Below are 60,948 nucleotides of genomic sequence, written 5' to 3'. Positions count from 1 at the left end.
CAAATGTCTAGAAGAACCTAAGAAAGATGAATTTGACAGTTCAGTGTTTGTACAAGTTAAAATTAAAATATTCAAATATAAAAACTATAAATGTTAAACAACTAAAAACTAAGGAGGAACAGGAGGAGGAGGAACAGGAGGAGGAGGAGCTGCGCAGCGCCGTCAGCAGCTCAGATCCCGGAAGTCTCTCTCGGTCCTGAACTCGCTTCTAAAAGTAGCGACGGTTCTGAGCGAGTTCCCCAGGTTCCCAAGGTTCTCCAGGTTCTGTTCGCTGCTGTCGGACCGGAACCAGTCAGACCGATCCGGTACCAGACAGACCCATCTGGACGGAACTGCAGGGCGGCTGGAGGAGAAGCATGGCGGGCTGAGCTACAGCCTCCTGAGGTGAGTGAAGGAGGGAAGGAAGGCCGCAGGAAGTGGAAGCTGCTCTGCTAGCTGCTAGCCTCTGGAACAGAACCGGGTCTGTCCCAAAGGAACCGAGTCTGTCCCAAAGGAACCGAATCAGTCCCAAAAGAACCGAATCAGTCCCAAAAGAACCGAGTCAGTCCCAAAAGACCCGGCCAAGTGGCTCCAATCGGTTCCGCCCCTCAGCGGCTGGTTTTCCAGGTAGAGGCTGTTCCTACCTGGAAGCTCAAGAGGAGCTGATCGCTTCTAGAAACTCCTCCCTGCTCTGAGGCTCAGGTTGAGGAGAACTGGATCCAGGTTGGGTAGAGTTCTTTATATCAGATCATTGGATCCAGGTCTGGTTCTGGATCATTGGATCCAGGTCTGGTTCTGGATCACTGGATCCAGGTTTGGTTCTGGATCAGCACGGCAGAGAAGAAGGAAGGATGGAGATCCACCTGTAGAAGATCCATGTTGGTAGAAAGATCTGGACAGATGTAGAACCAGCTGCAGGTGGTCAGGTCCTGGTTTCTGGTGGTAGATCCACCATCTTCTGGTTCTCCTGCTGCTGGGTCAACACCTGGACCACAGGTGAGATGGTAGAGAAACCGTCCTCCAGCAGTTAGCCGCCACGTCACATGGCATCCATCATGAGTGTCTGAGTCAGATTAACAACCAGACTTTGACTAGGCCACTCCACCTGGTTCAAAGCTGGCTAAAGTTCCTGATGAGCTGACCACCTCCTGCTGGAGAGCATCAATCAGGAATCCTGGCCCACAGCATCACACTGCTGCCACCGTGCTTCTCTAAAACACAGAATTCTGAACCAGATCAGAGTAGAAACACCTCCATAAAGGTCCACTTGGTTCTCATGGTTTCTCATTTCTTTGACTATCAGGAGATGTTTGATGGTGGATGTAATGTTCGGGTGTTTCTCTGTCTGATGGAGATGTAGATGTTAGTGATAGGAGTGTTAGGAGATCCTAGAAGGAGCTGTCGGTCACACGTTTCCTCAGATTAGTGAATAAAAGCAGTTAATCCATCAGCAGCTCCTAATTAGGGTCAGAGGTCAGCATATCACTACTCGCCTCTGGCTGACCTAGTTAAAAACACCTGCTTAATTTCCTGGATGTGAAGAGGTCAAAGGTCTTACCTCCTGTGTTCCAGGCTCCTTCCCCTGCTCCCCTCCTGGCTCCTCAGGTGGCGCCATGGCGATGTGGATTCAGGCCCAGCAGCTTCAGGGCGATGCGCTGCATCAGATGCAGGCGCTGTACGGTCAGCACTTCCCCATAGAGGTGCGACACTACCTGGCCCAGTGGATCGAGAGCCAGCCGTGGTACGGTACTGTTATGATCTAACGTGAGCCTGAGGCTCTGCAGGTTCCTCTTCCACTGCTGTTTTCTCTCCTCAGGGACTCGGTGGATCTAGATAACACAGGAGAAGAAGCTAAAGCTAAGCGTCTGCTGGACAGCCTGGTGGCAGAGCTGCAGAGAAAAGCTCAGCTGCAGGGAGGAGAGGACGGCTTCCTCCTGAAGATCAAACTGGGCCATTATGCCGACCAGTTCAAGGTAAGATGGAGAACATTCATTCATTCTGAGCCTGTGTGCTTCTATTTTCCGTGTCTCTCTCTGCTGCCAGACTCCTCTGGAGCTGTGCGCGACTCCTCTGTCGTTAGCTGAAGGCTTTCCTAGATGCTCCCTTGGATCAGCTGCTGCTGTAGGACGATGGTTCTGCTTCTCTGAGCGGCTGCAGCCTCCAGATGAAGTAACTCTGCTGTTTCCGTTTTATGTCTGCAGAGCACTTATGACCGCTGTCCGTTTGAGTTGGTGCGCTGCATCAAACACATCCTCCAATCAGAGCAGAGACTGGTTCAAGAAGCAACAAATGTAAGTTTGATGGATCTGACGTGGCTCTCGGCTCCACGCTGGAGCCAGAAGATGCCGTGAATGAAAGAGGTGACTGTGTTTGCAGGCCAGCTGTGGGGGCCGGGCGCAGGCCATGGACACGCTGTCCCAGCGCCACCAGCAGATCAACCAGGCCTTCGAAGAGCTGCGCCTGGCCACGCAGGAAACCGAGAACGAGCTCAGGAAACTGCAGCACAGCCAGGAGTACTTCATCATCCAGTACCAGGAGAACCTGCGCATCCAGGGTGAGGCTGGCGGCAGCGGGACCATGAGCAAAGGCTCATGGGAGCCGTTTGATTTCAGAGGCCGTTTGTTGGGAGTCAACGTCATGTCTTGTTGGGTTTCTGATCTCTGCAGGACGCCATTTAAATTCGTCCTCCATGTCTTTGACTCCCAGCATAGAGAAACTTTAAGCATCCAGCTGTTTACCTGTTGGTAAAATCAGACGCTCCTATTGGCTGTTTCCAGGCAAATAAAAGCCCTTTGATCTTTTCTAAAAACGGGACCGACTGTGATTGATGTTTTATTGATGTTTTGTTGTTTCTGTGGAGGGTTTGTGTTTCTAACAGACTGCTCTGGTTCTGTGTCAGTCTGTCCTTCTGGGCCTCTGCAGCTACCAGATCTGCTTCCTGCCAGTGACGTTACGCTAAGCTTGGCTGAACGTTGCCAAGTGATGTAAAACATAGTGGTTGCCCAGACAACGATAGTAACATCATGCAGCGTCCGTTAGCGTGTCTAATGGCCGATGAAGTTTTACCTGATCGATAACAAAACCGAAAAAACAGTTTCTGGTGAACAAAGTAACTGTTAGACTGTGATATAAAGAGCTTGGTTAGCCTGATTAAGCTAGACTACTTTTAACTTTGTATCAACAACTGTTCGTTATTCTACAAGTAGAATAACTGTTTTATTTGTCTACAATCTCTATGAAAGTCATTTTTCAGATGTTCCATTCGTCCTCCTCTGCCCTCAGATCTTAATAAAAAGAATAAAAATAACCTGAGCCTTTTCTTATCTCCTTGTTAAATAGCAGAGCTCAGCCTGTCGTAGAAGGCAGGACTTTCCTTCCAGACTGACAACTTTACAACTCTACTTTCAGCTACTTTAGATCGCCGATGAAATGGAAAATAATAACAGATATAGGGAATAATATGTTGAGACTTAAAGAGATTCGATCCTTAAGAAACAGGTGCAATACAGTTTGTCCGAGTGGCGTTGAAATATGATGATGTCATAAGAAGGGGCGGGGCCCTGAGCAGATCTGGTACCTACAGTGGGCCCCCCTTGCCCTCCGTAATGATCCAGACTTAGAAGGGTTGGTTGTGACCCTGCTTCCTTTTTCTGCCCTGCTAGCCCAGCTGACCAGCCTGCCCTCGGTGCCACTGGCTGAGCGGAAGCAGCGGGAGGCCGCCCTGCAGAGCAAGCGGGCCACTGTGGAGGCGTGGCTCGCCCGGGAGGCCAGCACACTACAGAAGTACAGGCTGGTACGGACGCACTTCCCATCTACGTTCTTCCCTCCGCCTCAGCGCTCTGCTGCAAAAAGGGGCCCAATAGCAGGAGGCTTCTTGTTGGTCAAACGTGATCCGTTTATTTTGTTTGGTTTTTAAACACAGTAGATACATTAGAAAGCTCTATCAAACATGGCCGACTCTTCAGGATAAAAGGTTTCAGGACATAAACAGGTTGTTGCTCCGCCCCTTTATGATGGGTCTCCTTGGAAACCAGGTGAGTTATCCTTGGTCTATTTCAGACACTGTCAGGTGAGTTACAGTGTAGTGAAGGATATGCAGCAGCGTTGACCTTTATGACCTTTGAACTGTGAGGAAGATGGCGGATGGTCTTCCTCAGAAGGTTCTGTCAGTTTTTAGCACCTTTAACCTGATTCCTCTTAACGAGGAAACATTCAGCCAAAATGTCGGCTCCACCTGGACCGTCATGGCTCTGCTGGTGGAGGACTAATCTGCTGCAGCTGCGGTGAGTCTGGACCTGCTGACCTTCAGAGTCTGTTTGTAGGACCTGGCAGAGCAGCACCAGAAGACTCTGGGTTTGCTGAGGAAGCAGCAGACTCTGATCCTGGAAGAGGAGCTGATCCAGTGGAAGCGCAGGCAGCAGCTGGCGGGGAACGGAGGTCCTCATGAGGGGGGGTTGGACGTCCTGCAGTCCTGGTATTGCATCTGATTTCCTTCTCTCAATTAGAGCTCCGCCTCATTGCCCAGGGTGTCTGACCTTTGTTTCTTCTGAAGGTGCGAGAAGCTGGCTGACATGATCTGGCAGAACCGACAGCAGATCCGGCGCTGTGAACATCTCACCCAGCAGCTTCCTCTGCCGGGCTCCATGGAGGACCTGCTGACCAAGCTCAACGCTGACATCACCGACATCATCTCCGCCCTGGTCACCAGGTGAGGAGATTCAGGCCCCTACTGGACCCCACCCCCAGAAGATGCTCTGCACCGCTGACCTTTGACCCACTTCAACCATCCTCTGATGTTGCGCCACTGATCTTAGACCTGCTCCAACCATCCTCTGCTGCTGTGGCTCCGTGTCTTTAATGGAGTGCCAGCCGTCTCTGCTCCTGGTGGAGGCGGTTCTGGTCCCGTTTCCTCAGTGGCTGAAGGGCTTCATCAGCTGCCTGCTAACCAACGTCTGCTTCCTCTGTTTCAGCACCTTCATCATTGAGAAGCAGCCTCCTCAGGTGTTAAAGACCCAGACTAAGTTTGCGGCGACGGTCCGTCTGCTGGTGGGTGGGAAGCTCAATGTCCACATGAACCCCCCCCAGGTGAAGGCCGTCATAGTCAGCGAGCTGCAGGCTAAAGCTCTCCTGAAGAACGAGAGCACGCACAGGTGAGGAAGTCAGCGGCGCCCGTTGGCAGAAGTTTGATTGGCTGTAAAAAAGGTCAATGTTTACATTCGGTTATGACGACGATGGCATTGGTTCTGATCTAGATTCATCTGATTATATGTGTTCACAGTGAGCGGATCACAGTTAATGGTTAACAGTTATTGGTTCACAGTGAGTGGATCACAGTTATTGGTTCACAGTGAGCAGTTCACAGTTATTGGTTCACAGTGAGCGGATCACAGTTATTGGTTCACAGTGAGTGGATCACAGTTATTGATTCGCAGTGATCAGTTCACAGGTATTAGTTCACAGTGAGCAGTTCACAGTTATTGGTTCACAGTGAGCGGTTCACAGTGAGTGGATCACAGTTATTGGTTCACAGTGAGTGGATCACAGTTATTGGTTCACAGTGAGTGGATCACAGTTATTGGTTCACAGTGAGCAGTTCACAGTTATTGGTTCACAGTGAGCAGTTCACAGTTATTGGTACACAGTGAGCGGATCATTTATTGGTACACAGTGAGCAGTTCACAGTTATTGGTACACAGTGAGCAGTTCACCGTTATTTGTTGACAGTGAGAAGTTCACAGTGAGCGGTTCACAGTTATTGGTTCACAGTGAGTGGATCACAGTTATTTGTTCACAGTGAGTGGATCACAGTTATTGGTTCACAGTGATCAGTTCACAGATATTAGTTCACAGTTATTGGTTCACAGTGAGCGGTTCACAGTGAGTGGATCACAGTTATTGGTACACAGTGAGCGGATCACAGTTATTGGTACACAGTGAGTGGATCACAGTTATTGGTACACAGTGAACGGATCACAGTTATTGGTACACAGTGAGCGGATGACAGTTATTGGTACACAGTGAGCGGATCACAGTTATTGGTACTCAGTGAGCAGTTCACAGTTATTTGTTCACAGTGAGAAGTTCACAGTAAGCGGTTCACAGTTATTGGTTCACAGTTATTGGTTCACAGTGAGTGGATCACAGTGAATGGATCACAGTTATTGGTTCACAGTGAGTGGATCAAAGTTATTGGTTCACAGTGAGTGGATCACAGTTATTGGTTCACAGTGAGCGGATCACAGTTATTGGTTCACAGGGAGTGGATCACAGTTATTGGTTCACAGTGGGCAGTTCAGTTATTGGTTCACAGTGAGCGGTTCAGTTATTGTTTCCCAGTTATTGGTTCACAGTGAGCGGTTCAGTTATTGTTTCCCAGTTATTGGTTCACAGTGAGCAGTTCAGTTATTGGTTCACAGTTATTGGTTCACAGTGAACAGTTCACAGTGAGCAGTTCAATTATTGGTTCACAGTGAGCGTATCACAGTTATTGGTTCACAGTGAGCAGGTCAGTTATCGGTTCACAGTTATTGGTTCACAGCGAGCAGTTCAGTTTTTGGTTCACAGTTATTGGTTCACAATGAGCGGTTCACAGTGAGCGGTTCACAGTTATTGCTTCACAGTGAGCGGTTCACAGTTATTGCTTCACAGTGAGCGGTTCACAGTTATTGGTTCACAGTGAGCGGTTCACAGTTATTGGTTCACAGTGAGCGGTTCACAGTTATTGGTTCACAGTGAGCGGTTCACAGTTATTGGTTCACAGTGAGCAGTTCAGTTATTAGTTAACATTTGTTGGTTCACAGTGAGCGTATCACAGTTATTGGTTCACAGTGGGCAGTTCAGTTATTGGTTCACAGTGAGCGGTTCAGTTATTGTTTCCCAGTTATTGGTTCACAGTGAGCAGTTCAGTTATTGGTTCACAGTTATTGGTTCACAGTGAACAGTTCACAGTGAGCAGTTCAATTATTGGTTCACAGTGAGCGTATCACAGTTATTGGTTCACAGTGAGCAGGTTAGTTATCGGTTCACAGTTATTGGTTCACAGCGAGCAGTTCAGTTTTTGGTTCACAGTTATTGGTTCACAATGAGCGGTTCACAGTGAGCGGTTCACAGTTATTGCTTCACAGTGAGCGGTTCACAGTTATTGGTTCACAGTGAGCGGTTCACAGTTATTGGTTCACAGTGAGCGGTTCACAGTTATTGGTTCACAGTGAGCAGTTCAGTTATTAGTTAACATTTATTGGTTCACAGTGAGCGTATCACAGTTATTGGTACTCAGTGAGCAGTTCACAGTTATTTGTTCACAGTGAGAAGTTCACAGTAAGCGGTTCACAGTTATTGGTTCACAGTTATTGGTTCACAGTGAGTGGATCACAGTGAATGGATCACAGTTATTGGTTCACAGTGAGTGGATCAAAGTTATTGGTTCACAGTGAGTGGATCACAGTTATTGGTTCACAGTGAGCGGATCACAGTTATTGGTTCACAGTGAGCGGATCACAGTTATTGGTTCACAGGGAGTGGATCACAGTTATTGGTTCACAGTGGGCAGTTCAGTTATTGGTTCACAGTGAGCGGTTCAGTTATTGTTTCCCAGTTATTGGTTCATAGTGAGCAGTTCAGTTATTGGTTCACAGTTATTGGTTCACAGTGAACAGTTCACAGTGAGCAGTTCAATTATTGGTTCACAGTGAGCGTATCACAGTTATTGGTTCACAGTGAGCAGGTCAGTTATCGGTTCACAGTTATTGGTTCACAGCGAGCAGTTCAGTTTTTGGTTCACAGTTATTGGTTCACAATGAGCGGTTCACAGTGAGCGGTTCACAGTTATTGCTTCACAGTGAGCGGTTCACAGTTATTGGTTCACAGTGAGCGGTTCACAGTTATTGGTTCACAGTGAGCGGTTCACAGTTATTGGTTCACAGTGAGCGGTTCACAGTTATTGGTTCACAGTGAGCGGTTCACAGTTATTGGTTCACAGTGAGCAGTTCAGTTATTAGTTAACATTTATTGGTTCACAGTGAGCGTATCACAGTTATTGGTTCACAGTGAGCGTATCACAGTTATTGGTTCACAGTGAGCGGATCACAGTCAGAAGTTCAGTTATTGGTTAACAGTTATTGGTTCAGAGTTATTGGTTCACAGTGATCTGATCACAGTGAGCGGATCACAGTTATAGGTTCACAGTGAGCAGTTCAGTTATTTGTTCACAGTGAGCAGTTCAGTTATTGGTTCACAGTGAGAGGATCACAGTTATTGGTTCACAGTGAGCGGATCACAGTTAATGGTTCACAGTGAGCGGTTCACAGTTATTGGTTCACAGTGAGCGGTTCACAGTTATTGGTTCACAGTGAGCAGTTCACAGTTATTGGTACACAGTGAGCGGATCAGTTATTGGTACACAGTGAGCAGTTCACAGTTATTGGTACACAGTGAGCAGTTCACCGTTATTTGTTGACAGTGAGAAGTTCACAGTGAGCGGTTCACAGTTATTGGTTCACAGTGAGTGGATCACAGTTATTTGTTCACAGTGAGTGGATCACAGTTATTGGTTCACAGTGATCAGTTCACAGATATTAGTTCACAGTTATTGGTTCACAGTTATTGGTTCACAGTGAGCGGTTCACAGTGAGTGGATCACAGTTATTGGTACACAGTGAGCGGATCACAGTTATTGGTACACAGTGAGTGGATCACAGTTATTGGTACACAGTGAACGGATCACAGTTATTGGTACACAGTGAGCGGATGACAGTTATTGGTACACAGTGAGCGGATCACAGTTATTGGTACTCAGTGAGCAGTTCACAGTTATTTGTTCACAGTGAGAAGTTCACAGTAAGCGGTTCACAGTTATTGGTTCACAGTTATTGGTTCACAGTGAGTGGATCACAGTGAATGGATCACAGTTATTGGTTCACAGTGAGTGGATCAAAGTTATTGGTTCACAGTGAGTGGATCACAGTTATTGGTTCACAGTGAGCGGATCACAGTTATTGGTTCACAGTGAGCGGATCACAGTTATTGGTTCACAGGGAGTGGATCACAGTTATTGGTTCACAGTGGGCAGTTCAGTTATTGGTTCACAGTGAGCGGTTCAGTTATTGTTTCCCAGTTATTGGTTCACAGTGAGCGGTTCAGTTATTGTTTCCCAGTTATTGGTTCACAGTGAGCAGTTCAGTTATTGGTTCACAGTTATTGGTTCACAGTGAACAGTTCACAGTGAGCAGTTCAATTATTGGTTCACAGTGAGCGTATCACAGTTATTGGTTCACAGTGAGCAGGTCAGTTATCGGTTCACAGTTATTGGTTCACAGCGAGCAGTTCAGTTTTTGGTTCACAGTTATTGGTTCACAATGAGCGGTTCACAGTGAGCGGTTCACAGTTATTGCTTCACAGTGAGCGGTTCACAGTTATTGCTTCACAGTGAGCGGTTCACAGTTATTGGTTCACAGTGAGCGGTTCACAGTTATTGGTTCACAGTGAGCGGTTCACAGTTATTGGTTCACAGTGAGCGGTTCACAGTTATTGGTTCACAGTGAGCAGTTCAGTTATTAGTTAACATTTATTGGTTCACAGTGAGCGTATCACAGTTATTGGTTCACAGTGGGCAGTTCAGTTATTGGTTCACAGTGAGCGGTTCAGTTATTGTTTCCCAGTTATTGGTTCACAGTGAGCAGTTCAGTTATTGGTTCACAGTTATTGGTTCACAGTGAACAGTTCACAGTGAGCAGTTCAATTATTGGTTCACAGTGAGCGTATCACAGTTATTGGTTCACAGTGAGCAGGTTAGTTATCGGTTCACAGTTATTGGTTCACAGCGAGCAGTTCAGTTTTTGGTTCACAGTTATTGGTTCACAATGAGCGGTTCACAGTGAGCGGTTCACAGTTATTGCTTCACAGTGAGCGGTTCACAGTTATTGGTTCACAGTGAGCGGTTCACAGTTATTGGTTCACAGTGAGCGGTTCACAGTTATTGGTTCACAGTGAGCAGTTCAGTTATTAGTTAACATTTATTGGTTCACAGTGAGCGTATCACAGTTATTGGTACTCAGTGAGCAGTTCACAGTTATTTGTTCACAGTGAGAAGTTCACAGTAAGCGGTTCACAGTTATTGGTTCACAGTTATTGGTTCACAGTGAGTGGATCACAGTGAATGGATCACAGTTATTGGTTCACAGTGAGTGGATCAAAGTTATTGGTTCACAGTGAGTGGATCACAGTTATTGGTTCACAGTGAGCGGATCACAGTTATTGGTTCACAGTGAGCGGATCACAGTTATTGGTTCACAGGGAGTGGATCACAGTTATTGGTTCACAGTGGGCAGTTCAGTTATTGGTTCACAGTGAGCGGTTCAGTTATTGTTTCCCAGTTATTGGTTCACAGTGAGCAGTTCAGTTATTGGTTCACAGTTATTGGTTCACAGTGAACAGTTCACAGTGAGCAGTTCAATTATTGGTTCACAGTGAGCGTATCACAGTTATTGGTTCACAGTGAGCAGGTCAGTTATCGGTTCACAGTTATTGGTTCACAGCGAGCAGTTCAGTTTTTGGTTCACAGTTATTGGTTCACAATGAGCGGTTCACAGTGAGCGGTTCACAGTTATTGCTTCACAGTGAGCGGTTCACAGTTATTGGTTCACAGTGAGCGGTTCACAGTTATTGGTTCACAGTGAGCGGTTCACAGTTATTGGTTCACAGTGAGCGGTTCACAGTTATTGGTTCACAGTGAGCGGTTCACAGTTATTGGTTCACAGTGAGCGGTTCACAGTTATTGGTTCACAGTGAGCAGTTCAGTTATTAGTTAACATTTATTGGTTCACAGTGAGCGTATCACAGTTATTGGTTCACAGTGAGCGTATCACAGTTATTGGTTCACAGTGAGCGTATCACAGTTATTGGTTCACAGTGAGCGGATCACAGTCAGCAGTTCAGTTATTGGTTAACAGTTATTGGTTCAGAGTTATTGGTTCACAGTGATCTGATCACAGTGAGCGGATCACAGTTATAGGTTCACAGTGAGCAGTTCAGTTATTTGTTCACAGTGAGCAGTTCAGTTATTGGTTCACAGTGAGAGGATCACAGTTATTGGTTCACAGTGAGCGGATCACAGTTAATGGTTCACAGTGAGCGGTTCACAGTTATTGGTTCACAGTGAGCGGTTCACAGTTATTGGTTCACAGTGAGCGGTTCACAGTTATTGGTTCACAGTGAGCGGTTCACAGTTATTGGTTCACAGTGAGCATATCACAGTGAGCAGTTCAGTTATTGGTTAACAGTTATTGGTTCACAGTTATTGGTTCACTGTGAGCAGTTCAGTTATTGGTTCACTGTGAGCAGTTCAGTTATTGGTTCACTGTGAGCAGTTCAGTTATTGGTTCTCAGTGAGCAATTCAGTTATTGGTTCTCAGTGAGCAATTCAGTTATTGATTCACATTGAGCGGTTCACAGTTATTGGTTCACACTGAGCAGTTCAGTTATTGGTTAACAGTTATTGGTTCACAGTGAGCATATCACAGTTATTGGTTCACAGTGAACAGTTCACAGTGAGCAGTTCAGTTATTGGTTAAAAGTTATTGGTTCAGGGTTATTGGTTAACAGTTATTGGTTCACTGTGAGCAGTTCAATTATTGGTTCACAGTTATTGGTTCACAGTGAGCAGTTCAGTTATTTGTTCACAGTTATTGATTCACAGTGAGCAGTTCAGTTATTGGTTAACAGTTATTAGTTCACAGTGAGCAGTTCACAGTGAGCAGTACAGTTATTGGTTAACAGTTATTGGTTCAGGGTTATTGGTTCACAGTTATTGGTTCACTGTGAGAAATTCAGTTATTGGTTCACAGTGAGCAGTTCAGTTATTGGTTCACAGTGATCGGATCACAGTGAGCGGATCGCAGTTATTGGTTAACAGTTATAGGTTCAAAGTGAGTGATTCACAGTGAGCACTTCAGTTATTGGTTCACAGATAATGGTTCACAGTGAGGGGTTCACAGTTAGCAGTTCAGTTATTGGTTCACAGTGAGCGGTTCACAGTTATTGGTTCACAGTGAGCAGTTCAGTTATTGGTTCTAAGTTATTAGTTCACAGTGAGCAGTTCAGTTATTGCTTCACAGTGAGCAGTTCAGCTATTGGTTCACACTCAATGTTTTATTTCGTATGACTCGTCGCAGTATCCCACGGCCAGACATGCTTGTGACACAAAGCAGCGGGCGTCAACACATCTGCAGCGACATCTGCTGGACTGGAAGTTGTATTACACTTGGTTTGGCTAATGTGCGCCAACCATTCATGTATTTTATTTGTTCTTGCCTTGCTCTTGCCTTCTTGCCTTCAAGAATCGATGCAGTAGATCACAAAAATTAGAATGGTGATGCATCATCATTGCGATTATTTTGCACACCCTTACAGTGAACCAATAACTGAACTAATCACTGTGAACCGATAACTGAACCGCTCACTGTGAACCAATAACTGTTAACCAATAACTGAACTGCTCACTGTGAACCAATAACTGTGAACCGCTCACTGTGAACCATTAACTGTGAACCGCTCACTGTGAACCAATAACTGTGATCCGCTCACTGTGAACCAATAACTGTGATCTGCTAACTGTGATCCGCTCACTGTGAACCAATAACTGTGATCCGCTCACTGTGAACCAATAACTGTGATCCGCTCACTGTGAACCAATAACTGTGAGCAGTTCAATTATTGGTTCACAGTGAGTAGTTCAGCTATTGGTTCACAGTAAGCAGTTCAGCTATTGGTTCACAGTGAGCAGATCACAGTTATTGGTTCACAGTTATTGGTTCACAGGGAGCAGTTCAGTTATTGGTTCACAGTTATTGGTTCAGAGTTATTGGTTCACAGTGATCTGATCACAGTGAGCGGATCACAGTTATTGGTTCACAGTGAGCAGTTCAGTTATTGGTTCACAGTGAGCAGTTCAGTTATTGGTTCACAGTAAGCAGTTCAGTTATTGGTTCACAGTAAGCAGTTCAGTTATTGGTTCACAGTGAGTGGATCACAGTTATTGGTTCACAGTGAGCAGTTCAGTTATTGGTTCACAGTAAGCAGTTCAGTTATTGGTTCACAGTGAGCGGTTCACAGTTATTGGTTCACAGTGAGCGGATCACAGTTATTGGTTCACAGTGAGCAGTTCAGTTATTGGTTCACAGTAAGCAGTTCAGTTATTGGTTCACAGTTATTGGTTCACAGGGAGCAGTTCAGTTATTGGTTCACAGTTATTGGTTCACAGTGAGCAGTTCAATTACAGGTGCTGGTCATAAAATTAGAATATCATGAAAAAGTAGATTGATTTCAGTAATTCCATTTAAAAAGTGAAACTTGTATATTATATTCATACATTACATACAAACTCATATATTTCAGATGTTTATTTTGTTTAATTTTGATGATTACAAATGACAACAAATGAAAATCTCAAATTCATCATATCAGAAAATTAGAATATTACTGAAGACCAATAAAAACAAAGGATTTATAGAAATGTTGGCCAACTGAAAAGTATGAACAAGAAAAGTATGAGCATGTACAGCACTCAGTATTTAGTTGGGCCTCCTTTGGCCTGTATTACTGCAGCAATGCGGCGTGGCATGGAGTCGATCAGTCTGTGGCACTGCTCAGGTGTTATGATAGCCCAGGTTGCTCTAATAGTGGCTTTTAGCTCTTCTGAATTGTTGGGTCTGGTGTATTGCATCTTCTTCTTCACAATACCCCATAGATTTTCTATGGGGTTAAGGTCAGGAGAGTTTGCTGGCCAATTAAGAACAGGGATACCATGGTCCTTCAACCAGGTACTGGTAGCTTTGGCACTGTGTGCAGGTGCCAAGTCCTGTTGGAAAATGAAATCTGCATCTCCAAAAAGTTGGTCAGCTGCAGGAAGCATGAAGTGCTCTAAAACTTCCTGGTATGTGGCTGCGTTGACCCTGGACCTCAGAAAACACAATGGACCAACACCAGCAGATGACATGGCACCCCAAACCATCACTGACTGTGGAAACTTTACACTGGACTTCAAGCAACGTGGATGAAGTGCCTCTCTTCTTTTCCTCCAGACTCTGGGACCTTGATTTCCAAAGGAAATGCAAAATTTACTTTCATCAGAGAACATGACTTTGGACCACTCACCAGCAGTCCAGTCCTGTTTCTCTTTAGCCCAGGCAAGACGCTTCTGACGCTGTCTGTGGTTCAAGAGTGGCTTGACACAAGGAATGCGACAGCAGAAACCCATGTCTTTCATACGTCTGTGTGTGGTGGTTCTTGAAGCACTCACTCCAGCTGCAGTCCACTCTTTGTGAATCTCCCCCACATTTTTGAAGGGGTTTTGTTTCACAATCCTCTCCAGGGTGCGGTTATCTCTCTTGCTTGTACACTTTTTTCGACCACATCTTTTCCTTCCCTTCGCCTCTCTATTAATGTGCTTGGACACTGAGCTCTGTGAACAGCCAGCCTCTTTAGCGATGACCTTTTGTGTCTTGCCCTCCTTGTGCAAGGTGTCGATGGTCGTCTTTTGGACAACTGTCAAGTCAGCAGTCTTCCCCATGATTGTGTAGCCTATAGAACTAGACTGAAAGACCATTTAAAGGCTTTTGCAGGTGGTTTGAGTTAATTAGCTGATTAGAGTGTGGCACCAGGGGCCATCAATTTTGAACCTTTTCACAATATTCTAATTTTCTGATATGATGAATTTGAGATTTTCATTTGTTGTCATTTGTAATCATCAAAATTAAACAAAATAAACATCTGAAATATATGAGTTTGTATGTAATGTATGAATATAATATACAAGTTTCACTTTTTAAATGGAATTACTGAAATCAATCTACTTTTTCATGATATTCTAATTTTATGACCAGCACCTGTATTGTTTCACAGTGAGCAGTTCAGCTATTGGTTCACAGTGAGCGGATCACAGTTTTTGGTTCACAGTGAGCGGATTCCAGTTATTGGTTCACAGTGAGCGGTTCACAGTTTTTGGTTCACAGTGAGCAGTTCAATTATTGATTCACAGTGAGCAGTTCAGTTATTGGTTCACAGTGAGCAGTTCAGTTATTGGTTCACAGTAAGCAGTTCAGTTATTGGTTCACAGTTAGCAGTTCAGTTATTGGTTCACAGTAAGCAGTTCAGTTATTGGTTCACAGTTAGCAGTTCAGTTATTGGTTCACAGTTAGCAGTTCAGTTATTGGTTCACAGTGAGCAGTTCAGTTATTGGTTCACAGTTATTGCTTCACAGTGAGCAGTTCAGTTATTGCTTCACAGTGAGCGGTTCAAAGTTATTGGTTCACAGTGAGCGGTTCACAGTTATTGGTTCACAGTGAGCAGTTCAATTATTGTTTCACAGTGAGCAGTTCAGCTATTGGTTCACAGTGAGCGGATCACAGTGAGCGGATCACAGTAATTGGTTCACAGTGAGCAGTTCAGCTATTGGTTCACAGTGAGCGGATCACAGTTATTGGTTCACAGTGAGCAGTTCAATTATTGGTTCACAGTAAGCAGTTCAGTTATTGGTTCACAGTTATTGGTTCACAGGGAGCAGTTCAGTTATTGGTTCACAGTTATTGGTTCAGAGTTATTGGTTCACAGTGATCTGATCACAGTGAGCGGATCACAGTTATTGGTTCACAGTGAGCAGTTCAGTTATTGGTTCACAGTAAGCAGTTCAGTTATTGGTTCACAGTAAGCAGTTCAGTTATTGGTTCACAGTAAGCAGTTCAGTTATTGGTTCACAGTGAGTGGATCACAGTTATTGGTTCACAGTGAGCAGTTCAGTTATTGGTTCACAGTGAGCGGATCACAGTTTTTGGTTCACAGTGAGCGGATTCCAGTTATTGGTTCACAGTGAGCGGTTCACAATTTTTGGTTCACAGTGAGCAGTTCAATTATTGGTTCACAGTGAGCAGTTCAATTATTGTTTCACAGTGAGCAGTTCAGCTATTGGTTCACAGTGAGCGGATCACAGTGAGCGGATCACAGTTATTGGTTCACAGTGAGAAGTTCAGTTATTGGTTCACAGTAAGCAGTTCAGTTATTGGTTCACAGTAAGCAGTTCAGCTATTGGTTCACAGTGAGCGGATCAGTTATTGGTTCACAGTAAGCAGTTCAGTTATTGGTTCACAGTTATTGGTTCACAGGGAGCAGTTCAGTTATTGGTTCACAGTTATTGGTTCAGAGTTATTGGTTCACAGTGATCTGATCACAGTGAGCGGATCACAGTTATTCGTTCACAGTGAGCAGTCCAGTTATTCGTTCACAGTAAGCAGTTCAGTTATTGGTTCACAGTAAGCAGTTCAGTCATTGGTTCACAGTGAGTGGATCACAGTTATTGGTTCACAGTGAGCAGTTCAGTTATTGGTTCACAGTAAGCAGTTCAGTTATTGGTTCACAGTGAGCGGATCACAGTTTTTGGTTCACAGTGAGCGGATTCCAGTTATTGGTTCACAGTGAGCGGTTCACAGTTTTTGGTTCACAGTGAGCAGTTCAATTATTGGTTCACAGTGAGCAGTTCAGTTATTGGTTCACAGTTAGCAGTTCAGTTATTGGTTCACAGTTATTGCTTCACAGTGAGCAGTTCAGTTATTGCTTCACAGTGAGCGGTTCAAAGTTATTGGTTCACAGTGAGCGGTTCACAGTTAATGGTTCACAGTGAGCGGTTGACATTTATTGGTTCACAGTGAGCGGTTGACAGTTATTGGTTCACAGTGAGCAGTGCGGTTATTGGTTAACAGTTATTGGTTCACAGTGAGCATATTCCAGTTATTGGTTCACATTAAGCGGATCCAGTTATTGGTTCACAGTGAGCAGTTCAGTTATTGGTTCACAGTGAGCAGTTCAGTTATTGGTTCACAGTGAGCAGTTCAGTTATTGGTTCAGAGTGAGCAGTTCAGTTATTGGTTCACAGCGAGCAGTTCAGTTATTGGTTCACAGTGAGCAGTTCAGTTATTGGTTCACAGTAAGCAGTTCAGTTTTTGGTTCACAGTGAGCAGTTCAGTTGTTGGTTCACAGTAAGCTGTTCAGTTGTTGGTTCACAGTGAGCAGTTCAGTTATTGGTTCACAGTGAGCAGTTCAGTTATTGGTTCACAGTGAGCAGTTCAGTTATTGGTTCACAGTAAGCAGTTCAGTTGTTGGTTCACAGTGAGCAGTTCAGTTATTGGTTCACAGTGAGCAGTTCAGTTATTGGTTCACAGTGAGCAGTTCAGTTATTGGTTCACAGTGAGCGGATCACAGTTATTGGTTCACAGTGAGCGGATCACAGTTATTGGTTCACAGTGAGCAGTTCAGTTATTGGTTCACAGTGAGCAGTTCAGTTATTGGTTCACAATAAGCAGTTCAGTTATAGTTCAGTTATTGGTTCACAATGAGCAGTTCAGTTATTGGTTCACAATGAGCAGTTCAGTTATTGGTTCACAGTAAGCAGTTCAGTTATTGGTTCACAGTAAGCAGTTCAGTTATTGGTTCACAGTGAGTGGATCACAGTTATTGGTTCACAGTGAGCAGTTCAGTTATTGGTTCACAGTAAGCAGTTCAGTTATTGGTTCACAGTTATTAGTTCACAGTGAGCGGATCACAGTTATTGGTTCACAGTGAGCAGATTCCAGTTATTGGTTCACAGTGAGCGGTTCACAGTTTTTGGTTCACAGTTATTGGTTCACAGTGAGGGGTTCACAGTTATTGGTTCACAGTAAGCGGTTTACAGTGAATGGTTGATCGTGTTCTGAGGTTCGGGCCTTAATATGTTAGAGTTTCTGCTCTAGACATCTGTAGATTTTTATTTTCTGTGATCTGAGTTTTTTAGGTTTAATTGGATCAAACTGAAGCTAATATCCTGGTGAACCTTCATTAGGAGGTTCCTGCTTTCCGCTTCTGAAGGAAACTGATGTTTGGTTCTGTGTTTGTCTCAAAGTGAAAGCAGCGGAGATATCCTGAACAACAATTGCGTGATGGAGTACCACCAGGCCACAGGGACCCTCAGTGCCAACTTCAGGAACATGGTAACTGTTCCGACCAGGCGAGGACTGGCCGCTGCTTCAGTTCCTCCTGTAGTTCCCGATGACTCTAAGCTTGCAGCAATTTCACTTTCCTTCTTTTTCAGTCCCTGAAGCGAATTAAACGTTCTGATCGCCGCGGTGCCGAGTCCGTGACAGAGGAGAAGTTTACCATCCTGTTCGAGTCCCAGTTCAGCATCGGAGGAAACGAGCTGGTTTTTCACGTCAAGGTTATTAAGCTTGAAGGTTTCCGTCATTTCCAGAACTGGGTCAATCCTGATTTTCAGCTTCATGCTCCATCTGTGGCCTGCAGACGCTGTCTCTACCTGTGGTGGTGATCGTCCACGGCAGTCAGGACAACAACGCCACAGCAACCGTCCTGTGGGACAACGCCTTTGCTGAGCCGGTAAGTTATGTGCAGGTTCTGGATGGTACCAGTCCATCTGGGCTGTCAGTAGATGTTTCATTTTATGATCACATTTCATCATAATGAGGTTCTATTTCATCCCTACTGACCGCCAGAGGGCGGTGCTGAAAGCACTGAATGTTCCCTTCGGGCATGCGCAGTTCGAGTAATTATACCAAGAGTCACACCTGTGACACCGGATGACCACTCAGAAGCTATATAGCCTGGTGTCATCCTTTGCTCTGCTCCTTTTTTCTTTTCGCAAGCGGTTCGCTAACTTCCCCGTTGTCTGAAGCCCCTGTATCTTGACCGGAGTTGCGGTTATTCTCCGCCCTCCCAGGGCTGCAACGGGTCGATTCTGAGGATTACGGAAGGTAAGTGAGTTGTTTGCTGGTGATGGTAGCGTCCGCGCCCCCTCTCCCGTCTCACGACTTTAGCTTTTTACCTACAGCTTCGTGCTGTTTTGTTTCGAACTGGTGACGGCAGCGTTTTCGCCCCTACTCCCAGTGTGAATAACTTCACTGCCGAAGTTATATACGGCTAACGTAGTTATCGTCTTTAGTTTGTTGGTGTTATACCTAGTGACGGCAGCGGTTTTCGCCCCCTCTCCCAGTATATTCCCTACTTTTGCATCCTTTTTTTCACCGGTCTGCGCTGCTATAATTACTGACGGCCGCGGTTTTCGCCCCCTCTCCCAACCAAGTGTGGTCTACTTCGTTTGCCGAAGTTGGAGACGGCTAACGTTGTTAGCCTTTTTTGGTTTGTTTGCAGCCTTCTTCATCGGTCTGCTTAGTTATGAATGGTGACGGCAGCGTTTTCGCCCCCTCTCCCAAAATCAACCTTTTTTGCAGCCTTTTCGTTGGTCTGCTCTCTTAATTGGTGACGGCAGCGTTGTTCGCTCCTACTCCCAACTTAAGTTTCCATACAGCTAACGTTGTTAGCTTTTTTGGTTTATTGGTTTTATACCTGGTGACGGTAGCGGTTCTCGCCCCCTCTCCCAGTATCGGCTGCCTCGTGCTCGCAGCCTCTTTCGTTTCTCTGCTGTAATTGGTGACGGCTGCGTTTGCGCCCCCTCTCCCGATTTTCGATAACTTTCTGTTCTTTAAGCCTTGTCGGCCTTCGACATGGATGGCTCTCACAGCTGCATGGATTGTGGGGCTGCACTGCAGGCAGAGGATGTCCACGACCTGTGCCCTACCTGCCTTGGACATGAGCACCTTTTGGAGGCGCTGTCTGAGAACCCCTGTATGAACTGCAGCTTTATGCCCCATGCAGTGAGGGTGGCCCGGTTGGCCCAGTTGTGCCCCCAGGAGGGCTCGGACCTTCCGCCCTCTGGGCAGGTGGTTCCCCCCAAGCGTTCTAAGCGCCGTGGTGGGACCACAGCATCTGTGCCCCTCCCCCGGAGGAAGCGGGCCAAACCTGACCAGGGCCTGTCCACAAGGGTGGAGCAGTTGTCAGCAGAGCTGGCAGAGATGAAGTCCTTGTTGCAGACACGGCAATCTGATCCCTCGCTCCCAGTGGTTGGGCTCTCTTCCCCACCAATGCCCGAGCTGGTTGTAGAGGATGACGTTATCTCTCTGGCTGCTTCCGCTTCTCATTTTAGAGATGAGGAGGAGGCAGGGTCCTCTCAAGCCTCTGAGGCTGGTTCATTTTCATCTCAGAGTGCGGTTGGAGAGGCCAGTGACGGTTCCATGCGGGAGGTCATGTCTATGGCCCTGAAGCAGCTGCAGCTGGAACTCCCACAAGGAGAGGCATCCAGCTCCGGCAGTGCCTTTTTCAGACATGGAAGGGCTCCTACTCCTTTTTCTGTACCTCTATCAGAGGAGTACTTGAAGGAGTTACACGCCTGTTGGCGGGAACCGAGAGCGCTGTCGCGTCTCTCATCGGATGGTCGTGTATTAGCTGCCATGCATGAGTCGGTGAAGGCCGGCCTGGACCGTATGCCAGCAATTGAACCAGCTGTTGCTTCACTGATTGTGTCACCAGATGAAGCCCTGCGTCCTGATGTCCGGTGCCCGCGGACTCAATGTCGGGTTAAAGATGACCTCCTCTGTAAGGCGTACAATGCAGGAGCGCCTTGGCAATTCTCTGGCGCACCTCATGTTTGCCCTGTCTGCATCTGTTCAGGACACTGGTGGTGCAAGTGCGGCGGTTGGTTATAGTGACGCAGCGCTGCAGGCCTTCGCGCTGATGACCAGAGAGCTTGGACGGGTCATGTCTTTCCTTGTCCAAGCTCGTAGACAGGTCTGGTTGGCACAATCTCCTCTGACTGAAGCATGCCGTAGGACCCTCAGGGGTGTCCCGGTTGTACCAGGGGAGCTGTTTGGATCAGCTGCCTTGGAGGCGCTGGAACGGACTGCTCAGGCACGTCAGACTAGCCAGCAGCTTTCCGGCCTTCGCAGGAGCATACCTGCCTTTCCCCAGCGTTCGGGCCGCCCTGCCACTACCCCCAGCGTTCAGCCACGACCTCAGACTGGTGGCAGACCTGTTGGTTCCTATCCCCATGATGTGCGGCAGAGACCGAGGAGGGACTTTCGTGAGCCAGTCTGCCGCCCTGTTAGACAGACCCGGGCCTCAAATCCTGGACGCCCTCCCCCCAGAGCCCCCAGGGGCCGTGGGGATAGAAGATGATGCCACCGGGCCAGCCGTCGGACATTTTTCCCATCAGCAGCTGAATTTCTGGGCTGCTCATGCCGTAGATCCATGGGTGGTTGCCACCTTAACCAATGGCTACAGGCTCCAGTTCCGACGGCGGCCCCCCCTCTCACACCGGGTCAAGATGACTGTCATCACAGACCCGGTGAAATCTCAGGCACTAGACCAGGAGCTTTCCGCCCTCCTGGGCAAGGGGGCAATCGAGTCTGTAGATCCTCTGCGGCAACCCAGAGGCTACTACTCCACATACTTCCTTGTGGCCAAGAAGACCGGCGGTTTTCGCCCCATTTTAGATCTAAGGGGACTGAATCGGTACCTGAAGGTCCTTCCCTTCCACATGCTCACCATAACAGAGGTCCTTCAGACCATTGTGGCGGGAGATTGGTTTACATCAGTAGATCTGACAGACGCCTACTTTCACGTGCCTATTGCGGCAGAACATCGCCGTTTTCTCAGGTTTGCCTATCGGGGCGCCATTGGCAATTCCGGGTGCTCCCATTCGGGCTCTCCCTTTCCCCGAGGGTGTTTACTCGATGCGTGAAAGCAGCCCTCTCTCCTCTACAGGCCTCCGGAGTCAGGATTCTGCCATACCTGGACGATTGGCTTCTTTGTGCTCCCTCTCAGGTAGCTGCCTCTTGGGATACGTCCCAGCTTCTACTTCATGTGTCACTGTTAGGCCTCAAAGTCAACTTGGCAAAGAGTTGTCTTGTTCCATCTCAGACAACCACCTTTCTTGGGATGCATCTGGACTCTGCTACCATGATGGCCCGTCCATCTGTTCACAGGGTGGACGACATACTCCAGCTTGTCCGTCGATTCAGACTGGGCAGGGAGTTTCCCTACATCATCTTCCTGCGAATGGTGGGCAAACTGACATCAGTCACTCGTGTCGTGCCCTTAGGGCTGCTCCTTCTGCGTCCTTTGCAGCGATGGCTCAACAGCTTTCGCCTAGACGCCAGGCTGCACAGGCATCGCAGGCTAATGGTGACCAGGAGCTGCCTCCATGCCCTAGCTCCTTGGCGAGACGGGACCCTTTTGTCCAGTGGTGTTCCAATGGGGCTAGTAGTGTGTCGAAGGGAGGTGGTCACCACGGATGCCAGCCTCATGGGCTGGGGTGCCGTGTGGCAACACAGAGCTGTTCGGGGTCTCTGGGACCAAAGGGAGCGCACCGAACACATAAATGTGCTGGAGCTGCGGGCTGTGCACATGGCCCTCAGGTGCCTTCTGCCCCACCTAGAGGGAAGGCACGTGCTGATTCGGACAGACAACACCTCTGTTGTTTATCATATAAACCACCAAGGTGGCACCAGGTCAGCACGTCTCTTGAAGGTGTCGAGGGATCTCCTGGAATGGGCGTTTCCCCGTCTGTGTACCCTGCGCGCAGCGTATCTGCCAGGACGGCAGAACCAGGTTGCGGACTCTCTATCCCGCCAGGCACCTGCTCCGGGAGAGTGGTCTCTTCACCGCGACGTAGTGCGCATAATCTGGAACCTCTTTGGGCAGGCAGAGGTAGATCTGTTCGCCACAGAGGAGTGGACCCATTGCCCCCTATTGTATTCCCTAACCGGGATGGCGGGCGCACTGGGCCAGGATGCACTGGCTCATCCATGGCCGCAGGTTCTCCTGTATGCCTTTCCACCCCTCTCACTGATTTGGCCGACTCTACGGAGGGTTCTCGAGCAGGGCCACAGAGTGTTGCTGGTAGCTCCGTTCTGGCCAGCGCGGCCGTGGTTCCCGCTGCTTTGGAGTCTGTGTCACGGTACTCCATGGCGTCTTCCAGCAAGGAGGGATCTGCTGTCTCAGTTGGGGGGACAGATATGGCACCCCAACCCTCAACGTCTCTAGCTGTGGGCATGGCCCCTGGGAGGCTGACTGGGTGTTCAGACACCGTGAGACACACCGTATTGAGTGCTAGGGCTTCCTCCACTCGGCTGCAGTATGCTAACAGATGGCGCCTCTTTTCTCAGTGGTGCTCTGCCCACAATGAGAACCCAGTTTCCTGCTCGGTGCCCACTATTTTGGAGTTCCTCCAGTCTCTCCTTGATAAGGGCCGCTCTCCTTCGACCCTTAAAGTGTATGTTGCAGCAATTTCATGTCTTCACCGAACTGTTGACAACCGTACAGTGGGGCGCCATGAACTGGTTTCACTTTTTCTGCGTGGTGCTCGTAGGTTGTGCCAGCAGCCAGCCCCACGAGCCCCAGATTGGGATCTGCCGTTGGTTCTCACGGCTCTGTGCCACCCTCCATTCGAGCCTTTGGCACAAGCAGAACTCAAGTGGCTTTCCTGCAAGACTGCTTTCCTGATGGCTATCGTCTCAGCTAAGAGGGTCAGCGAGCTACATGCTCTTTCTGTCAGCCCTAGGTGTATCAGGTGGAATCCAGATGGCTCTGGTGTTACCCTGTGGCCTAATACTGCGTTTGTGCCTAAGGTGTTGTCTCCTTTTCACCGTAACCAGCCATTGCGGCTGGCTCGGTTTCAGCCTCAATCTGGTACAACTGAGAATGAGTCTGAGTTGTTGTGCCCAGTAAGAGCGTTGGAGGCATACATTGCAGCCACCGCCAATCTGAGACGCTCGGACCAGCTTTTCCTATGCTATGGGGGTCCAAGGTTAGGCTGTCCTCTTTCTAAACAGCGTCTGTCCCATTGGATTGTGAGTGTCATCTGCCACGCCTACGCTGCAGGTCACTGCTCCCTGCCAGTCGGTGTGAGAGCACATTCCACCAGGAGCGTCACCGCTTCCTGGGCTGCTTTGAGAGGGGTTCCGCTGGAAGCTATATGTGCTGCTGCTTCATGGGCTTCCCCAACCACCTTCACCAGGTTCTACAGTGTCAATGTGGCTGCCCCTCATCCCCTGGGTCAGGTCCTTTTACAAGGTTCTGCTGGGCCTCCTCTGTGAGGTATGTGCTCAGGATTCCTTGTGACATCGTTGGCATTAGTCATTCAGTGCTTTCAGCACCGCCCTCTGGCGGTCAGTAGGGATTAAATAGAACGAAAGTTACGTATGTAACTACGGTTCTATGAATCCCGGATGACCGCCAGAGCTTCTCTGTCACTCAGAATCCTTGCTTTTGCGAGAAGATTCTGTAGGAGCAGAGCAAAGGATGACACCAGGCTATATAGCTTCTGAGTGGTCATCCGGTGTCACAGGTGTGACTCTGTTGGTATAATTACTCGAACTGCTCATGCCCGAAGGGAACATTCAGTGCTTTCAGCACCGCCCTCTGGCGGCCATCCGGGATTCATAGAACCGTAGTTACATACGTAACTTTCGATTTAGAGTCACACTGTAAAAACGGATCAAACTAAACTGGAAATCTTCTTAAAATGAGATCATTAGTTGATAATGTGCACTTGTAATAGGTTTTTTCTTTTCTTATTTTAAATAAATCCTCTAAATCCATCTGCAAATTGTTTCACCTTCTTTAATCAAGGAATAATCTCACTCTAAGACACAGAGCCAGAAGCAGTTCTACAGGGACACTGGCCCCTGGTGGTCCCTGTCTATATATATATATATATATATATATTTATATTTATATTTATATTTATATACACTATATTGCCAAAAGTATTTGCTCACCCATCCAAATTATTGGAATCAGGTGTTCCAATCACTTCCATGGCCACAGGTGTATAAATTCAAGCACCTAGGCATGCAGACTGTTTTTACAAACATTTGTGAAAGAATGGGTCGCTCTCAGGAGCTCAGTGAATTCCAGCGTGGAACTGTGATAGGATGCCACCTGTGCAACAAATCCAGTCGTGAAATTTCCTCGCTCCTAAATATTCCACAGTCAACTGTCAGCTGTATTATAAGAAAATGGAAGTGTTTGGGAACGACAGCAACTCAGCCACGAAGTGGTAGGCCACGTAAACTGACGGAGCGGGGTCAGCGGATGCTGAAGCGCATAGTGCGAAGAGGTCGCCAACTTTCTGCAGAGTCAATCACTACAGACCTCCAAACTTCATGTGGCCTTCAGATTAGCTCAAGAACAGTGCGCAGAGAGCTTCATGGAATGGGTTTCCATGGTCGAGCAGCTGCATCCAAGCCATACATCACCAAGTGCAATGCAAAGCGTCGGATGCGGTGGTGTAAAGCACGCCGCCACTGGACTCTAGAGCAGTGGAGACGCGTTCTCTGGAGTGACGAATCGCGCTTCTCCATCTGGCAATCTGATGGACGGGTCTGGGTTTGGCGGTTGCCAGGAGAACGGTACTTGTCTGACTGCATTGTGCCAAGTGTAAAGTTTGGTGGAGGGGGGATTATGGTGTGAGGTTGTTTTTCAGGAGCTGGGCTTGGCCCCTTAGTTCCAGTGAAAGGAACTCTGAATGCTTCAGCATACCAAGACATTTTGGACAATTCCATGCTCCCAACTTTGTGGGAACAGTTTGGAGCTGGCCCCTTCCTCTTCCAACATGACTGTGCACCAGTGCACAAAGCAAGGTCCATAAAGACATGGATGACAGAGTCTGGTGTGGATGAACTTGACTGGCCTGCACAGAGTCCTGACCTCAACCCGATAGAACACCTTTGGGATGAATTAGAGCGGAGACTGAGAGCCAGGCCTTCTCGTCCAACATCAGTGTGCGACCTCACAAATGCGCTTCTGGAAGAATGGTCAAAAATTCCCATAAACACACTCCTAAACCTTGTGGACAGCCTTCCCAGAAGAGTTGAAGCTGTTCTAGCTGCAAAGGGTGGACCGACGTCATATTGAACCCTATGGATTAGGAACGGGATGTCACTTAAGCTCATATGTGAGTCAAGGCAGGTGAGCAAATACTTTTGGCAATATAGTGTATATATATATATATATATATATATATATATATATATATATATATATATATATATATATATATATATAGATAGTGAAAAGTAGTAAAGGGTATTCAAATTAACAAAATGGGTACCCACATTTTTGCAAGTTTTGTTTTAATGCATATTGCACATTTTCTGTTAGTCCAATAAACCTCTATTCATCTAAAATATTACTGTGTCCATCTGTTATTAGATATATCAAACTGAAATAGCTGCTGCAAACACCCAAATATTTAGAAATACAAATAATTAAGATTAATAGGGGTGCCCAAACTTTTTCATATGACTATGTATCTTCAAGTCTTTCTAAAAGAATATTATGATCAACTGTATCAAATGCAACGCTGAGATCCAACAGGATGAACACAGATACAAGTCCATTATCTGAGGCCATGAGAATATCATTAGTGACTTTCACCAGAGCTGTTTCAGTGCTATGATGAGCTCTAAAGCCAGACTGAAACTCTTCAAAAAGTTAATTATGGTGTAAGTGATCACACACTTGTTTGGCAACTACTTTCTCAAGGATTTTAGATCAGAAAGGAAGATTGGATATAGGTCTATAATTGACCAAGTCATCTGGGTCAAGAGACGGTTTCTTAAGCAGAGGTTTAATTCCAGCAACCTTAAAAGCCTTTGGTACATATCCCTGTAACAGAGATAGATTAATCACATCTAAAATGGAGGAGGAGATCAAGGGGAATACTTCCTTAAATGACCTGGTTGGAACTAGATCTAACATCCAAGTTGAAGGCTTAGATGAAGACAATAGTTTTGCTAACTCTGAAAGTTCAACTGGATCAAAGCAGTTTAAACCCGGTTCAGATTCCATGACTACCTCAGATGCTTCCCCACCCTCCAGAGACAAACCAATCGTGGATAGAGGCGTGCTAATGATCTTATTTTTAAGAAGATCAATCTTATTTATAAAGAATCCCATAAAATCATTACTGCTAAGAGTAGGTGGAATGGACGGTTCAACAGAGCTATGGCTCTGGGTGAGTTTGGCAACTGTAGTAAAATTAAATGTAGGATTATTCTTATTCTCTATTAAAGAGGAGAAATATGCTGCTCTTGCTTTACAAAGGGTCCTCTTATAAAGCAGTAAGCTATTTTTCTAGACTAGGTAGGATTCCCGTAGGGCTGTGGAGCGATATTTTCTCTGCAGTTTCCTAGCAATTTGCTTCAAAGCGCGCAGCTCTGCATTAAACCAGGGAGCCAGCTTTCTATTTTTAATGGTTTTGTTTTTCAAAGGGGCTATATTGTCAAAGGCAGTATGCAGAGAACTAGCAACCCCATCAACAAAACCATCAACCTGTGAAAGGGAATAAAGTATATGTTTTGGTTAGCTGTAGCTACGGCTGCTGCTGGCAGCTTTTCACTGAACACGTCTTCAAAACCTTCCAGCTCATAGAGACGCCGTTGGAGCGCTCCAAGTTCTCCTGATCTCATCTGACCTGCTTCACCCTCTTTGAAAGCAGCTCAGGTTCCTTAGGAAGCTTAAATAATTCAACGCCATCCTGATGGGGGCTGAAGCAAAAAGCTGCGACCCAAAGTGAAGACATCGTTGTATCTGAATCCTCCAACCTTCTGCTGTAATTGTGTCCCTCCCCAGGGAAGGGTACCATTCCTGGTTCCTGACAAAGTTCTGTGGACCCAGCTGTGCGAGACCCTGGACATGAAGTACAAAGCAGAGATGCACAGTGGGCGGGGCTTGACGGAGGACAACCTGGTCTTCTTGGCCCAGAAGGCTTTTTCCAGCAGCAGCAACAACCCTGAGGATTACCGGAACATGACCATTTCCTGGGCCCAGTTCAACCGGGTGAGACCAGCTGGTTCTGTCTCTTCTCTCAGCAGGTGCTGCGGGATCAGGGTTAAGCTGGAGGAAACCGGCTGATCCTCACCTCTCTGTACCCAGAACCGGGCTGACGGGTTCTGTGTGCTTTGACAGGAGAACCTACCTGGACGGAGCTTCACCTTCTGGCAGTGGTTTGATGGCGTGGTGGAGCTGATGAAGAAACACCTGAAGCCTCACTGGAACGATGGGTAACAAACAGTTTTCAGACCCGTGGTTCAGCGAAAGCTTGAGGTGGTGGGTTAACCCTTTGTTTCCCCTGCGGTTCCGACTTTAGGGCTATCCTTGGCTTTGTGAACAAGCAGCAGGCGCAGGACATGCTGCTGTCCAAACCCAACGGAACCTTCCTGCTGCGCTTCAGCGACTCGGAGATCGGAGGCATCACCATAGCCTGGGTCGCTGAAAACCCCAACAAACAAGGTTAGATTTTATTCTGCAAGACATTTTAGATGCTGGTTTCCTTTGTTTTAGTGTCAAAGTAGATTAAACTGAAAATAAAGACCTAAAAGTGTTGAAGAGACAGAAGATGATCCTCAGCAGGGGGATGATGCGGTGGTCATTTGGCTCTGCAGAAACAGAAGAACTTTTCTGACCTTAAACTCCATCTGGAGGAAGTGGGAAGCTAATTGTTGTATTTCTGCTCTTTCGGTCTGTGACCCGGTTCTGTAGGTGAGAGGCTGGTCTGGAATCTGCTGCCTTACACCACTAAGGACTTCTCCATCCGTTCCCTGGCCGACCGCATCAGTGACCTGAACCATCTGCTGTTCCTCTACCCGGACCGGGCCAAAGACGAGGTCTTCTCCAAGTACTACACCCCCCCGCTCTGTATGTGGCGTGAGCCTAGATCCGGTTTCTCTAGGTGACCCAGTTGGAGATTCTGTAAAGCTGAACCAGTGTGTTTGTCTTGCAGCCAAACCGGTGGATGGATACGTGAAACCACAGATCAAACAAGTAGTTCCAGAGTAAGTTGGAAGTTCCTGTGGCCTTAGGAAGCTGCAGGGATCCTGCATCTGTCCTCAGAGCGCTCTTCCATTAAGGCCCGCTGGGTTCTGTTAGGTATCAGAACTGTAACAGCAGGGGGTCCAGGTTCTAAAGCAAACCCAGAAGAACCGTGTTATCGATCTGTCCATGTTACTGCAGCCGTAACGTGACCCAGATGGTCCGCTTTGGTCGCCTCAGTCTTCGGAACATAGATCTTCCTCGTTAAGTTATCCAAACAGGCCATCGGGTTCTTTCAGGTCAGCAGCGGTTCTGGCATGGAAGCGGTTCTGCCCAGTCTTTCCTCATGTCAAACCCTGACCTAGACTCAAACAGTGAGGCCTGCAGAGCTGGAGACGATGTTCTGGGTTCTCCTGGAGGGATTCTGGAGCTCCAGTCTTTCCTGACGATCTTCTCCACTGTTCCATGTTTTCTCCACTTGTGGACGGTGGCTGATGTTGAGGTTCCCAGTCGGACTGAGGTCTCTGATGCAGACCAATGATGTTAGGAACTGTTTGTTTTTAACACTTTAAATCCAGTCATTGATCTTCAACTAGGGGCATAATCTTTAAATCATCTTTTTTTCTAAATCAGGTTTTAAAAGGAGTTTCTGACATTTGAAACTCAATCAGAAGCAGCTCTTTGCCAGACGCTCTTTGCTGCCCTCTAGAGGGCCTTTTTTTAGTAGAAGATTTTCACCAATTTTTGAAAAGACCCCCCCCCTCCTCTTTAAAAAAAATGCACATGCCCAACCCTGTACCCGCTCCTAGAGGGAACGCCTATTTACCTCGTGCAAGAGCGTGTACGAGCCCATTTCTCCTCATGTACGCTCTGTTTAGAAGTTGCTGTTCTCATAGCAGCTCACTGTGTCCATCCGTCCGCTCTAACCCCTAAATCCCTCCATCACTATAGAGCGGGGACTATATAGTGAACTTTATAGTGAACTCAGTTAACTGACCGTTCAGACAGAAGATCACTGCTTTTTGCGCCGTTGGTCACTTAACTCCTCCTCCACCGCACTGTGCCTGCGCCATTTTTATTTGCCAGTGTGACAGTAAATCCCATAATGCTTTGCGAGCTCTAGACTCAAAGCATTCTGGGAAATATCTGCCTCTTCTGAGGCCTTTCTTTTCTTATCATTCACTTCATAGACACTTTTTCTCTCCCGACTCTCGGCCATTTTCAAAGAACCGGGGTGAGAAAGGTGAGCTTCAGTGACCGTCTGAAACCGTAGCTCACCACAGATATACGCCTGAAAGAAAATGATAGCTAACGGGACAAGCACGTAGGACGGCCTTACAGAAGCAGATCACCAGGATGATTGACAGTTAGAAGGACCACTGATTGAGATGATCCACCCAGAAATAAAAGCTCCTCCTCTATAGCTTTAATGTCCGGAGATAATTTCTGAAATTAAGAAGTGAGCTCTGAACTGGGATCACTTTTCTTCCCTCCTTATCTTTCTTAGAACCTGCAGAGCACCTTGTCAGGTTTTCCATTCTTCTCTGGTTTATGAGCTGTTGTTGTCACCAGTGTGGATCCTGAAGTCTCCTCTCTGGTAGGTTCACCACCCCGAACCCAGAACCCTGCCCTGGAGTGGTGTTCATGGACCAGACGGCGTCCTCCTCTGCCAGCCATTCAAACAACTTTGGGGTTTACTCCTCCATGTAAGCTTCCTTTCTCTGGCTCACTATGTAGGACCAGAGCAGCTACTTGCTTTGCTCCACTGACCTCCTGACCTCTGCTGCTCTGACAGTGGTGACCCCATGCTGGATCCAGATGGAGACTTCGACTTGGAAGACACCATGGATGTTGCTCGTCACGTGGAGGAGCTGCTGCGCCGGCCCATGGCCAACCAGTGGGGCAGTCAGCAGTCCTGAACCTGAAACCTCAACCTGCTGCTCACCTTCTTCTTTTTTTTTCTTTGTCTGTTTTGTTCTTTAAAACCACTAAAAAGCAACAGTAATCCCAACCAGCATCTCAGCCCTCCTTCTGCTTTGGACATTGTGTTCTGCTGTCCACATCAGGTGGAGGACTGAGACGGGCCTGATTTCTCTTCCTGCACCAGCGTCTCTAGGGCTGATATCTATGCTAGCTTTGTGGTTTTTCTTCTCCAACGGTGGGACCTGCAGTTATTTTAGAAAAGTCTGGACAGAACTTTGCTGACTTGATGGGAACAACTGGCTGCCTAGTCCTACGGTTCTCTGCCCTTCTGCCTATCTGTACAGAAAAGTCCAATCATCGATTCTATTAGCAGGAAAATCCAGTGGAGATGTTTGCTGAGTGCCAAGCACTATGAACGCCATTAGAAACCATCCACGAACCGGTCAGCAACCATCCACGAACCGGTCAGAAACAATCCACAGTTAGAAACCAGATGAACGGCACCAACCTGGGTCGGTACCAGGGTGCTGTCTGATGGGGTAGGACCTGACGGTACCAATCCCCAGCGCTGGAGGCTCCTCTGCAGACGTTTTAGTGGTATCAGGTTTGGTTCTCAGCCAGGTTCTGTCTGTAACCCATTTATATGACAAAGTTCTGGTTCTGAAGTCGCGCTGTTCCGCTGCTGATCTGAGCTAGCGGGTTCCTGACCGGTCCAGAAGGTCTCTGGATCAGGTGCCTCTCAAGTGCCTTGAGATGACATGTGTTGTGAATTTGGCGCTATATAAATAAACTGAATTGAATTGAATTGGATCTGCTCCTTTCTAAGGCCTCCTGAACTCTAATGCAGCCATGGTCCGTGTGGTTCTGCTGGTTCTAGTGGTTCTGCTGGTTCTGTTCCAGGACATTTGGGTATCTGGCTGATGGTGTGGATGGAGGTGCCTCATGATCTGCTGGGCGTCTGTAGAAGGAAGTGGAACCGCCCCACCTTCCTGCTGAGTCCTGAAGTGCCTTTTTCAGAGCCGCAGGTCCATCCCAGTAATGAACCGGACCTTGCTGCTCCAGAATCTATTAAATGGACCTTAGTTTATCAAAACAGAACCCATAGTTCTGCTCCTCTGACCCTCTGTCTGGGTTCTACCGGGTCAGCCGACTGCCAGGGCTCAGAAAGTGTTCTAGTAGCGGGTCTGTTCTAAGGTACTTGGACCTTTCCTCGGTTCTGGCAGATCTGGGTTCCCCTTGTTGATTGGTACCTGAAGTTTTTTTCTGTATGGATCTAAAGTTTTATTTGTTTCTGATGGACTTAATGTTCTTTTAATTTGGCTGAATTTTTTTTTTATATTTACAAAGCATCTAAATAAAATATAACTTTCTAAAAATAATTTGATGGGTTGTTTTTTTTTTTATAGAAAAATGTATTCATAGTTTTCCTTTGGTTTTTTTGGGGTTTTTTTTTGTTTTTTTAGATATGTGGAGTTTTGTCATTAATAAAATCCTGAAAAATGTGGATCCATTATTCTTTCTTTTTCCATCTTTGTGTTTATTTTTCTAAAACCTCCGGCTGCTCTTATTTCCTCATTAAACTGATTCTCTGATGATAAACTTCTCAGATACTCATTTAGAAAAATATTGATAATCCTGCATCTGGCCTTTTCCTGATCCGCCTGGGTTAACTTCGTTGTGAAACTGAATTGTTCAATTTTCTAATGTGAAAATTTAATGTAGTTGAAAAACTTTTTACATTAAAAGGGAAATAAATGCTGCAGCAGGTTAAAGCGTTTTTATCCAGATGTTGATGCTGTAATCTGGAAGGATCTTCTGTAGAGGTGTGTCTGCAGCAGATCTGGATCAGCCTCCGACTGAAGACCCTCTGTTGGTGTCTAACAGCCTGATGAAGAGGATGCTCAGTGCTGTCCTCCATCTCCAGAGGTTCTAGAGTTCCTAGAACAGAGCCGACCTTCTATCAGCTGGTCGAGCTTCTTTCAGTCATTAGCTCTGATGATGATGATGATGGAGGAAGCGATCAGACTGATAGAAGATCTGCAGCATCTGAAGGACCTGAGCTTCCTCTAGACATCCAGTCTGCTCTGTGCCCTCTTGGAGACTGCTTCCCAGTTGTTTCTCCAGTCCAGTCTGCTGGAGTTTCTCTCACAGTCAGTCAGGCTGAATCTGGATAAATCAATGATCCTCACAGTGCTGCCTGCCTTGGCTAAATGACAGTGGGTTTGTTGAAGCAGGTGGATGATGACATCATCAACTCCATCTCCATGGGCATAAGCAAACAGCAGGGGGTCCTGATAGCTGCTGTTTTGCTTGCTGAGGTGAAGCAACAGAAGGACCTTCATGATGTGGTTGTCAGAGGAACAGGTCTATAGTCACTGAGGACCGCTGGCTGAGTCTCCTTTGGTCCTGGAACAAGGCAGGAGGTCTATAGTCACTGAGGACCGCTAGCTGAGTCTCCTTTGGTCCTGGAACCAGGCAGGAGGTCTATAGTCACTGAGGACCGCTAGCTGAGTCTCCTTTGGTCCTGGAACCAGGCAGGAGGTCTATAGTCACTGAGGACTGCTGGCTGAGTCTCCTTTGGTCCTGGAACAAGGCAGGAGGTCTATAGTCACTGAGGACTGCTGGTTGAGTCTCCTTTGGTCCTGGAACAAGGCAGGAGGTCTATAGTCACTGAGGACCGCTGGCTGAGTCTCCTTTGGTCCTGGAACAAGGCAGGAGGTCTATAGTCACTGAGGACCGCTAGCTGAGTCTCCTTTGGTCCTGGAACCAGGCAGGAGGTCTATAGTCACTGAGGACCGCTGGCTGAGTCTCCTTTGGTCCTGGAACAAGGCAGGAGGTCTATAGTCACTGAGGACTGCTGGTTGAGTCTACTTTGGTCCTGGAACAAGGCAGGAGGTCTTCCACATCCCTGGAACTGTCTCCAGGGTCAGACTAAGAGGGAAGAGGTGCTGTAGAATCCCACAGAGCTGCTCTGCTAAGGCCTTCAGGACTCTGACACCATCAAGACCTGCTGACTGATTACCATCCAGTCTCTCCTGTTGCCTCTTTACTGACTTCTAGAGACAGACAGGTGGAAGGTGGAGGGAGCGGCACCACCTGCTGATCTGGCTGATAATAGAAGCAGGAGAGTGAATGTCAGAGGAGGGCAGGATGTCCATGTGACTGTGGGCAGGAGAGAAAGATGCTGAGCTTGTTCCTAAACTGAACCTGATGAAGAATTCAATCTCTAGCATAACGTCTGCCACCTGTATGTGGAAGCATTCTAATCTATATTATAATATGAATGCTAAACCGTATCAGGAATCTGGCCAAATGTATTAGTTCTTTAAAACCCTGACCACCCAGGGTGCAGACCAGCAAGCAGAGTCTTAGTTTAACACACCTCTCTGCAGCTTCTCTACTGTTACCAGAAGAGAATAAATTAGAAGGAATCCCAAAAGAGAAAATCATGGTAATCTAATTCAAATTAAAATACAGTGAGGAAAATAAGGATTTGAACATGCTGCTATTTTGCAAGTTCTCCCTCTTATAAATCATGGTGCTTCTGAAATTGTCATCATAGGTGCATGTCCACTGTTATAATAAAAAAGAAATCCAGAAATCACAATATATGACTTTATTTTAGTTTTTATTTGTATGATCCAGCTGCAAATAAGTATTTGAACACCTGAGGATATCAGTATTAATATTTTGTCTTTGTTTGCAGTTCCAGAGGTCAAATGTTTCCTTCAGGTTTTTACCAGGTTTGCACTGCAGGAGGGATTTTTTGGCCCATTCCTCCACACAGATCTGTCAGTTTTCTGAGCTGTCACTCCCTCCATTGATTCTGTAATGGGTTTAGGTCTGGAGACTGGCTAGGCCAAGCCAGAACCTAGATCTGCTTCTTCCAGAGCCACTCCTTGGTTATCTTGGCTGTGTGCTTCGGCTTATTGTGATGCTGGAAGACCCAGCCTCCACCCATCTTCACTGCTCTGACTGAGGGAAGGAGAATGTTCCCTAGAACCTACCAATCCATGGCCCCCATCATCCTCTCCTTAATAAAGTGCAGTTGCCCTGTCATGTGCAAAAAAACACCCCAAAGCATGATGCTACCACCCCCATGCTTCACAGTAGGGATGGTGTTATTGGGACTGTTCTCAGCATTCTTCTTCCTCCAAACACGGTTAATGGAATTCTGACCCTAAAGTTCTATTTTGCTCTCATCTGGTCACATGACTTTCTCCCATGACTCCTCTGGATCATCCAGATGCTCAATAACTGCAGACCGGCCTTGACCAGTGCTGCTTTAAGCAGGGGAACCTTCTGTTCCATGCAGGAAAGGAAAGTCGCCTCATCAGTCGCCCCATTTAATCTTTCAGACACTTTAAATCACTTTTCCCTCTCACCTGATTTTAAAACATACTTTTGCTTTTTAATCTGTAATTTAATTTTAGGTTAATTCCTCCATTTTTTTAACTTTTAATTTCACTTTATTTTATGCCCTACTTACTTTAATAATTTCAGTTTATTAGTATAGTGTAAGATTAAATGGATTTCTTGTTCCACATTGTCTGAACAACTTGGTGTGAGGGATTGCTGAAGAGTCAATGAGTCGATGCAATCAGCTGGTTTTCCTCAGATAGAAAACCTTGAACCAATCTGACTAGATGATCTGATTGATCTGGATCTATGAAATCACCTTAGGTGACATAATGGGAATTGGAGCATAGAAATAAACTGAATTCTAAACTGTATGCTAAACAGCTAACAGGGTTTCCAATCCTCCCTTAAAACTCATCTTTTTTTTTTATGTCTAAATTCAGGTTTGAGGCAAATGTTTGTTATTTCATTCATACAGATAAGAAAAAGTAAAACTAAATTCCAGCCATCAGTCTCACAGACAACAACTGGCCAACCCTATGATTGTTGTCATGTTTTGGTCTTGCTGAACATCTTTGGTTTTCTACAGGCAGCGCAGAGGATCTACAGGGGAGCTCAGTGCACACCAACAGCAATGGTTTGGTTTCCGCCATGATGTGGATTACAAGTCTTTGACAATGAGAAAAAAAGCTCAGAGAGAAGTGGACGAAAAGGGTTTTCTTCCTTTGCTGCAATGACTAAGGCAGACAGCTCCTACCAACTGGCTTTATATGCTTGAATCATGTGGATGGCCTCCAATCTCTGTGTGTGGATTGAAGCTGCCAGGCCTTTTTATTACCTGTTGGTTCCAGTATGACTCACCTTTAAAACAGTTTTGCTGCTAGTTTAAACGGCTGCAGGGATTGAAAAACATCCAGCAGCAATACATAATCCCAGTCTGCGGATTGGGCTAGATATCACCAAGTGGCATCTCCTGACCATCAGTAACCCTGAGGTGTTTGACCCTATCTGGTGATTCAGCTGAACAGCAGCAGATTTACTGAAATTAAAGCCGCTTCAGTTTCTTTTTCCTCCCATGAATCGAGGGGTTAGATTTCTTATGATGTAATCTGGGCTTACAGTTCCTTAGTTATTGGCTTTTCTTTTTTGGGTATGCAAGACAGGAGAGGATTACTTCAAATTAAGTGGGTGTGAAGAGGTTAACATCCATTATAGAGAAATGAACATAGATCCACTTAATGAGGAAAGCAGCAGAGGAGGATCTATGATTCCAAAGAAAACATTTTTCAAATAAAGAAGAAAAACTGGTGGAATATTATCGGATATCAGGGCGCATTTCCAAAAAGATCAAAGTTGCTGGATAGAAAGAACAGGAAATATCAAGATCTGAAAAAAGATCAACTTTATGAATTAATTTGAAAGAGATTTCTTTGACTTTATTAGTTGGAAAACACTGATGTGGAATAAAGCAGTGCGATTCTAAACAAACTAGTTCCTAAAATAATCACATGATGAGGAAAATGTTTTTATTATTATTCCTTTCCATCGGAGAAGCTTTCTGTCCTCTCATTGGTCCACAGTCAGCATTCGATGCTCTGATTGGACGGCTGGGTTCCTCCTGCGCTCCTCTTCCGGGTTTCCATAAATCTGCTTGTTTTTAAACTTTTCCTCATTCCCGTCGGTGATTGCGGACCAACATGACGCCCCAGAGCCTCCTGCTGCTTCTTCTGGTCGCACCGGCTCTGTTTCCGGCTGTTCTCTGCAGATTTTCCACTCTGGATCACCTAAAGCCTAAAGCTAGCGAGGCGACGCAGGCCCGCGCTGTGACCGGGCTGCTGCGGCGGCTGCTGGGGAACAGATCCACCGAGTTCCTGCTGTCGGTCAACCGGAGCCTGTCCAACAACAGCCTGGATGTGTGTGAGCTGAGCTCCGCTAGGGACGGCCGAATCGTGGCCTCCGGCAGCAGCGGAGTGGCCCTGGCCTCCGGGATCTACAACTACCTGAAGTATTTCTGTAACTGCCAGGTCTCCTGGTCCGGGAAGCAGCTGGAGCTGCCGAGTCCTCTGCCTCAGCTCAGCGGGGTGCTGCGCATCAGCAGCCCGCACAGGTCAGTCACATGATCCGCTTCCTGCTGCTGGATCAGAGGGAAACACTTCCTGTTTAATGACGTCATGTGTTCATGGTCACATTTCCCATCAGACCAGTAAGGACCAGTTCTCAGTGGTCGGTCATAACGTAGACAGGTTATCTGAAACCCCTCTGATTTGCTGTGAGACCTGTTAGACCTGTGTGACCTGTTAAACCTGTGAGACCTGTTGGACCTGTGAAACAAACCTGTGACCTGTGAAACCTGTGAGACCTGTTGGACCTGTGAGACCTGTTGGACCTATGAGACCTGTGACCTGTGAGACCTGTTGGACCTATGAGACCTGTGACCTGTTAAACCTGTGAGACCTGTTGGACCTGTGAAACAGACCTGTGACCTGTGAGACCTGTTAAACCTGTGAGACCTGTTGGACCTATGAGACCTGTGACCTGTTAAACCTGTGAGACCTGTTGGACCTGTGAAACAAACCTGTGACCTGTGAGACCTGTTAAACCTGTGAGACCTGTTGGACCTGTGAGACCTGTTGGACCTGTGAAACAAACCTGTGACCTGTGAAACCTGTGAGACCTGTTGGACCTGTGAGACCTGTTGGACCTATGAGACCTGTGACCTGTGAGACCTGTTGGACCTATGAGACCTGTGACCTGTTAAACCTGTGAGACCTGTTGGACCTGTGAAACAGACCTGTGACCTGTGAGACCTGTTAAACCTGTGAGACCTGTTGGACCTATGAGACCTGTGACCTGTTAAACCTGTGAGACCTGTTGGACCTGTGAAACAAACCTGTGACCTGTGAGACCTGTTAAACCTGTGAGACCTGTTGGACCTGTGAGACCTGTTGGACCTATGAGACCTGTGAGACCTGTTGGACCTATGAGACCTGTGACCTGTTAAACCTGTGAGACCTGTTGGACCTATGAGACCTGTGACCTGTTAAACCTGTGAGACCTGTTGGACCTGTGAAACAGACCTGTGACCTGTGAGACCTGTTAAACCTGTGAGACCTGTTGGACCTATGAGACCTGTGACCTGTTAAACCTGTGAGACCTGTTGGACCTATGAGACCTGTGACCTGTTAAACCTGTGAGACCTGTTGGACCTGTGAAACAGACCTGTGACCTGTGAGACCTGTTGGACCTGTGAAACATGACCTGTTGGACCTGTGAAACATGTGACCTGTTGGACCTATGGGACCTGTGAGACCTGTTGGACCTATGAGACCTGTGACCTGTGAAACCTGTGAGACTTGTTGGACCTATGAAACTGACCTGTGAGACCTGTTGGACCTATGAAACTGACCTGTGAGACCTGTTGGACCTGTGAAACATGTGACCTGTTGGACCTATGGGACCTGTGTGACCTGTTAAACCTGTGAGACCTGTTGGACCTATGAGACCTGTGACCTGTGAGACCTGTTGGACCTATGAGACCTGTGACCTGTTAAACCTGTGAGACCTGTTGGACCTGTGAAACAGACCTGTGACCTGTGAGACCTGTTAAACCTGTGAGACCTGTTGGACCTATGAGACCTGTGACCTGTTAAACCTGTGAGACCTGTTGGACCTGTGAAACAAACCTGTGACCTGTGAGACCTGTTAAACCTGTGAGACCTGTTGGACCTGTGAGACCTGTTGGACCTATGAGACCTGTGAGACCTGTTGGACCTATGAGACCTGTTGGACCTATGAGACCTGTGACCTGTTAAACCTGTGAGACCTGTTGGACCTATGAGACCTGTGACCTGTTAAACCTGTGAGACCTGTTGGACCTGTGAAACAGACCTGTGACCTGTGAGACCTGTTAAACCTGTGAGACCTGTTGGACCTATGAGACCTGTGACCTGTTAAACCTGTGAGACCTGTTGGACCTATGAGACCTGTGACCTGTTAAACCCGTGAGACCTGTTGGACCTGTGAAACAGACCTGTGACCTGTGAGACCTGTTGGACCTGTGAAACGTGACCTGTTGGACCTGTGAAACATGTGACCTGTTGGACCTATGGGACCTGTGAGACCTGTTGGACCTATGAGACCTGTGACCTGTGAAACCTGTGAGACTTGTTGGACCTATGAAACTGACCTGTGAGACCTGTCGGACCTATGAAACTGACCTGTGAGACCTGTTGGACCTGTGAAACATGTGACCTGTTGGACCTATGGGACCTGTGAAACCTGTTGGACTTGTGAAACCTGTGACCTGTTGGACCTGTGAGACCTGTGACCTGTTAAACCTGTGAGACCTGTGACACCTGTTAGACGTGAGACCTGTCAGACCTGATGTGGTTGGGATCTCAGGGTGGGTCTCATCAGACCTTACTGACAGGTCTGTGCTTGTCCATCATTTAATGTTTTCCTAACCAGCATGTGGACCACCTCAGGGTTCTGATCTAGTTTGTTCCAGATCTATGTGCTGTGTCCCTTTAGGCAGGATTATCAAGTAGTTCTAGAACGTCTACATCTGTTAGATCTGTGAGACCTGGGGTGAAAGGTCATTTCAGGACCAGAGGTGATCAGACCAGGGATCAGCGCATCAGAACGTGTAGAATCTGGAGAGCTGCTTGTGATCCAGAGGCGGCCTTACGATGGGTCAAGCCCTTCTAGCAGCGTTTGGAGCTTGGTGACACCTTTGATTCTGTTCGGTCCAGATTCCGGTACTACCAGAACGTCTGCACTGTCAGCTACTCGTCCGTGTGGTGGGACTGGTCTAGATGGGAGACGGAGATCGACTGGATGGCTCTGAATGGAATCAACCTTCCTCTGGCCTTCACAGGTCAGGAAGCTCTGTGGGAGGAGGTGAGAACCTGAAGGTCCACTTTCATTTAGAAGAACCTTCAGAACCAACAGTTCTTAATGAGCGAAGAAGATCAGGAGATGGCTTAGAGCTTCAGCTGCTCCAGCTGTGAGCTCAGGCCTCTAGAACCAGGTCCATTAGCCCTATGAAGCTCCAGTTAGATCCTGTTAGTTCCTTTTAGCACCTGTTAGATCCTATTAGCTCCTGTTAGCGCCTGTTAGATCCTGTTAGTTCCTCTTAGCACCTGTTAGATCCTATTAGTTCCTGTTAGCGCCTGTTACATCCCGTTAGTTCCTCTTAGCACCTGTTAGATCCTATTAGTTCCTGTTATCGCCTGTTACATCCCGTTAGTTCCTCTTAGCACCTGTTAGATCCTATTAGTTCCTGTTAGCGCCTGTTAGCTCCTGTTAGCGCCTGTTAGATCCTATTAGCTCCTGTTAGATCCTATTAGTTCCTGTTAGCGCCTGTTAGCTCCTGTTAGCACCTGTTAGATCCTATTAGTTCCTGTTATCGCCTGTTAGCGCCTGTTAGTTCCTGTTAGCACCTGTTAGATCCTATTAGTTCCTGTTATCGCCTGTTAGCGCCTGTTACATCCTGTTAGTTCCTCTTAGCACCTGTTAGATCCTATTAGTTCCTGTTAGCGCCTGTTAGCTCCTGTTAGCGCCTGTTAGTTCCTGTTAGCACCTGTTAGATCCTATTAGTTCCTGTTATCGCCTGTTAGCGCCTGTTACATCCTGTTAGTTCCTCTTAGCACCTGTTAGATCCTATTAGTTCCTGTTAGCGCCTGTTAGCTCCTGTTAGCGCCTGTTAGCTCCTGTTAGCGCCTGTTAGATCCTATTAGCTCCTGTTAGATCCTATTAGTTCCTGTTAGCTCCTGTTAGCACCTGTTAGATCCTATTAGTTCCTGTTAGCGCCTGTTACATCCTGTTAGTTCCTGTTAGCACCTGTTAGATCCTATTAGTTCCTGTTAGCGCCTGTTAGCTCCTGTTAGCGCCTGTTAGATCCTATTAGCTCCTGTTAGATCCTATTAGCTCCTATTAGCTCCTGTTAGCGCCTGTTAGATCCTATTAGCTCCTGTTAGCGCCTGTTAGATCCTATTAGCTCCTATTAGCGCCTGTTAGATCCTGTTAGCGCCTGTTAGATCCTGTTAGCGCCTGTTAGATCCTATTAGCGCCTGTTAGATCCTATTAGCTCCTATTAGCGCCTGTTAGATCCTGTTAGCGCCTGTTAGATCCTGTTAGCGCCTGTTAGATCCTATTAGCTCCTGTTAGCGCCTGTTAGATCCTATTAGCGCCTGTTAGATCCTGTTAGCGCCTGTTAGTGTCTGTTAGCTCCTGATAGCGCCTGTTGACTCCTATTAGCGCCTGTTAGATCCTGTCAGCACCTGTTAGGTCCTATTAGCTCCTGTTAGTGTCTGTTAGCTCCTGTTAGCTTCTGTTAGCACCTCTTAGCTCCTGTTAGCACCTGTTAGATCCTTTTAGTTGAAAATGAAAAAAAAAACGAATCCTAAAGTAAAAGTTTGAAAAATGTCTTAATCAAAGGCACTTTTCAAAGGCACACAAAGGGACTTTTCTCAGATTTCATAATTTTTAGACTAGTTTCTTATATTTTATGTAAAGAAATCAGATTGATTTGATAAAGTGCTTTCAATCATCTCCTTTCTCCTGCAGGTGTACCGCGCTATGGGCCTGAACGAGACTGAGCTGGAGGAGTTCTTCTCCGGCCCGGCATTCCTGGCCTGGAACCGGATGGCCAACATGGGCCGCTTCGGTGGGCCGCTGCCTCCGTCCTGGCACGTCGACCAGCTGCAGCTCCAGGTATCCGTGGCTCCTCCCCTCTTTAACCTTAGATCAGACCATCAGGCTATGGCCTTCCTCACCCGTCAGATCACCCGTCAGATCGATCAGCATTTCCTCTGAACATCGCCGTGGAGACGCATTCTTCATCAGTTCAAACGGCGCCGCAAGTTCCCTGTAAATAGACATTCCAAAAAAGTTAAAAACGATCCACTGGACTTTGTTCCGAAGTTTGAAGACGTTTCTCTTCATCCAGGAAACTTTTTCATTTCAAAATGTTAAGTTCCAGGTTTTATACACCAGCCCAACAAAGACTTGTCTTTGACTTGTCTTTGTTTAGAAAACATGCAAATTGAACCGGAGGAGCGGGTCCCCCCTTTTGGAATGAGGGTTGTTTAGCTTTTTTGTTAGCCTGCAATGCCCCATACCTGTCTATGTCTCTGAAAGGGGGGTCGTTAAAGGGAATTGTTGGTCTGGCTGAATAGATGAGGGCTTCTGTTCTCCTCTAAGGGGGTTGGGTCTGCGATGATAGCCGGAAGGAATCAGCTCTATCGCTGCATTGTAGGTTTTTGAAAGCTGAAATTTGTCCAAAATGTGAACATTCTGGTCCTCCAAAGAATGTCCTTTGTCCATCAGGTGTCGATGTACCGCAGAGTCTTGTCCAGCGGAGGGCGCTCTGAGAGGTTGTTTGGCCCCCTTAAAGGGACAGTACACTCAATGCGCAGCTCGGTTGGAGCTCTGGACTCCCTTTGGGTCCAAACACCAGTGGTTCTGTCAGGTGGTCAGGTCCGCCTCTATCTAAGCTGGTTCTATCTGGTTCTGATGGTTGAAGTGTGGAGCGGCCTGAGCCTGCCGTTCTTCAGATACACCACTGGGGGGCGCCTTCAGGAAGAAGCAGAATCAGCTGAACCAATCAGAGCTCAGGAGGACAATTGGCCGGGGTGGAGGCCGAGAGGGAGGCCCAACCCTGAGCCAACCCTCTGGAACATCACAAAGATTTCCCATAATTCAGCAGCTGTTGGACGGGGAGGGGGGGCTGCTCCAAGGGACGAAGGAGGACATTTTAATCCAGATCCGCTCGGGGCCCGGGCCTCAGGGACAGAACTGGACTAGCTAGAGAGGTTATGTAGATGGGCGGAGCTCATTAATGAGGAAGGAACCGTTTCAGCTGTGCTTTCTCACCATCATCATCCTCCTCTTCTTCCTCCTGCAGTTTAAAATCCTACAGCGGATGAGAGCTTTTGGAATGATCCCGGTTCTTCCCGCCTTCTCAGGGAACATTCCCAAAGGAATCCTCAGGTGAGCATCCTTCCTCTGATTATTATCGTTATCATAACGATGCTTGTTTTTTTTCTTTGTTCCTATCATTCCTCCGGCTCGCCACCAGGGGGTGTGCTCTCTCCGTCAGTTGATGGTGAGTAGATTGTACGGCTGCTGCGGTGCTGATAGCGGGGACTTTGTCAGGCGCTCTGAGGATCAAACGTGAATCGTAATTAAGGGACAATTATTGACTGTGATCAGGAAGAGATGCCAGCGTTTACATCGTTTCAGTGGGGATTTCCAGCGCTGCCTCCGGGCGGTATGCTGGAGGTCTGGTGCTCCCAACAACAACTGCAGATTATAGTGGGATTATAATCCTGATGAACAGAGGATGTTTGGAGGTGGACTTTCTCACTTAAAAACCTGTTCAAACAATTTTACCAGCTCATAAAGTAAATAAAGCCGAGCTGCTCTCTAGCTGGAAGCTACAGAACAGAGCAGATAAACAACCAGAGCGCCAAGCGTCCGGAAGGCTTAAGCAGCAAAGCGTCAAAGCGACATTTTGACCAGCATTTGATCCAGCGTCCAGTTTTCTGCGTTTTTTGACGTCCAGGATGAACGCAGGATGTCTGCTTGTGAGGAATTCATGCTTTGATTTTGGGAACAGGAAATATTTCCGTTGTTTTCCTGTAGAAGCGGTTCTGAATACAGGTGGAGATAGACAGTATATACAGTCCGTCATATGTGGACGCTCTGTCTATACTGTATCTATCCCATCCACCTTCTCCTCTGTTTGAGCTGATGGAACGAGTACATTTCTCCCCTCTGAGATCAATACAATCAATCAATCAATCATATCTGCTTGGATCAACTGGTTCTGAAGGTCTACGTTCAGACGGATCCTTCTGGTATAAGTGGAACCAAACCTGATGATGATGATGGATCAGCTGTTGTCTGTTACTTCTGATAATATTTTAAAATGATTCAGAACGAAAATTTTATGATTGGTTTTGGATCCTGATTTGGATTTGATCAGAACCAGTAGAACCAGCAAAGCCGTCATGGTTCCAGACGTCTCCTCAGAGGAGCGGGCGGCGCCGGTTCCGTCTAACCCTGCTGTTTGTGTTCCAGGTTGTTCCCTAAAGCCAATGTGACCCGGTTGGGACCGTGGGCCCATTTCAACTGCAGCTTCTCCTGCTCCTACATCCTGGACCCCCGGGACCCGCTCTTCCTGCAGATCGGCGCCCTCTACCTGTCCCAGGTGGTGAAGACGTTTGGGACGGACCACATCTACAACACGGACACCTTTAACGAGATGACCCCCCCCTCCAGCGACACCAACTACCTGTCTGCTGTCAGCCGCTCTGTCTTCGCCTCCATGACTGCAGGTGAGGTTCTAAGCCCCTCCCCCACCCGTCCTTCTAGAACCGACAATCTCTGACCGCTCTCTCCCCCCTAGTTGATCCGGACGCCATCTGGTTGATGCAAGGCTGGCTGTTCTACAGCGACCCATCCTTCTGGAAGCCTCCACAGATCCAGGCCCTGCTGCACGGCGTCCCTCTGGGGAGGATGATCGTTTTGGACCTGTTTGCAGAGGCCGACCCGGTTTTCACATACACCCAGTCCTTCTATGGACAGCCCTTCATCTGGTGCATGCTGCACAACTTTGGGGGCAACAACGGCTTCTTCGGCACAGTGGAGAGCATCAACTCGGGGCCTTTCCAGGCGCTGAGCTTCCCCAACTCCACCCTGGTGGGTTTGGGTATGACGCCCGAGGGCATCGAGCAAAACCCGGTCATCTACGAACTGATGAGCGAGTTGGCGTGGCGCCGGGAGCCTGTCAACCTCACCAAGTGGGTGTCCCTGTACGCGGCGCGGCGCTACGGCAGCATGGACGACAAGCTGACGGCGGCGTGGCGCCTCCTGCTGGGTGGCGTCTATAACTGCACTTGGCTACACTACGTCAACCACAACCACAGCCCGCTGGTCCGCAGGCCTTCACTGAAGATGAGGACGGACCTGTGGTACGACCCGGCGGACCTGCTGGAGGCCTGGAAGCTCTTCATGGATGCGGCGCCGACCTTCATGTCCAAAGAGACCTTTCAGTACGACCTGGTGGACCTGACCCGGCAGGTCCTGCAGGATCTGACCTCGTCCTTTTACCAGGACATCGCCGACGCCTACGCCAACAAAAAGATGGCGGAGCTGCTGACGGCGGGTGGCGTGCTGGTCTATGACCTCCTGCCTGAACTGGACCGGCTGCTGAGCAGCAACCAGAACTTCCTGCTGGGGACGTGGCTGGAGCGGGCCCGGTCCAAGGCCCTGAACGAGCGTGAGGCCCGGCTGTACGACATGAACGCCAGGAACCAGATCACCCTGTGGGGCCCCAGTGGGGAGATCCTGGACTACGCCAACAAGCAGTGGGGGGGGCTGGTGGAGGACTACTACGCCCAGCGGTGGGCGCTGTTCGTCCACACGCTGGTGGACTGTTTGGACAGGGCGGTTCCGTTCAAGCAGGACTCCTTCAACCAGGCGGTGTTCCAGGTGGAGCAGGGCTTCATCTCCAACGGGAGGAACTACTCGAGCAAACCGCAGGGGGACACCTTCCAGATCGCCCGCAGGATCTTCCTCAAGTACCACCCTCAGGCGCTGAAGAGGCTGCAGCGGACTGGGCCGGGGGGGCCGCCGCGGCCCCGCTCACAACGCCGCTTCTCTCATTCATCAGACCTGCAAAGTTCTGACTGAATTGCTGAAGCTCCTCCGTCAGAACCAAACACCTCAGGGAGCCTGGGGCCCGGCGGTCCGATTCAGCCCCATCCATGGCGGTCTGGATCCTGGTTCTGTGACGGAGACCATCAGGACCAGGATTTATTCTATCAGGGCTTCATCTAATCAGAAACTTTTCAGAATATTTAGAACGACCTGTCTGCCTACATCTGGGTCAGAACCGCTTCCTACGGTGGAACCGCCGGGCCTCAGAACCTCTGGCATCAGTAACATTGTCCCAACCTCAGAACCGGTCCCTGGAGGAGCGGCGGTGAGCGGCACCACCATCATCATCCTCAGCGTTGGGATGAAGGGCTGCTGCATCAGAACTCGACCTTTGTAGAACCTCATTAACCAGGCTGAGCCGGGCGGGTCCAGCTGTAGATCCTGTTGGTTCTGATCCGGTTCAGGAATCATTTACTGGAAGGAAATTAAACAGATTATTTTTATTCATTTTTTGATTCCGACTCGTTTGTTTAATAATAAATAAATTCTCTCATCCGGTGTCTGAGTGACTGCGTTTCTCTACAGCGGCGCTGATCCGAGGCGGATAAACAGAACCCGATCAGAACATCTGATGAAAGTTCCTCGACGTTTAACCTGAATGGGTTCATGAATGAATGAATGAATTAATGAATAAATGAGCAGCAAAGATGAATACAGAGTAAAAGTAATAATAATGACAGAACCTCTGATGGCTGCTTGAAAACGTCCCTCCCACCCAGTGTGACATCATCCCCTTAGAAAAAGTGACGTACCAACATTAGCGATGGAAGGGGAAGCAGAAAAAGACCTAGTGCCAAGAGAAATACGACAGTGGCAAGTATCGTATTCAACAATGAAGTTCATTTACAACGAAATCCAGAAACTCAGAAATGAGTGAATATAAAAGCTGTTATAGACTCTGACCTGTTCTATAGTCCGATCCTAAAGACATAGACAGGTTCTACACTCTGGTAATGATGTCATAGACTTGCTCTCTGCCTTGGACATCATTGGTTCTTGGATTTCTAGCTCATCGAATATCTTTGGTTGTTTTTGATGTCAGACGAGTTTACACGGTTTGGAAAATGATCGGCAGCGTCTGGAATGTAGAGTAGTAACATTACAGTAAATCTAAATGGGTTCAATCATTCAATAAAAGCAGAAAAATTATTGCTAAAATGAAGGAAAAGCTGCAGATAATTTAGTGGCAGACTTTACAAACACATCTCTGCTCTTCTGAAGATGAGAAATAAAAAAGGCTCAGATTCCAATAATTCCTCTGATCAATCAGGTGTGAGGAGAGAACCAACCCTACTGAGACATTTATCTGAGAGGGGAAAGATAATGAATGTATAAACCAATAACTTTATTTAACATGTCTGCTCCACCGGGGAGCAACAACCCCTTTAAACTGATGATAAAGGGAAGCATGACTGATGCCGGCGATTCCAACTAGGAACCGTCACTAAAGAAAAGCCTAAACGCCACTTTGATCCAACAGATAATTACAGAACTGAGTCTCATGATTTTAGAGAGTCCCGCCCTGCAGGTCTGTATATTCACGGATTGACTACTTATTTATGAATAATCAGATTAGCATATGGTCAGAAACTGTTAGATTGGATTAGATCACTGGGTTGTATATTTAATATATATATATATATATATATATATATATATATATATATATATATATATATATATATATATATATATATATATATATATATATATTTAACCTTTTACCTAAATGTTCAATGGAAAAATGCTCCTTAAAGGCTGAACACAAGCATCTTAGAAGATAAAGTAATAAAGAAACGGATCCAGCAGCAAACTGAAGCCAACCTGCAGTATAAAGACAGGCGTCCAATAGCAGCGAAGGAAGTTATTCATGGTGAAATGATCAAACCCGGAACCTTCTTCTACCCACTGCCCACTGAGCAGCATAGAACAGTAGATTAAACTGTGCATTAAACTGTGAATTAAACAGTGGATTAAAAATAGTGGATTAAACAGTGGATTAAAAACTATTGCTACAGTATAAGTAGTATTATTTAATCTGACATGTACTCTGTGTTACCGGAAGATCAGAATATGGGCTTTCTGTATGGAAGTGAATCTCTAAGTACCTGGAACCAAGCACCTATAGTATCTGAGGACCCAGGGGCGCCCCACCACCCGGCGGGAGCCCCAGCCGGGCCCCCGCGGAGAAGCCGCTAGGAATGAGCCAGTAGCCACCCGGGGATCCACCCCCAAACCTCGAGCTCCACCAGTGCACCGGCAGTGGAAGGAGAGCAGGACGGGGGGAATGGGCTCCGCACTTGGCGGAGACTTGAGATCTTCTTGGGAGAGGGAGCAGTTCAGACCCCAACCTCAAAAAAAGTCTCAATCACGCCTTCCCACCCTGCTGCTCCCACACCCACACCACAGACTCTGTAGAGATGAGCAAAAAATAAAACGCAGACGCACGTTAACACATAAAACTCACATCCAATAATCCCGGACCGGTGGTCGGTGACACATCCACACCAACCCATCTTGTTCCTGCTTCAGGCCCCGCCCCCCATACCCCACTAACCGCTCCCCACCCCGCACTACTTGCCCCACCATCCAACCTCCGTTGAGGAGAGCAGAGGTGACAGCCATGGCACCAGCAGGCCACCCAGGCCCCGCAGCCGCCCCCCAACAAGACCACGGACCAGGCGGCTCACTCTTCCTCCAGGACCAGACTCCGGGTGGCAGCCGGGGAACAGGGGTGTGAGACGACCCCGATTCTCCCTGCGCCTGCCCCAATGTATTGTTGTTGCATCTTGCTCTCAGGTGTAATTAAAACTGGGAGTACCAAAAGGGGGTGTCCAGCACAGTCCACCCCCCTCCGGAAGACAGGCGGTGCCAGCGCACCCCCCCCCCCCACTCGACAACCCAGAACCCTCAATGTCTAAACATTAGAGGGGATGGCGGGAGCCGACCGTGGTGAGGCCCATAAAATTCTGAGTTTATCCTTACTTTTCCAATTCATGATAGTTTAATTTGTGATACATAACCCAGTGAAGGTCATGAAAACTGATCTTTTTTCCCTCAAAGTCACCCAGCAAGCAAACTGGAGGGGAAAGTGAGATTTTACAACCCAGGCAAAGTGATAAGTCCTTACATACCTGTACCCAGAACCTCTGAACCGGCGTGCATAACCATAACGCGTGAATATAATTATCAAGTTGATTGCCTGTGCACTGTGGACAGATGTTAGATTGTTTAACACCCATCTTGAATAATCGTTGACCTGTATAGTGCACTCTCTGCAGGATTTTGTATTTTATTAGTTGTAAATTGGGGTTTCTAGTCATGTCAAAAGTTCTTAGACATATCTGAGCCCAGATGTTTTGTTCAAAGCTGACTGATAAATCCTCCTCCCATTTAGTAATAGGGAGAGATATTGCATCATCCAGTTTAGTCAGTGTCCTGTATAATTTAGACAGTAGTTTGGGGGGGTTAACTCTAGAAACTCTGATATATTAGCTGGAATTTGTAAACCTCCATCAATATGCTTACATTTATTTCTAATTATAGATTTAATTTGCTCATATTCTAAGAATTTATTTTTGTTAATGCCATATTGCAAATTTAATCCAGCAAATGTGATAACTCCGTACCTTCACACAAATGATCCAGATAGTTAATACCTTTATTCTTCCAGTACGGAAAGTTTATCATATTATTGTTTTGTAGAATGTCAGGGTTATTCCAGATGGGTGTACGACTGCACGGGATAAGTGATGACTTTGTCATTTTAAGAAATTCCCACCATGCTGTCAGGGAAGAGCTGAAGTTCTGAACTTCAGCTGTTGACAGCAGTGAGTCCAGGGTCACTCTTTGACTCTCTGATAATTTAGGAAGAGTTATTTTATCCAGAAATCGCTTGATATCATTATCTGATGGATTTAACTGTGATGTGTATAAAGATTTATAGAAACCTGGGAAGGCATTGTTAATACCCTTCAGATCCTGTAATATATTTCCAATTGAGTCTGTAACTGCAAATATAGTCTTTTTTCTTTGTTTATTTTAAGCTGATTAGCTAAGAAACTTCCTGACTTATTGCTATGTTCAAAGTTTTTTGTATTAATGCTGATCTTAAAGTCTTTGTATTAAAAATGTATTTTGTTTTTCAATATATTCGTTTAGTTCCAGTTTTATTTTACCGATTTCACCTAATTTTTCCTCATCTATAGCGAGCTTTTTAGTGACTTAATTATTTCCTCTAATTCCTGGATCTGTTTTTGTTCCAACCTTTTTTATGAGATGAGAATGAAATAATTGTACCTCTCATCACTGCTTTCCCTGCTTCCCATAGTATAGATGCTGATGTTCCTGGTAAATCATTGCACTCCAAGTATGATGCCCACTCTTCCTTGAAAAATGTAAGAAATTCTTCATCTTTAAGCAGTGATGTACCTCCAGCACTTGTTTTGTGAGACTGACTTCTATCTTGAGAATGGAATGGGAGGAGTGTGCTGGGAACACTGGGAACGCTGTGAAACACGGATTCTCTGAACCTGGAATAGTAAGACGGAACAATGTGATGTATAATCTATAGAACTTTCTCCTCTGCAGGCGTCAGCATCAGCTTAACTAAAAAGAAATAAACTGATTTTATTATTTGTTGTTTTTCTGGAATCATCTAGAAGGAAAAGCTAGAGGCTTAAAATAAAAAAGTGTCTTTTATATGCAGGTTATATTGGTCTATATCTTTAAGATTCTTGCAGGGAGCTATAGAACCATATGAACCAGAAACTGTTTCATGACACATGAATTAAAAATAACTTTCTGCTCTTTGTTTGATTCAAGAGGATCAATAATTTCTTTCCAAACGATTTTCCAGTATCGTTCATCTGATATCTAAGGTTTAAATCAAAGGTTAACTTTAAAGGTTTACTTACAGCTGATTGAACAGGTGCCAGAGGCTCAGGAAGGCTTCCATTAAAGCCTTTTCTCCCTGCTGGGCTCGGCCCCCAGGAAGCGGCCCTGTGCAGCGGGGGGCCAATAGACATCAGTTTAGAAGGATTCTACCTTGGAGATGATGAGTCGGTTCTGTTGGATTTCAGCGCTTCTCGCCCTGGAGGCTAGAAACTCACCCAGCAGCTTCTCCCGCATTCCTCCAGCTTCATCTTCTGCTCCACAAATCTTCCGTTTGATGGAGAAACCTGCTGCTCCACCCACCAAACCACCACCATCCATCACTGGCCAGGACCAGGAGGTGGGATTACTGGGTTAGCCCGATAACTTCAGGTTTAACTTTCCAGTGAAGCTGGAATCATTCTTAGCCAGGCTGGTCACCATGGTAACGGGCTAGCTTTCAGGATGGATGTGATGGATCCACCCAGCAGCCAATCAGCTATTAGAAAACAATGACAATGATTGAAGACCTGATTTAATTCAGAGGGAGAATAAAATAAAGGAACTGAAAACCAAAAAAACAGTTAAAACTAAATATCTGTATTCGTTTTCTCCTCTATAATGTCGCCATGCTGCCATTCACTGATTTATTCTAGGATTGATTTAGGAAGCTGAAATTAAATAGAAACCAGAGAACAAACTGGGAGAAGATCCTTTAGATCCTGATCACCTATAAGAGCGATCCAGGTCTTCAGGGGTGTCTGACCCACAGCGTTCCTCACTGCATTACTGACTGGATGGCCATCAGGGATTACGCCACCACCAGCTTCAAAAATAAACCAGGAGAGTCTGGATTCTCCTCATTCTTTCTCTATAGAATAGAGGTTAAAGGTTGAATCTATTAGAACTCATCTTGCTGAACAACTTGGCCTCATGGTAACAGCTAACGCCTTACTAAAAATATAAACTACTAATAAAATCTGCGGATATTATTTTCTCTCATCTGAGGAAGGTCATTAAATCTGCAGATCAGTGGAGTCCAGATTCAGTCCTAAGGGCTGCTATCCGCCATGATGGAAGGAAAAGCTAAGCTGTGCTAAAGGAAGAAGGAACTAACAGCTTCCTGGAAACGGAGGGAAAGTTATAAAAAAAGTACTCAAGTAAATATTCTCAAAAAAGTATTTAGTAATGCAGTAAATGTACTTTGTTAGTCTCCACCACTGAATATGAGGCCGAGGAGGAAAAAGAGCTTCTCTAGAGTAATATTCAGGAATGATGCTGAAGATCAGGGCATTTTAAAGTCCTTCCTCCAGGTTTTCAGGATTCCCCTTCCGGAGTTAAATCTGGGGCCAACTAGCCGTCTACGGGGGCCAATTATGTCTCTACAGGACGGAGCAGCTTCTGACATCTGGATCCTTCAGCTGATGAAACCCTGGAGCTCATCGGGTTCCTCAAAGCAGCGTCACTCACAAACATCCAGCTGATCTTCTGACACCTGAAGCACTTTTAGTTCCTGTTTTTACATCATATTATGTTTGGTTTTTAAAACCTTTATAGGGCCCCGTCCCTCAGTGAGATCTAGAAGCACTAGATCTATATCCAACCATTCAGCGAAGATGCTGCTACATGGCTGTACATCTGACCAATTAGATGAGCCCTGGAATGATAAACTACTGTAAATTAAGTTGGAAAAAAGTTAAGTCAAGAAAAAAAGGTAAAAAGCTAAATGAAAAGTTTAAAAGTAAAGTTAAAAACTTAATAGGTCTAGTTAATTATATTTTGGTTTATAAACTAAAAAATGTGTCAGTATCAGCATTAATGCCTCTAAGGTTATGTTGTTTCTTTCACTCTGAGTGTTTTTCAAGAATAGAAGCACTTTTGTTGTTTTTCTTAATATATTCAGGAAAGTTGGCATTTGTTGTTATTACATTGACATTCATTTTTACCATCAGAATATCCAGTTTTGAATGTTCCAAAGGTAATAAGGTCTGGTCCTGGATTCTAATAACATTATTGGCTGCAAATATTTCACTAAGCGCCCTATAAAGGGTTAAAGGAAATAACGGCTGGTTGGCAGCAGGTCTCCAAAGCTTCAACCAGGGATGATGATCAGATGATGATCCAATAGATCAGGAGGGGGCAGATGAAAGCAGCTGCTGCATTTTCAGCACCACAAAGTGTGGACAGCGACACCAGTCTTTGATCCAGAACTGATGGAAGCATTTCAGCTCCATCAGATCCAGAACTCCATGCAGAACCTCCACCTCTAAAACCAACGACTGCTCTGAGAGACGCCGCTACAGGGACGCTCCACCCAGATGCAATGAGAGACAGCGCTGCAGGACGTTTGTCTTCTGGAGACACCCTACATGGGCTGGATAGAGATGATGAACTGATGCTGATCCTGCTGCTCGGTAGATCCACTTAGGACTCTATCCGGTGTGGATCTGCGTCGCGCTGAAAGCTGGACGCAGGAGGAAAAGAACGAGACTGATGGTTTTAGAAAAGGAGTTTATTAAAAATAGCATCATGAGGGAAACATTAAAAGCAGACGGTTTGAGATGAGGTGGGAAACGATGCTGCGGTTCTGAGCAGGAGATTGGACCGCAGCATTCAAAGCCTCTCCAGTGTTTCACCAGAACTCACTCAGCAGCTCTAAAAGGTCCGTTAGAACGTTAAAACATCTTATCAGAACAGCAGCAGAACCTCACAGCGTTCTGCAGATAAAATACATCTGATAAAAGAAGGAAGCATTCGGGTCGGACTGCTGCACGCTTCTCCTTCCCTAAAGCTAAACCGATCCCACGGAAGGGAAACCAGCCCACTGGTACCATCCAGAGACGGGACCGGGATCTGGGGCGGGTCCAGATGGAACCGGGTCCATGGAAAACCTGCAGGTTCTGAACCCAAAGGGGTTCAGGGCTTCCTGAGGAGTTCAGTCAGAAGTGATCCAGTTAGAAGAACAGCTTCATGTGGGGAAAGACCAGAACCAGAGTCCAGAACCGCTTCTAGGTTCTACAAGAACATCTTTCTCTGCTTGATGAGAAGGCGGTTCTGGATTCTAGAAGGTTCTGAAGGAGAAAGCTGAAGCTCCAAGAGAACCAACCTGTTTTAGAACCAGGAACAGAACCACAGGAGATCCGTTTTTAGAATGGATTCAGGTCTGACTCGGCCCATCGGACCCGTTCAGATGAGAGGTCCAACCAGAAACTCCTGTTAAAATGGTTCTGAACCCTGACCCGGTAACCTCTGACCTCTGACCCTGCCACCTGATGGACAACAGAAAAAAATCCTGCTAAGAAAAGGGCAACAGAACCACCAGAACAGGAAGGAGAGCCGCTTAGTTAGTTAGGTTAGTTACTTACTTAGTTTAGTTACTTAGTTAGTTAGGAAGCTAAAGGAAACCAAACAGAGTACCTGAGTTAATCATCAAGGGTTGAAAGGAAAAGGTGGAGCTTAATCCGCCTCGTCTGCTTTAACCCTACAGACCCAGATGTTCTGTAAACACATCGAAACTCGTCCAGTTCTAAACCAGGAATGGATGGAAAAAAAGAAGCTGATGAACGTTCAGGTCCAGTTAGAACCCGTTCTAACTCCAGTTTCTGATGTTCCTCAACACGTGGGGTCGGTTTCCAGGTGATCAGGTAGGAGGAGCTTTGAAGAACCTGGAGATGAAACATCTACAGAGGAGGAGCCAGATCCAGGAGGAGCATAGCTGAAGCCCACCAGTGAGATAGGAGACATGGCGGCCTGGAGGCTAGGCTGGACCACAGGCTGAAGGTAGGTTAGATGTTTGGCTGCTCATGAAGGAACCTCACAGAAGAACCGTCCAGATTGGGGGAGAGACTTCTGACCCGGTCAGTGGTTTGGACCGGGTTGGTTCCGCCCCGTGTCTCAGAAGATGATCTCTGGAGGTCAGGAGTTCTGAACAGCACCACAGAGGATCTGCTCCAGAACCGTCAGCAGGTGCTTCAGGCCGTAGATGTAGCCCTGGTCCTGGCTATCACTGGGGAAAACATGAGCAAAGTCGATCATCCTGACCTCCACCTCTGGATCTCCAGCACTTCCCTGTCCACCTGTCCCGCTCCGTCCCTCCTCTTCGTTGCTGTTCCCGTTAGCGGGTCGGTTCTGATCGTTCAGGACAGGTGGACGGTCCACTGAAGCCGCCATTTCCTCCGCTCTGCTGATGTGGAGGAGTGCCCTGAGGCCGCAGGGATCCGTCCTGTGATTGGTGGAGAGGCTTCCGTCCCATGACACCGCCACCGCCGTGTTGTTGTTAAACTCTTCCTTTTTGTTCTCCAGCCCTGCTTCCTCCTGGATCGCCTCCCCTCCATCACCGACCAGGAGCAGGTTGGCGGTTTTCATCATGGCTTCTGTGACAGGAGGCCTGCTGAGGAAGGAGGAGGGGAGGCCCTCGTAGACAAAGAGAAGGGAGCTGGCGTAGAAGACCAGCTGGTTCTGGGAGTGGAACCAGTGCAGAATCTGCTGCAGTCGGGAAATGCTGGCCCGGATGGCGTCCATCCTCAGACAGAGTCCGTTATGGAAGAACCGGGCCAACCCTGCTGGGGGGAGGGAGGGGGAGGTTAGCCTCGTAGACGTTAGCCACATCAGATGTTCGTTTAAATAAAGGTCTCACCGTCTCTGATGGTGTCCTTGGCCAGGCCCCGCCCATAGTGCTGGTTGTACGAGTCAAACGTAGCGCGGCGAGCATCGTAGACCTGGAAACAGCATCATCATTATTATCATCAGCTGCACCTGCAGCAGGATTTCAGCTTCCCACCCGGCTGAGGCGCGCCCTGTCCCACACCAAGCACGCTAATCCTACCACCTGCACCTGAAGCTGAGGAGAAAGCTGCTGACTGTTTACTGACTGGTTACTGAGGCTGATGACTTAACTGGTTGCTGAGGCTACTGACTGTTTTCTGCCTGTTTGCTGAGGCTACAGAATTCTTGCTGCCTGTTTGCTGAGGCTACTGACTGTTTTCTGCCTGTTTGCTGAGGCTACAGAATTCTTGCTGCCTGTTTGCTGAGGCTACTGACTGTTTTCTGCCTGTTTGCTGAGGTTACTAACATTTTGCTGCCTGTTTGCTGAAGCTACTGACTGTTTTGTTACAGTCTGCTCCCTGTTTGCTGAGACTACTGACTTTTTGCTGCCTGTTTGCTGAAGCTACTGACTGTTTTGTTACAGTCTGCTCCCTGTTTGCTGAGACTACTGACTTTTTGCTGCCTGTTTGCTGAGGCTACTGCCTCTTTGCTGAGGCTATGGGCTGTTTTCTGCCTGTTTACTGAGCCTACTGGCATTTTGCTGCCTGTTTGCTCAGGCTACTGACTGTTTTCTGCCTGTTTGCTGGGGTTACTGACATTTTGCTGCCTGTTTGCTGAAGCTACTGACTGTTTTGTTACAGTCTGCTCCCTGTTTGCTGAGGCTACTGCCTCTTTGCTGAGGCTATGGGCTGTTTTCTGCCTGTTTACTGAGCCTACTGGCATTTTGCTGCCTGTTTGCTGAGGCTACTGACTGTTTTCTGCCTGTTTGCTGGGGTTACTGACATTTTGCTGCCTGTTTGCTGAAGCTACTGACTGTTTTGTTACAGTCTGCTTCCTGTTTGCTGAGACTACTGACTTTTTGCTGCCTGTTTGCTGAGGCTACTGACTGTTTTGTTACTGTCTGCTTCCTGTTTGCTGAGACTACTGACTTTTTGCTGCCTGTTTGCTGAGGCTACTGACTGTTTTGTTACAGTCTGCTTCCTGTTTGCTGAGACTACTGACTTTTTGCTGCCTGTTTGCTGAGGCTACTGACTGTTTTGTTACAGTCTGCTTCCTGTTTGCTGAGACTACTGGCATTTTGCTGCCTGTTGTCTGAGGCTACTGACATTTTGCTGCCTGTTTGCTGAAGCTACTGACTGTTTTGTTACAGTCTGCTTCCTGTTTGCTGAGACTACTGACTTTTTGCTGCCTGTTTGCTGAGGCTACTGACTGTTTTGTTACAGTCTGCTTCCTGTTTGCTGAGACTACTGACTTTTTGCTGCCTGTTTGCTGAAGCTACTGACTGTTTTGTTACAGTCTGCTCCCTGTTTGCTGAGACTACTGACTTTTTGCTGCCTGTTTGCTGAAGCTACTGACTGTTTTGTTACAGTCTGCTCCCTGTTTGCTGAGACTACTGACTTTTTGCTGCCTGTTTGCTGAGGTTACTAACATTTTGCTGCCTGTTTGCTGAAGCTACTGACTGTTTTGTTACAGTCTGCTCCCTGTTTGCTGAGACTACTGACTTTTTGCTGCCTGTTTGCTGAAGCTACTGACTGTTTTGTTACAGTCTGCTCCCTGTTTGCTGAGACTACTGACTTTTTGCTGCCTGTTTGCTGAGGCTACTGCCTCTTTGCTGAGGCTATGGGCTGTTTTCTGCCTGTTTACTGAGCCTACTGGCATTTTGCTGCCTGTTTGCTCAGGCTACTGACTGTTTTCTGCCTGTTTGCTGGGGTTACTGACATTTTGCTGCCTGTTTGCTGAAGCTACTGACTGTTTTGTTACAGTCTGCTCCCTGTTTGCTGAGGCTACTGCCTCTTTGCTGAGGCTATGGGCTGTTTTCTACCTGTTTACTGAGCCTACTGGCATTTTGCTGCCTGTTTGCTGAGGCTACTGACTGTTTTCTGCCTGTTTGCTGAGGTTACTGACATTTTGCTGCCTGTTTGCTGAAGCTACTGACTGTTTTGTTACAGTCTGCTTCCTGTTTGCTGAGACTACTGACTTTTTGCTGCCTGTTTGCTGAGGCTACTGACTGTTTTGTTACTGTCTGCTTCCTGTTTGCTGAGACTACTGACTTTTTGCTGCCTGTTTGCTGAGGCTACTGACTGTTTTGTTACAGTCTGCTTCCTGTTTGCTGAGACTACTGACTTTTTGCTGCCTGTTTGCTGAGGCTACTGACTGTTTTGTTACAGTCTGCTTCCTGTTTGCTGAGACTACTGGCATTTTGCTGCCTGTTGTCTGAGGCTACTGACATTTTGCTGCCTGTTTGCTGAAGCTACTGACTGTTTTGTTACAGTCTGCTTCCTGTTTGCTGAGACTACTGACTTTTTGCTGCCTGTTTGCTGAGGCTACTGACTGTTTTGTTACAGTCTGCTTCCTCTTTGCTGAGACTACTGACTTTTTGCTGCCTGTTTGCTGAGGCTACTGACTGTTTTGTTACAGTCTGCTTCCTGTTTGCTGAGACTGCTGACTTCTTGCTGCCTGTTTGCTGAGGCTACTGACTGTTTGCTGAGGCTACTGACTGTTTTGTTACTGTCTGCTTCCTGTTTGCTGAGCCTACTGGCATTTTGCTGCCTGTTTGCTGAGGCTACTGACTGTTTTGTTACTGTCTGCTTCCTGTTTGCTGAGCCTACTGGCATTTTGCTGCCTGTTTGCTGAGGTTACTGACATTTTGCTGCCTGTTTGCTGAGGTTACTAACATTTTGCTGCCTGTTTGCTGAAGCTACTGACTGTTTTGTTACAGTCTGCTCCCTGTTTGCTGAGACTACTGACTTTTTGCTGCCTGTTTGCTGAAGCTACTGACTGTTTTGTTACAGTCTGCTCCCTGTTTGCTGAGACTACTGACTTTTTGCTGCCTGTTTGCTGAGGCTACTGCCTCTTTGCTGAGGCTATGGGCTGTTTTCTGCCTGTTTACTGAGCCTACTGGCATTTTGCTGCCTGTTTGCTCAGGCTACTGACTGTTTTCTGCCTGTTTGCTGGGGTTACTGACATTTTGCTGCCTGTTTGCTGAAGCTACTGACTGTTTTGTTACAGTCTGCTCCCTGTTTGCTGAGGCTACTGCCTCTTTGCTGAGGCTATGGGCTGTTTTCTACCTGTTTACTGAGCCTACTGGCATTTTGCTGCCTGTTTGCTGAGGCTACTGACTGTTTTCTGCCTGTTTGCTGAGGTTACTGACATTTTGCTGCCTGTTTGCTGAAGCTACTGACTGTTTTGTTACAGTCTGCTTCCTGTTTGCTGAGACTACTGACTTTTTGCTGCCTGTTTGCTGAGGCTACTGACTGTTTTGTTACTGTCTGCTTCCTGTTTGCTGAGACTACTGACTTTTTGCTGCCTGTTTGCTGAGGCTACTGACTGTTTTGTTACAGTCTGCTTCCTGTTTGCTGAGACTACTGACTTTTTGCTGCCTGTTTGCTGAGGCTACTGACTGTTTTGTTACAGTCTGCTTCCTGTTTGCTGAGACTACTGGCATTTTGCTGCCTGTTGTCTGAGGCTACTGACATTTTGCTGCCTGTTTGCTGAAGCTACTGACTGTTTTGTTACAGTCTGCTTCCTGTTTGCTGAGACTACTGACTTTTTGCTGCCTGTTTGCTGAGGCTACTGACTGTTTTGTTACAGTCTGCTTCCTGTTTGCTGAGACTACTGACTTTTTGCTGCCTGTTTGCTGAAGCTACTGACTGTTTTGTTACAGTCTGCTCCCTGTTTGCTGAGACTACTGACTTTTTGCTGCCTGTTTGCTGAAGCTACTGACTGTTTTGTTACAGTCTGCTCCCTGTTTGCTGAGACTACTGACTTTTTGCTGCCTGTTTGCTGAGGTTACTAACATTTTGCTGCCTGTTTGCTGAAGCTACTGACTGTTTTGTTACAGTCTGCTCCCTGTTTGCTGAGACTACTGACTTTTTGCTGCCTGTTTGCTGAAGCTACTGACTGTTTTGTTACAGTCTGCTCCCTGTTTGCTGAGACTACTGACTTTTTGCTGCCTGTTTGCTGAGGCTACTGCCTCTTTGCTGAGGCTATGGGCTGTTTTCTGCCTGTTTACTGAGCCTACTGGCATTTTGCTGCCTGTTTGCTCAGGCTACTGACTGTTTTCTGCCTGTTTGCTGGGGTTACTGACATTTTGCTGCCTGTTTGCTGAAGCTACTGACTGTTTTGTTACAGTCTGCTCCCTGTTTGCTGAGGCTACTGCCTCTTTGCTGAGGCTATGGGCTGTTTTCTACCTGTTTACTGAGCCTACTGGCATTTTGCTGCCTGTTTGCTGAGGCTACTGACTGTTTTCTGCCTGTTTGCTGAGGTTACTGACATTTTGCTGCCTGTTTGCTGAAGCTACTGACTGTTTTGTTACAGTCTGCTTCCTGTTTGCTGAGACTACTGACTTTTTGCTGCCTGTTTGCTGAGGCTACTGACTGTTTTGTTACTGTCTGCTTCCTGTTTGCTGAGACTACTGACTTTTTGCTGCCTGTTTGCTGAGGCTACTGACTGTTTTGTTACAGTCTGCTTCCTGTTTGCTGAGACTACTGACTTTTTGCTGCCTGTTTGCTGAGGCTACTGACTGTTTTGTTACAGTCTGCTTCCTGTTTGCTGAGACTACTGGCATTTTGCTGCCTGTTGTCTGAGGCTACTGACATTTTGCTGCCTGTTTGCTGAAGCTACTGACTGTTTTGTTACAGTCTGCTTCCTGTTTGCTGAGACTACTGACTTTTTGCTGCCTGTTTGCTGAGGCTACTGACTGTTTTGTTACAGTCTGCTTCCTCTTTGCTGAGACTACTGACTTTTTGCTGCCTGTTTGCTGAGGCTACTGACTGTTTTGTTACAGTCTGCTTCCTGTTTGCTGAGACTGCTGACTTCTTGCTGCCTGTTTGCTGAGGCTACTGACTGTTTGCTGAGGCTACTGACTGTTTTGTTACTGTCTGCTTCCTGTTTGCTGAGCCTACTGGCATTTTGCTGCCTGTTTGCTGAGGCTACTGACTGTTTTGTTACTGTCTGCTTCCTGTTTGCTGAGCCTACTGGCATTTTGCTGCCTGTTTGCTGAGGTTACTGACATTTTGCTGCCTGTTTGCTGAGGTTACTGACATTTTGCTGCCTGTTTGCTGAGGCTACTGACTGTTTTGTTACAGTCTGCTTCCTGTTTGCTGAGACTACTGACTTTTTGCTGCCTGTTTGCTGAGGCTACTGACTGTTTTGTTACAGTCTGCTTCCTGTTTGCTGAGACTACTGACTTTTTGCTGCCTGTTTGCTGAGGCTACCGACTGTTTTGTGACTGTCTGCTTCCTGTTTGCTGAGGCTATTGACTGTTTTCTGACTGCTGATGCTATTGAATGTTTTATACCCGTTTGCTGAGGCTACTGACTTTTTGCTGCCAGTTTGCTGAGGCTATTGACTGTTTACTGTTTGCTGAGGCTACTGCCTGTTTGCTGACTGTTTGCTGCCTGTCAGGGCTGGAACTCCTAACCAATGGAATTCAGAAGCTCTAAAGGTCGGAGGCGTTTTACGAAGGATCGCCGGTATTCCGACCAACGTGTGATGTCATCGCTTAGAGTACTGCAACATGGTGGCGTCCTGCCAAACATTTAAAAACAACGCTGCATTTTTTTCTTATATTTTTCACGTTTGTAATATAATTATTGATCAGACAAAATCTGGTGAATGAAGTTATTTTGGTTGACCGTTTCCACT

General features: G+C 46.9%; 3 protein-coding genes across 4 annotated transcripts in view; 2 read left to right on the top strand and 1 right to left on the bottom strand.

Moving 5' to 3' along the window:
* Nucleotides 1-243: 243 nt before the first annotated feature.
* LOC119796116 (signal transducer and activator of transcription 5B-like) lies at nt 244-31,306 on the top strand. The gene is made up of 19 exons (XM_038304526.1): nt 244-384; nt 1,552-1,720; nt 1,796-1,952; nt 2,181-2,270; nt 2,356-2,533; nt 3,642-3,772; nt 4,302-4,453; nt 4,532-4,687; nt 4,950-5,129; nt 17,900-17,987; nt 18,089-18,211; nt 18,295-18,387; nt 27,481-27,687; nt 27,817-27,911; nt 27,998-28,140; nt 28,390-28,545; nt 28,631-28,682; nt 30,261-30,365; nt 30,455-31,306. Exons 2-19 carry the CDS (start codon nt 1,593-1,595, stop codon nt 30,576-30,578), a joined length of 2,358 nt encoding a protein of 785 aa, XP_038160454.1. The 5' UTR covers nt 244-384; nt 1,552-1,592; the 3' UTR covers nt 30,579-31,306.
* A 5,242-nt stretch (nt 31,307-36,548) lies between these two features.
* On the top strand, nt 36,549-46,164 carry naglu (N-acetylglucosaminidase, alpha). Its single transcript, XM_038304525.1, has 6 exons — nt 36,549-37,048; nt 39,693-39,840; nt 41,509-41,655; nt 42,848-42,933; nt 44,026-44,282; nt 44,354-46,164. The coding sequence occupies exons 1-6, from the start codon at nt 36,639-36,641 to the stop codon at nt 45,637-45,639; spliced, it is 2,334 nt and encodes a 777-aa protein (XP_038160453.1). The 5' UTR covers nt 36,549-36,638; the 3' UTR covers nt 45,640-46,164.
* Nucleotides 46,165-53,035: 6,871 nt separating this feature from the next.
* The window catches only part of ipmkb (inositol polyphosphate multikinase b), a 20,151-nt gene continuing 12,238 nt past the window's right edge, over nt 53,036-60,948 (bottom strand). Inside the window, exons 7-8 of one of the 2 annotated variants that reach the window (XM_038304543.1) lie at nt 55,175-55,256; nt 53,036-55,100 (exon numbers count right to left, since the gene is read on the bottom strand). In XM_038304543.1, the coding sequence (XP_038160471.1) occupies nt 54,454-55,100; nt 55,175-55,256 (729 nt within the window). In that variant the 3' untranslated portion in view covers nt 53,036-54,453. The remainder of the gene's footprint in view (nt 55,101-55,174; nt 55,257-60,948) is intronic. The other variant, XM_038304544.1, reaches the window with a different exon arrangement.

Source organism: Cyprinodon tularosa, unplaced genomic scaffold (genome assembly GCF_016077235.1).
Source record: "Cyprinodon tularosa strain WSP-4 unplaced genomic scaffold, ASM1607723v1 ctg537, whole genome shotgun sequence".
Classification (NCBI taxonomy): domain Eukaryota; kingdom Metazoa; phylum Chordata; class Actinopteri; order Cyprinodontiformes; family Cyprinodontidae; genus Cyprinodon; species Cyprinodon tularosa.
This window is presented reverse-complemented; position numbering and strand designations above follow the sequence as displayed.

Bases quoted from the DNA above. Each gene is read 5' to 3' on its own strand.
- LOC119796116 (XM_038304526.1), top strand. From the start codon at position 1,593: ATGGCGATGTGGATTCAGGCCCAGCAGCTTCAGGGCGATGCGCTGCAT. The intron at 1,953-2,180 runs GTAAGATGGAGA...TTATGTCTGCAG, and splicing joins ATTATGCCGACCAGTTCAAG to AGCACTTATGACCGCTGTCC. The intron at 2,534-3,641 runs GTGAGGCTGGCG...CTGCCCTGCTAG, and splicing joins GGAGAACCTGCGCATCCAGG to CCCAGCTGACCAGCCTGCCC.
- naglu (XM_038304525.1), top strand. From the start codon at position 36,639: ATGACGCCCCAGAGCCTCCTGCTGCTTCTTCTGGTCGCACCGGCTCTG. The intron at 39,841-41,508 runs GTGAGAACCTGA...TTTCTCCTGCAG, and splicing joins AGGAAGCTCTGTGGGAGGAG to GTGTACCGCGCTATGGGCCT. The intron at 41,656-42,847 runs GTATCCGTGGCT...TTCCTCCTGCAG, and splicing joins TCGACCAGCTGCAGCTCCAG to TTTAAAATCCTACAGCGGAT.